This window comes from Candoia aspera, chromosome 10 (genome assembly GCF_035149785.1).
Source record: "Candoia aspera isolate rCanAsp1 chromosome 10, rCanAsp1.hap2, whole genome shotgun sequence".
NCBI lineage: Eukaryota > Metazoa > Chordata > Lepidosauria > Squamata > Boidae > Candoia > Candoia aspera.
The window spans coordinates 588,920-657,758 of NC_086162.1; the positions used below are offsets into that span (position 1 = coordinate 588,920).

The following is a 68,839-nucleotide window of genomic DNA, read 5'->3' on the forward strand; positions in this document are numbered from 1 at the left end:
GATCAGTGATGGGCAGAGCAATCTCAGTGAACCCCTGGATAAATTGGTGATAATACTGAACCCCAAAAAGCTTTGTAGTTGCCATCGGGTGCGGGGGCGTTCCCAATTTAAAATCGCCTGAATTTTTTCAGGGTCCATCTCAATGCCCTTGTCAGAGACTCTATAGCCTAGGTAGTCAAGACGTGCTTTGTGAAATTCACATTTAGAAAGCTTTGCATAGAGCTTTGCATTTCTAAGCTTGCTTAACACCTGTTTGAGGAGGCGTTCGTGCTCCTCTTCAGTTTCAGTGTAAATCAGAACATCGTCTAAGTAAACCAGGACCCCTTTAAACAAATGATCATGTAACACTTCATTAATCAATTGCATGAAGACTCCTGGCACCCCAGCTAACCCAAAAGGGAGGGCTTTGTACTGAAATGACCCTAATGGGCAATTAAAAGCAGTTTTCCACTCGTCCCCAGCTCGTATGCAGATGCGAAAATAAGCTTCGTGAAGGTCGAGCTTGGAGAACATTTTCCCCGTTGATAGATGGGCTAACATGTCTTTCATGAGAGGTATGGGATATTTGTTGCAGACTGAGATGGAATTTAACCCCTGATAGTGTCCTAACAGCCAGGAAACACACTGAGACAAGGAACTGGTCTCTAATATTTATTGCTAGTACTTAACAGGAATCCTAACAAACTGAAGAAGCATGGGAAAACCCAGACATATAACCCCCAAGGGTTAAGGCAGTCCCGATCTGTGTCTCTTTGAATGGCTGACCAATTCCTCAGTGCTACACATGCGCTTGACAGTCTGGATGGGAGCCCCCTGCTCGCCATCCTTACTCATGACAGATAGTCTGTACAAAGTCTAAGCATGCCATCCTTCTTTTCCCGAAAAAGGACAGGGGCCCCAACCGGGGAATTTGCAGGTTCAATAAATCCCCTTGACAGATTTTTGTCAATGAAGTCTCGCAATGCCGCTAGTTCCTTCTGGGTCATTGGATAGATTTTTGGTTTGGGCAATTGGGCATTGGGGACCAGCTCTATTGCACAGTCTTTCGATGGGAGGGGGGGGCAGCTGGTCTGCTTCCACTTCCCCAAAGACATCTGCAAAGTCTTGGTATAGGTCGGGCAAGCCTTCTAAGTGTGGCAAGCTGGGGTGCAGCATGGCGATCGCCGCTCTCACCACCCCCACACGTAAGGGTCTCTCTTCTGTAGGAGCTTGGTAAAACCCATCATTAAAAGTGACAGTCCGGTGCTCCCAATTTATATATGGGCTGCGCCAAGTCAACCAGGGAATTCCCAGAATTACCATGGGATTGCCAACTAGTGCCACAATAAATTTTAAAGCCTCCTTGTGGCTGCCCATTTGCATTGCTACATTTCGAGTAAAATGAGTTGCCAGACCCCCACCTGCCGTTGACCCATCTAGCTGGGTGAAGATCAAAGGCTGCTTTAGAGGAAAGCTAGGTAAGTCCAATGCAGCAACCAGATCAGGGTGGAGGAGACACCTTGAACACCCAGAGTCAACAAGAGCCCAGACTTCCGTAGTCCTAGTGTGGGAGCCCAACTTCACTTTCACTGCTAGAGTGGGGCAGTCAGCACTCACCATAGCGTCTTTGCACCCATCCTCCTCCACCTGCCTGCAGGCGCTTTTCAGGGCAGGTGGCTGGCGTTTCCTGCCAGCTCTGGAGAGGCAACCTCAGCCTCTTCTGAGAAGTAAATCTCTTCTTCAATGTCCATAGCCCCCTTGGCTGCTGACATCTGTCGTGGGGGGGGGGGTTGGTTGGTGCTTTAGTCGCTCGATCTCCAACCTTGGGCTTTGGGCAGTCTGCAGCTCGATGTCCAACCTTTCCACATTGGATACACTGGCCTCGCGCATAGCGTCACTCCTCATCCCACATTCGGTGGCTAGATGGGGTAGCCGCTGCCCCAGTTTGGGGCCCCCGCATCGCGGCTGGCGGCTTCTCATGCCTTCTGGCCTGCAGGTAGGTGCGTTGGGCATGCTCTGCCTTCCCAGCCAGACAGATCCATTCATGCAATGACTCTGGGTCATCTCTGCATAGTGCCCATTTTAGGACCTCACTGCTGAGTCTGTCTTTGAACCTTTCTACTAAGGTTGACTGAGACCAATTGGGGACCTTGCCTGCCAAGGCTTTAAATTCCAGGGCATAGTCGGCCACCAACTTGGAGCCCTGGATGAGACCCTTTAGCCCCTCCTTGGCTCTTGTCTTGGCCAGAGGATCCTCAAAATGCAGTTTTAGTGCCCACAAGAAGTCTTCAAAAGAGTCTAGCTCAGGGGCGTCCACCTCCATTAGTTGGACATACCAGTCTGCCGCTCTGCCTTTTAGCTTAGTGGCCACTGCCATTATCTTAGTCTTCTCTGAAGGGAAGCATGGCCCAAATTGCTCCATGTAGCTCTTCGCATTAGTTCGGAACAAGCATAACTTGTTAGGATCCCCATCAAATTTGATGGAAAAGTCCTTCACCACCCCTACGGCTGGAGCAGAACCGGCAGCAGGTCGAGTGGTGGGACCCCAGGACACAGTAGTGGTTCCTCTTCAGGGCGGAGATCTATCCCAGAGTCATCTGTGGCCCTGCTCCGCCAGCGGTTCGGGAGGGAGGATGGGTGATGGACGCGTGAAGCTAGGACTTCCATCGTCTCTCACCTGGCCGCCCATCACCAAGGACAGGTTTTTTAGCAGATACTCCACCAATTCCATTTTCGCCTCCAGTACTCTCAGCCTCTCAGGGGTTTGAGATTCCTCCCTCTGTCGCACACCAGGCTGCCTCCCCGTTGCTACCATGGTAGATTCCATGTCTGGAGTCAGCGGGAAACGGTGCTTCCATGATGCCTGGGACGTCCCTGGCTGGGGCTCTCCCATCGTCTCCCAGCTGATCAGCTCCGTGAGTGATCCACTCGGTGCCAGTTGCTCCAGCTCTCCCCCATCGCTAGATCCCCCCAGCTCCGGGCTGGAACTCGACTCCTTCTGGTAATATGAAAGTTCAGGGGGGGGGGGCGGCTCTGCTCTCCACTCCGAATTGTCGACTCTGGCAATGGGTTAGCTAACTCCTCTGGCTCCCCGGACTCTATTCTCGACTCGGCCATCGCTATTTCCCTCACAAGAATTGATCTCGGTAGGAGCTAGTGGTGTACTTTGGAAGATTCTCAGCTTTATGTAATGTTTGCCTATCCTAAAATACTCTCAGACTCACAAGCAAGAGCTGAATAAAATCTGGTTTATTTAAGAATAGTATGCAAGTACAAAGAAAGCTGAGAATGAGAAAAGCGCGCCAAATGCAAACTAAAAAACCCCTTGGTACAACCGAGATCCCTCCCCCCGTAGACTCTTCCCAGGCTCACAATCCCAGGTGCTCCTAATGGCTCTTGACGTTGTGGTGGAAAAGTCCTTGAGCCGAGCACATAACCCAAATACCTTCCATTAACATGAACACAGATACAGAGCTTGGCACAATGTTTCACAGCAGCTCCCTCCCAAACAGAAACGCGCCTCAGCGCCATGGCATGTGAAACGTTATGATGTACAGTGCACATTGGAACAGTGAACATGACAATACCATTTTCTGGCATGTGGCCTGTCACTGCTCAACAGCCAAACATAGAGTTCAGCCCCCCAAAGTTGCTGCTTTATGAGTTTGCTTAGATTCATGATGCTAACGTGATTTCTCAGAGTCCAATGTGCTCTCTTGTGAGGACCTCAGAGACAGCCCATACACACATCAGGGAAACAAAGCCTCCATTTCTATGGGACAAAAGTTACTCCACTTTTCCTACGTTAAGTCTTGAACTATGTGGCATTTGCTTTTTTTATTTATTTCATGTTATTTTCATTAGAAGTGTGTTGCTCCCTTGCACACACGCACACACACACACACCCCAATGCTCTCCCTTCAGAGTTAGAAGAAACCCTCCACTGGAGGCAGGGGTGATGGCAGTCGTCCGTGCTGACATCATCCAGAGACATTGCTTCTTCTTGATACCCAGAGGCAACGCGATGCTTGGCACATGGTTGCAGGCCTCTCGCTTTCCCAGACAACTGTGATGCAAACCTCATTCTCTGCCCGCTGGATTGGAAATGGCTGTCTGCCAGCCACTGCCACCACCAAGGAAAAGGTGCTTCTCCCGAATCGCAGCAAGAGCAGTCAAGCAACTCACTGTGGGCAAGTTCAGGCTAGAAGAAATTGTCCTTGGGGCCTCACTGACAACAGTGGGAGTTGGTGAAATGCAACCTGAGAAAAACAAGTTGCAGAGTAGATGGTGGCTCCAGCAAGACGGGTTCAGGGAGTGCTCGGCCTTAGCCAAGGCAGTCCTTGCAACACGCAACTCTCAGAGACAAAGCAGAAGTGAACTTGCCTGGATAATGACTTGGCCACTGGCAGAGGCAGCCGGTGCTGCTTCTCCATCTATATCCTGAAAGAGGGGATCCCAGGCCTGTGGTGGACAGTGTCCTCTGTTGGCCATCACAGATTGCAAAACACACAATAGTTGATATCTCTTTAAATGTATTTCTGCAGCTGATGATCAGTCCGTCAGTAGTAGAGTAACATGCCCAACAGTGAGACATCCAGAAGCACCATAGTCAAGCTCACTATTCTTTGGATGACTAAAGGCTGAGAACTGAAAAGTGTCTTTTACCATTCAATTAAACATGTACCAGCAGAGCACAAGTGGGGCCAATGGAACTCCTACTACCTGCAAACCTGTTCTTATCTTCTGCTTCCCTAAGTGCTCCATTAATATTTTAAAACAGAACCAAGATAAAAGAACAGGCCATGCTAGTTTGGATCCCACGCAATGCCCAAAGCACAATAATGATGTGCCAGTGATGGGGATAAATAATGTAACCGAACAGTGATGGCTGCCTCACCTGCAGAAGGTAGAGTGGTTTTCTTCAAGTTGAGCTCAAGCACTGGTGGCTTCATTGACACATTCCAGGTTACAAAGAGTTTACTACTTCTAGGATACCTTTTTTCAGATTTCCAGGCCAATCTACAACCCTGGGACTCTCTGGAGAACAATTAGTGGCCAGGCCAAACTCTGCTTCATTTCAGAATCGGAATAGAATATAGATGAACATTAATTTATGAAACAATAACTCTGGACTGTAAAACCAACCAACCAACCTTTGGTCATTTAGTTATGCTGTATCGTTACTCTGAAGTGAGATGCAGGCTCAACACTGGCCTCTGCCACTGAAATTGGGACATAAACAGAGGTTTCTTCCACTAAAAGGCATGATCCAGGCTAGGACTGTGCTATCAGTCCTCAAGGAATCCCACGGGTGAAAGGACCCCTAAGGCCAGCCCTCTGTTCAGTGGAGGAACCCAAGTGAAAGGCTGGCATCCAGCCTTTTCTGGAGCACCTCCAGTTGTCCCCTTCTCAAACTGCTCTTACGGTTAGGAAGATTTTTCAAACCTCCAATTGGAATCGGCCTTCCACTAAATTATCCTATAAATTAAGGTAGCGAACACCTTAGAAAACAGAAATAAAAATCAGAATGATTCTAATTGATTAGAAAACTTAGCAGAGAGCAACAGAATAAAATTTAAGAGAGATAAATGCAAAGTTCTTTAATTAAGAAACAGAAATCAAATGTACAAGCTTGTGGAAAAAAGATCTTAGTATTTGATTGCCAATCCAGTAGTGCGATGTAGCTGTATGTGTGGGTGTGTATGCACATGCATGTGTGTAATTTTAGATTCAATCCACAGAACTACCAGAAAGTGACACTTTTCTGGGCTCAGACCCCACCTTGAATGATTTGCACAGTTCTGATCACGTTTTAAGATTTCAAACAACATGGGGTGACTTCAGAGAAGGGCAGCAAAAAGGATCAGGCAAGTGGAAACTGTCTTACAAGGAGGGATGGATGGGAAAAAGTTTGTTCAGCCTTAAGAGGCAAAAGAAGGGGCCATCACGATGACTTCAGGTCCCTGGTAGGGTGTCACAGGGCAAGAGCAGCAAGCCCTCTTCTGCCCTGGCGCACAACACAGAGTAAGGAATGGGTGCAGAAAGGCACATCCTGCCTTCAGAAAACAGTCCAATCTCCCTTCCATCCCCAAACTGCAGGCCAGGTTCGCACAGCACATTAGTCTAAGCTAAAATGGGGTGGCTACTTTCTGGTTCAGCATCTTATGGGAACTCAGCAGCTGTCATAGCATATTCTGTGAACCAGGCCATCATATTAACCAACCACGTGGCATGTTTGGGAATCCCACATGTGAACATATACATCTTGCTGAGTCTGGAGCTGCTGCCCTTAGACCTCTCAGGGAGAAGAAAACAGAGCGAAGACCTGCCAGGGATCCCTTGTTGATGCTCCTGCCACAAAGAGGCCTGAGGAAGCCTTTGCCATGGCAGCAGCAGCCAAGGCTAACACCATCTTTTCAGGACGGAGCAAAGGCATCCTCCACCCAGGCAGCTCAGCCCCAGACAGAGGTGGCATGAGATTGGCGTCCTGGGGCCAGTCTTCCTCCTGCCTTGCTGAATCAGTCTTGAGTTACTGCAGAAGAGACTTGTCCTGGTCGGCCAGTGCGCCCCTCATAAGCATGGGTTAAGCTTCCTCTACTGGCTTTCAGCACACCATCAGCTCAGGGAGGGGGGAACACCCCGCACCATAGCAGGAAGGGGAGGGTCTCACTTCAGGACCCTGCTGGGGTTTCTCTGGGCTGCTGTTTCTGCCCACCTTTCCCACCCCATTTGGGCATCTTCCAAGTTAAAAGACCATGAAATAAAAAATGTTTGAGAAACAGCAAGAAAGACAGCTGAGCTCCCAGATGATCCACTCTTTTCCCTTAGGCCATCAATGGGGCATCTTTTGCAGGTCCTGCCATGAACACTTTTCAACATCAACAGAAAATTCTGCTTTTCCTGTGCCCAGACAGGAGAATAACTTGCTGCTGGAGTTGAAGTTTAGGAGAGGGCTTAAAACTTGCTTCTTTGCCCTGGATGTTTTAGACTTTTAATGTTTGAAAGGTCTTAAAATTAGTTTTGTTTTAGAATTCTAAAGGTCTTTAGACTTTTATCTGTTATGTATGTAGTTTGGTAAGCCCCAGAGCTATTGGAACGGGTGGCATATACATTTATACTGTGCCACTTTGCAATATCCCACGTTGTGCAGACTTCTTTCCTTCAGTGAGAGTGTTTTTGTGGGCCAGCCACAACACCGGCTGGATGGTCCCCACAATGTCAGCAGTGGGGAGAGAGTTTAGGACAGTCCTGGAATAAAGCCTGCCCTGCTTCCTAACGCGGAAGCCTTTCATGGGGTCCTCCCTCCTGCCTATGGATCTCACCAGCTCCTTACAGCATCACCGGAACAGGGTGCCCCACCCCCCGGTCTTAGCCCCGCCTACGTGATGTTGGCCGTGTCTCCTCTCCTCAGCAGACCTCAATACACAGACCAGCCGTGAGAGCTGGTGAAGGGGGGCGGGGGCAAAACGTCATCAGGACGAGGCAGAATCAGCAAGCTGGCGGCTCTTTTCCCTCCGGCTCTATGAGCAGACTTAGCGTGGTCAAAAGCAAAAAAGGACACAGGGACAACCATTCTTATTACCATCGTCGTCGTCATCATCATCATCATTTAGTTTTATTACAGCTGCCCACTCCCAAGGGCTCTGGGTGGCTTACAACATATCAAATATAGAATTAAAACCTTTAAAAAATAACAAAAATACCTAAGAGCCCAGACAAGGAAATGGCCACAATGGGCAGGGCCCCCCAACCTGTTCCAAGCCAGCAACGGAGCCTTCCAGGACCCCAAGGGGGTGGGCGCTGTCCACTGTCCATGTCTGGGGGTGGGGGGTGCTGCTCCAGAGGGGCTGCACCAGAGATGGCACAAGATGAGGAGGTTCAATTGAGGGTACACCTGTTCTGCCTGAGAGAGCCAGGTGGCCCAAAATAACAGATGGCCCAGAGGCAGCCAGGCCCTCTGCCATCAAGGACTTCGTAGTGGCAGGCAGCACTCTGAACTGTGCCCGGAAGCCAGCCAGCAGCCGAGGCAGTCTGTGTAGCAGGGGTGACGCAGGGCACTGGGAGCAGGACCCTTCCTGCTTTTGCCGCTGCCTTTTGGGCCAGCTGCAGTTTCAGGCTGGGCTTCGAGGGCAGCCCCATGTACAGCGTACGGCAGTATCCAGTTGCAAGGCGACTGGGATGGGAGAGACCATCTCAAGGGTCTCTTGGCTGAGGAACAGGTGCAAATGGCGCACACGATGAGCCTGTACGAAGGCCCTCCCGCAACAGCCGCCCGTGTCCATCCGGCAGTAGCTGCCGGTCCAGGAGGGCCCCCAAGTTGCGGAGGGGGAGGATGCAATCCCATCCACAACCACTCAGTGCTGCCTGGTAGGGTGCTCCCCTCTCCGGATACAAACCCTTCCTGTGCACCTGCCTTTGGTTCCTCCCACCCAAGTGAAGGGATTTGTTCTTATCCTTATCAAAACTCACTGACAGTCACAATTTACTGGGGACTCAGGTGTTGCCACATCCCAATAAGGACTTGCTGGGATATTCCCCAGGGGCGGGGCGTTCCCCTTGAGCCAGCACAAAACAATGGGCAGGACATGGGCTGCCCTGTGGCCAGGCCCTGTTGCCAGTGGTGTTGCACCCATTCCAAGGCACTGCTGGGGGGCTGGGGGGGGGGCTGGCGGGGGGGGCTGGATGGTACGTCTGCCAGACAGGGCAAGTGGGGGGAAGGTTCCATTCCAGTCTGGCTGCCTCTGCCTTCCACCCATCACTGTCCAGCAGGGAGTGCATCCACCAGCGGGGCACCACAGCACAAACGGGGAAAGTTTCATGGACTTGCGGAGTATTTGACTTAGAAGCAGATCCACAACACCATCCCAACCCTGTTGGAAAACCTCCACCAGGGAGTCCGTCCTGGTTCAAGGGAGGTTGTTCTGCTGCTTTGCAATCCTTACCTCCAGGAAATTCTCCTCTATATAGTCTGGATCCCTTTTCTTTTAATTTCAGTCCATCGCTCTTTACTTACTCACTCTTGGTTTCAGCAGATAATAGATCTGCCCTTTTATTTATCTGTCACACTCCGAAGCTGCAGTGGCACAAGGTTAGCTTAAGGGAAAGAAAAAAGCAGTTTTTATTCCTGTCCCAGAAGCGACAAAATTGCATTCATGCACTGGAGATAACCTGGCACAGGAGGACCGAGCCAGAGCCTGGGGGCGCTGCAGGGGACGGCAGGCGAAGGCAGTGCAGCCAGCCCGTGTCCTTGCTGTCCTGTGGCCCTTGATATCTAAGGTTGGCCTCCCTGCCAAGCGCCCAGCTGCCTCTACCAACATCATAAAGTGTACATACCATAGCTTTCAATTCGGCAGGAAGAACTTGCTTTTTGTGTACCAATGGCTGTAAAAAGTATTATAAATAATTGTAACAAATAAACAGGTAAAATATAAACTTTTAATCTTAGGTTTGAGGCCCAGGTAAGGCCAGCTCTTGTGATCAAGGAGCACGCTGGGCATTATGCTCTCAGGAACAAGCAGGAGGGGGCCGAAAACTCCCTCCCTTTAATCCGAAACCCGCATCCTGAAGCCCAAAACTGGTACTTCGAACAGCTTCCCCGGAGAACTGATAGCACTTAACAACTGCGAATCCTGGCAGCGGGGAGGGACCACCCCGGCAGTTCGTTTCTGCAGCAAGAGCAAAGGCTCCTGCCGTTCGGCCGCCTCGGGGTCGCCCGGCTTCGGCTGCGGGGAGGGCAGCGGCTCCGGACCGCGCGCCCCGCCAGGAGGTGTTCAGGTGTGTCCGGGCCAGCCGGCCAGGCCGTTCCGGGGGAGACGGCAGTCGCGGCGGGAAGCCTCTGCGCGGAGCTCGCTCCCGGCGGGCGGGCGGGCGGGCACAGCGGTGCACCAGCTCTCTCGGCAAAAGCCGCCCGCCGTCCCGCACCCTCGGACTAGGCGAGGCGAGGCGAGGCGAGGCTTTTCCCGGGCCACGGAACGACCAGCGACCGCCGCCGCGCTCCTTCCGAGGCCTGTGATGAAGCAGCCCGTTGCTCGTCGGGCGCGGAAGGCTTCACGCGTTGGCCCGGCCTTGTAGCGGCGAGAGGGCGGCCGAGCTCGCCAGCGGTCCGGGACCGCCGGTCGAGGGCAGCGTGATGCCGTCTGAGCCGTTAGAGGAGCGGGAAGAGCGGGCAGGAACGGGGGAACTGCCTGCTGGGCGCCGGAACCGACCGGAGACCCGGCAGAGGACCGCCGTCCCTTCGCATACGTGCCACTCTCGGCGGGGGGGGGGGTCATCCAGCGCGGGGGGAGGCCGGCGGAGCCCAGAAAAGGAGGGGCTTCGGCCCCAAACCTGCCCTTAACTTGGGAACCGCCAAAAGGCGGGGAATGACTCTTCTCTTTGCCCCGGGAGCCCCTTGGACGGGTCAACAACGGCTGCAGCGGTGGCGACGTCGAGCAACACCAGCTGCGCTAAGAGTCACTCCGAGTCCGGCAGGACGGTCTCGACCGGCGTGGAGGGTCGTCCCAAAAGCTTCCCGCCGGTGACCCCCTCCCGCCCCTCAAAGCGCTGAAGCCCTCGCCTCGGCGCCTTGGGGCCAAATCTCGGGGTCATGAAACCTATAATAAGGGGAGGGTCTGTGCGCCGCCTTGAATCCTTGAGAGGCCGGTGGGGGGAGGAAGGGGCGAGGGCGTCTGGACCTCCCGTCTCTCAACGCCCGCGGGAGGGGCTTCCAGGGGGAGAAACAGAGCAGCCTCGGGAACCTGCCCGGACGTCCCCCGCCCGCCAAACAGGCGGACTAAAAAAAGCCGAGTGGGGAGCGCGGCCCTCTCGATGGAGGCAGACGCTGACCGCCGACCAGAAGCAGAACAGGTGTCCGGGCCAGGGGCGAAGGCTAGTGGGCCGGAAGGAAAAGCCCAGCGCCCCGCAATGCTCGGGGCGGCCGAGAAGGTGCCCAAAGGCAAGCCTGGAAATGCGTGTCCCGGAAATCCGAGGGGTCGGCGGAGGGACCACGCGGTGGGAGCTCAGCGCTGCGAGACTTCCAGAGCACGAACGAGCCTGCCGGAAAGAGGCAACCAAAGCGGCTTTCGGCTCCCGCGATTTGGCTTCCGAGTGGGCCAAGCGCGCGCGTCAGAGAAAACGCCCCCCTCGGAAGAAGAAGAGGAGAGGACCTCGGCGGGCGCCCGCGCCAGCAACTTGGGGCGCAGCTCCTTCCTCAGGAGGCCGCCAAAGCACCGGCTTGCCAGCAGCCGGGCGAGGGCGGGAGAAACGAGCCAGCGTCGCCCGAGGAGAGTTCTGCTTGCCACCCGCCGGCGGACTCACCTGGGCAGCGGCGGGCAGGGAGGAGCGACGCTCCAGGTTCCCTGGTCGAAGTAGTCGAGGCGCGGCGGCGGGCAGGAGGAAGGGGGAACGCGGGGGCCGGCGCGGCAGGCCTCCGCTCGATCCGTCCCGTCTCCTCCAGCAGGTGCGGGCGCGCTTCTTCCCCCCCAGCCCGCGCCGAACGCTGGAGCCGCGTGGAAGACGCGCCTCCCGCTCCAATCACGATCGCCCTCCCTGAGCAAATCCCGGGCCGGCGCCTCTAGACTGGGCGGGGGCGGGTCCCACGCTGGGGCGCCCTATGGAGGTGCGGTGCTGCCTGCCACTCGCGGGCGGCAGAGCCAATGGGGCGCGCGGAGGGGAGTGGCTGTGCGCTGGGCCGAACAGGGGCTCTAAAGCGCGCCCCGCCGCCGAGGGTATCCCAGTGAGAGCCGCAGAGCGGAGCGCGGCCCAGCCACCTCCCCTGCTCGACCCGAGCGGCGATGGCTACCACGGCGCAGTACTTACCGCGCGGCGCATCGCTACTGCCGATGCCCGCGCCGGAGGCAGAGCGGCTCCACCAGGGGCCGACCTATCGCGAGGTCCAGAAGATGATGCACCACGAGTACCTTCAGGGGCTGGCGGCCACCCCGGGCCACCCCATGGGGACGCTCCCGCACCACCAGTGGCTGCCGGGCGCCACGGGGGACTGGGGAGGCGGTGGCACCCACCTGGAGCACGCCAAAGCCGGCAGCGGGCCGCGGGGAGACCTCGACAGCGGCGGCTTCCACTCCCGCTCTCACCTGGTGCACCAGCAGCCGACGGGAGGCGGCGGGGGCCACTGGGGCCAGGCCGGCCCGACGCATCATCTGGGCGGCTGTCCCGCCGCCATGTCCCCGACAGCCGGCGGCCCGCAGCCGCTGCTCTACTCGCAGGCGGCGTACCCGGGTCTCAACGGGATGCTGGGCCCGCAGGCACCCTCCCTCCACCTGCCGCACGGCCACGACGAGGTGGCCGAGGCCCACCTGGAGGGCTCCCCGACGCCCCTGGGCCACGCGGGGCCCGAACCACCCTCTGACGAGGACGCGCCCAGCTCTGACGACCTGGAGCAGTTCGCCAAGCAGTTCAAGCAGCGCCGGATCAAGCTGGGCTTCACGCAGGCAGACGTGGGGCTGGCGCTGGGCACCCTGTACGGCAACGTCTTCTCTCAGACCACCATCTGCCGCTTCGAGGCGCTGCAGCTGAGCTTCAAGAACATGTGCAAGCTGAAGCCGCTGCTCAACAAGTGGCTGGAGGAAACCGACGCCGGCAGCGGCAGCCCCGCCAGCCTGGACAAGATCGCGGCGCAGGGCCGCAAGCGCAAGAAACGCACCTCCATCGAGGTGGGAGTGAAGGGCGCGCTGGAGAGCCACTTCCTCAAGTGCCCCAAGCCGGCGGCCCACGAAATCGCTTCGCTGGCGGACTCGCTGCAGCTGGAGAAGGAGGTGGTGCGCGTTTGGTTCTGTAACCGGCGGCAGAAGGAGAAGCGCATGACACCGGCCGGGGGCCCGCACCCGCCCGCCATGGAGGACGCTTACTCGCAGGGCGAGGCCTCCCCGCCGCTGCACCACACGCTCCGGAGCCCGGTGCAATGACTGAGCCACGGCGCCGGCGGCTGGGCAGCCGGCTGGGCAGCCGGCTGGTCTGGCTGGGACTGGCTACAGGACTTGGGCACCGGGGACGGCGGGAAGCCTGGAAGCTAGAAGAGGGGCCGGGCTACCTTCAGCCGCCCCACCCCCGCCCCACCCGGCCGGGGAAGTGCGCTTGGGCTTCCCTCCGCCGCCGCCGACCGAGACTCGACTCTAATATAAACTCGGTATTTATTGATCCCTAGAGAAAGCAACGGGCGAGGCGAGCGCGAAGGGGCTCCCCGTTGTCCGCTTCCTTGTGGAAGACGCGGCCGGGCTGAGCCTGCCTCCCTTCCCCGAAGGAAACAACCCGCCCCAGGAGACTCCTAGGCCCCGACGGCTCCGAGCGGGCCAGCCGCGGATAGCCTGGAAGTTGCGCGTGGCCCACCAGCTACTTTTCCCGAAAGGTCGGCTCCTGCCCGGGGGCCTCGGCGGGGCTCCACGCCCAGCAAACGGCTGAGGCCGTCGTTTTCTCCCTTATTTATGTTACAATCAATTATTTTATTACTCGCATAAAACATTTATCCAGGAACCGCCTTGTGTCTTTGTTTTTGAACACCGGGGCGAGAAAGGTCGGAGGGGCGCAGGGCAGGTTCAAGCTGGGGTGCCGGGGAGGGGCGCCGGCGCTGCCCTCCCTTCGCCCGCCCGGCTTCCCTTCCTTCCCGCCGCTCCGGCTCCCCCGGCCCTTATGAGTTCCGCTGCCCCCGGACGGCCGCATAAAGCGAACCTTTAGGGCCGCGCTCTGGCCGGCGGGCGCACTCTCCACTCGGTCCCGAGCTCCCCGGAGCCCCTGGCAGGAAATTCACCTTTCTCCGGTTTGGCGCTCGAAGCTCCCGCCCCGGGGAATGCGGAGAAGAGCAGTGGCCTGGGCTGGGCCCGGCTGCCGGCTGCCGGCTGCCGGGAGGAGGCCTGCTCGACTCGGGACGGGCTCGCTCGTGCTTTCCCCTGCAGTTCAAGCGGGCCCGGAGCTGGCCGGGAAGGAAGGTCCGGGAAAGCCCGGTTGGCCCTGCGATGTTCTGCCTGGGGCCGCCTTGCTGGAGCGCGTTCCGCCTCCGCCGCCATCCGTTCCTTCACAGCCAAGGGCTCTGCTTCCGAGATCGGCCTTCGCTGGCCGTCTTTAGCGGAGGAGGCGGTTTTAGGTTGGAACCCTCCAAAGAGCAGCCTCAAACCTGAAAATAATAGCGACAGCGCGTGGACCGTGTCCTGAAAGCGGAGCCGCGCGCCTTTCTACTCGGCCCGCTTGCAAGGAGAGCCCTGACAGGTTAGGCAATGATAAATGTGCTAGGCTTTAAGGTGCCAAAATACCTTTTCTTTTCTTTTCTTTTCTTTTTTCAGTTTCAAAAGATAATATCTAAGTAGTGAATTTTCGAACTGTGGCCACCTCAATTTTACACCATGCTTTTATTCTTTTTATTTAACCTGCCTGGTGCTTGAAATCAACTTTTCTGACCAGAGGAAGACCAAAAGTGCTTCCATGCCTTTATCAGTTTAAACGCTGCTGGGAGCCTGGGATGCTTTCTCACTTGTTTCTTTGGCATTTGAATCACGCTGCAGCTCAGGCTGAAACCCGCACCTCGCAGTTGGGCTAAAAGGAGAAGAGCAAAATGCGGGAAGGGAAGTCCGGCCAGGCCGTGGCCACGCTCCGCGTTCTCGCTGAAGCAGGCAAACAGCGCTCCGGAGAGTTTCTCGGAAGCGCGCTGGAGATGAAGGGGCCTCCTTTGGAAATGTGGTGAGTGTCTTGGGATGAGTTGAGTTATGAACTTCACCACCTCCCATCATTATTGTGGTTGTGGTGCAGAGTGCTGGAGTAGACCGTTTACTACCACTCCCTCCCGCCTGGCAAACTTCCACTTTTAGAGCAGTTTTATTACCGTTGAGATCACATACGTGTTTCGGGCAAACTGGCACAATTTCACGGAGAACGTCCGGCTGCTGCTTCCCTTCCCCTTCTTGTCCTTGGGGATCCCCCGGCCGGAGCCTCCAGGGGTTCTGTCGGGCCATTAGCTGCCAATAGGCAAGCTGGGGAGGCTTTTGCTCTGCCAACACAGAAGGAGGTTCTTGGGAGGCGTCCTATCCTTCTGGCGCCAAAAGAAGGAGGTTCATGAAAGCCAGCTGGTTAAATTGGAGGTGCCAGAGATTAAACACCAGCCTAAGAAAGGGGGCTTCGCTCAGCTCAGGTCAGCTCTTCTCTGCCAGCACGTTAATGAGACTGTGAGTTTGGAAGTGGGGGGGGCGGGGGGGAGGAATATTCTCATCCGAGGACACATTTTTTTTCCAGCAGAGCAAGAAAAGCAGAAGAGGGTAACAACAAGGATATGGAGGTTTTCAACTGCATTTTCATAAATGCATTTGGTTAGAAATAGCTTCATCCGCTGTGCTTCTTCCTGCATGTTGAAGGCTGGAGCAGTAAGTAGGATGGAACCAGTCCCTGGTCTGATGCTGAGAGACCCTGTAGAAAGATCCCTTCTAGAAATCCTGCAGGTGTGCTCTGCTCTCTCCGTGGAGAGGGGCTTGTTTTTCTAGGAGGACTTAGCAGCAGCCTTGGCCATTCAGCCCTCTTTGCCTGGCCCTCTTTGTCTCCACTATCCTGCTGCCCTGGAAGGCAGTGGGTCATTCCAGCACCTCGCCAGGGTGGAAATCAGAATCCAGACTTTAGTCGTTGGGTTTTGTACACAAAATGGAGAGGAGCAGAGCCTGTCCTTCACCTCAGGGTGCCAAAGGGATGGATGCTCTTTGTTTGATTGTTGTTTTCTGTGATAAGCTAAAGATGTTCACTTTCTTTCATTGCCTTTCATGGGGGTGGGTACCAGCTCTTATTAGCAAAGTCAGCCACCAGAGGAAACTGCCTCTTTTGAACCTACTATTGGGGAAAAGAGGCAATATATTTCTCACAAAAAAAAAACCAGCTATTTCTGCTTTCTGGTGTGATACATAAAGACTCTACCAGCTCTTAGACCAAGTTACCAAGTTCAGAGAAACAGCCACACTGCCCTCACAGGGGCTGGCTGCCTTGTTTTTTCATCATCTCCTGTGGAATAAAAATTATCCCTGAGAAATGCATCACCTCTCTCTCTCTCTCTCTCTCTCTCTCTCATACACACACACACACACACAAACCTGGATTACTGATACACAACAGGATACGACTCAGCCCTTGAGAATGCCCTTTTTCCCACTGGTGACCAATTGTGTCCCAGGTGACTCTGCTAGGCACCTCGAGGGGATGCCCAGGGCCTTCCAACAAGGAAAAAGGCAAGGCATACCCACTGTGCCAATGCCATGTGTACACCGGTCTGGTCATCCATAGGCAGGGGGCAGGGAAGGGGGTTGTCTCTTTTGGAGAAGGACTATAAATTGGTTGACTTGGTTCATCAGTTCATTGATAGATGAGAGTTCAAGTTTCTGACTTATGCAGAAGATTGATTACTAGTATTTGGTACTTTGATGCTGTTCGAATAAATGAATGTTTATTATTACAGTTCAAGACTAGATCATAAAATTTAAAACAACCAAATACAATTTAAAAATACAATACAATCTAATTAATTAAGTAAAGGCTTAGTGAAGCCTTATGGCTTGGGTGCAGAATTTTGCTATTATATAGGTGATTTCAGGGCACTTTTCTTTAAGGGAAAATTCTACTTACCCTTGGTCTGAACAGGCAAGCAGTCTGTCCCTTATTGGGAGCGCCCTTCCTTGTAAAATCTGCACCTCAGGAGGCTTTAGAAGCTGTTCTGATGCTTCTATGTCATCTAAACAGCTCTGAGTTCTGAGACGCGTAAGTGTCCCTACCGTTGTGAAGGAGCCTTTTTGAAAAGTGACCGAACAGGGACCCGTGGAGATCCTACGAGGTCCAGGGAGGCCAACTGAGCAGGAAACCGTCGAGGCCATGGCAAGCCTCTCCAAGGCTCCTCCTGGGGGTCAGGAAAAGGAGACTCACTCTGATGGGTGAGACGCAGGAAGCCCCCCAGGTGTGGTGGACCCGGTGGCGCATCGGGCTAAGCCGCCGAGCCTCCTCGGCGCTGGCAGCCATCCGTCAGACTGAGCTGCGCCGCTGGCTCCTGCCGCAAGCACGCAGATAGAAAGAGAAGCACCCCCTCTCCTATCCAGGTGGTTTCTTTGGTGACTCACCTGAGCTCTATCTGCAAAAGTCCCCTTTGGTTTCAGTTAGGTCTGCGAAGTACAAGGTTTGAGGCTGTGAGTCATCCCGGGGAGGGCCAGGGAACCGGGAGATCGCAAAGGCAGCATCCGAGTGTGCCACCCCGTCTGGCTTGGAAAGGAGGAGGAGGAGGCGGAACAAGCCTGCTCTAGTGGAGTCAGGTTCTCTGGCCCAGGCCCAGCGCCTCAGCCTTGCGGCTGATCCTGGGGCGGGTAGGGCTGCTCTCGGCAGGCAGGTCTGGGGCCGCCAGGCTGTGCTTCTGCCGGAAACCGAGGTCCTTTGCGAAGCCCCGTCTTGTCCCCCTGCCCAGTCCCAGTTTATACCGTTTACATGAGGCCTCCTTTTTAATTCTCAAACTGCTTTGGCTAAAGAAAGTCGATTTAGTATTATCACCATTATTAAAGACATTTTTCTGCCTCCTAACAGTATCTAGCTTTTACAAAATGGTTAGATATCTAACTTTGAAAAAAATAAAAAATTCACTAATGGTCATGTTTAAAACAATACAATTTATTTTAAAGCAAGACTGTAAACATAACTATCACTGAAGTTTTATTTTCAATATTTTCATGAAATGTGCTAGAAAATGTGGGCTAATTTATTCATAAGAATATAGTAGATTGAAATGAGGATTCAATTAAAGACCACACATATAAAATAGTTTAACTGAACTAGAATGTGAATTGGATGCCTAAAATTAAAATTAAAAAGTTCCTTTGCAATACCCACACTGGGAGCAGTTAAAGGCAATATGTCTTCTTTTCAATAATGGCTTAGAGGGTCTCCAATTGAGGAGAAAAGTAATTCTTATTTCCTGAAATCTTCACTTGAAATAATACCTGAAGCTTGACACTGAATGGATTGCTTTGTTAGAAACATGAGCACAAGTAATTTTTTTCAGTGCACTTAACAAAACCTATGAAGTTTATAACTGTTATGCTTTAAAAAAAATCTATTATCATGAAATATAAAATTAGAAGACTTCTTATGGATAAACTATAAAACCACTTAAGATTTTACTATTCCAGAGGCTGTGAAAAACGATTATTTCATTTCAGGGTTAGGTTTTTATTTCAAAAATCGGCTCATTTTAAAGGTCACAATATCATATATAAGGATTTTCTAATATCTGTGCCTCCCCAAACCATATGAGATAATGTCTCCCTTACGTTGAACAAAAATGGACAACTTTGCAGTCATTTTTGACCATCTCTTGAATCAGTGGTATTAATTAAGGACTATATATTTGCAAAAAAGAAGATCACCGTCTTTTCTGCAGTGACACATTTCTAGTGGGCTTTTTTTGTGACATGCAGAGAACGAAAAATTCTTGGATTGCAATCCTGAACATGCTTAGGTATGAGAAACTCCCCCTGAAGTCAGTGGGCTTATTTCTGAGTAGAAATACATACAATTCCACTGAAAAAATCTGAAGGAAAAGCAAACACTGCCATTATTAAAATGCATCTTGTTTTTGTTTTAACCTTGTCTACAGATGCCCTCTGTCTGTTTTGCAGCAAAAGGGGAATGGGGAAGGAGACAGTCTTCTGCTTAGTTGTCATATTTACCAGAGTGTGAGCAGGATCACAACAGACCAAATATTTTAAGGTGGTGGAAGTCAATACATGTAGATTCTAGACTATGGGACATGGTGTTTGTTAGTAAATATGTTCTGTTTATACGTATTTAAATGTTACTGATTAAAAATATTCCTATGATGTCCAACAATACTAAAAGCAGTGATTAATCAAACATCAAAATTAATATAAAATGACAGTGAAAATACAACACATGGCCTACAACCAACGTCCAAGCCCAGGAATAGCTAGCTTCTTGCCAGCAGCAAACTAATCAAAGCCACATCAAAGCGGGAAAATAATCCATGTTTTCCTCTTCTACCCTGAAGGAGGGAGGGATCTGCGCAAGCCTCCTGGGATTGGCCATGCCAGTTCCAGGAGCAACTGCCAGAATGGCTCATCCTACAAGTTATTCATTCATTTATTTATTATTTGCTAGGTTTATATGCCACTCCAATAAAGAGGTGACTCGGTGTTTCCCAAACCTTGTGCAGTAATTGATTTTAAAAATTTAAAAGATAATAATAATAACAGCAACAGCAACAATAAAACAACCACGCTAACAAAAGAGAAAAGGGTTAGGGAAAGATCACATAACCAAAAAACATCTCCCGACATGAAGGAACCTTCCCATCCTTCAGGCCCCAAAGGCTAAAACAACCCCAGAACCGTAAGGACAATCTGATCTCGGGGAGAGGTGCTTTTCCAGAGAAGGGGAGAGCTAGAGAGAAGACCCACTCTCGAGGCCCTCTGGGTACCTGCAGGGAGCCCATCCTCTTAGATGTTTTTGGGCCACCAGGAGAAGGTGGTCCTGAAGATACCCAGGTCCACAGCCATGAAGGGCTTCAAAGATAACAAGTACCCACTTGAATTGCACCTAGAAGCCAACTGGCATCTAGTGATGCTCTCAGAGTAGTGGTGTTACATAAGTAAGCCAACTAGTACCCACATCTACCTGAGCCATTGAATTCTGCATTAACTGCAGCTTCTGAATCCTTTTGAAGGGCAGCCCCAAGCAGAGAGCATTGCAATCATCCATCTGAGAGCAGGGGTGTACAAAGGATAAGCCTTGTGGTTCAAAATTGGGGGGAAAGGCAGGTCAAAGAGGGGATATGACAGAAAGAGATCCAGTTATGATCTCTTTATGATCTATTATCCAGTACAGAGAAGCCATTCTCCAAACCTTTATGTTTGGAGAACCAGGGCAGAGCAAAGGAAGGTTTTCACACAGCCTAGAAAGACAGCAGGGTGTGCTATTGTGAAATTAATGACAGCCACTGACTCCATCCCCTTCAAAAGGGACAGACAAATTCTAGCTGTAGGAGCAGATACTACCACTGGTAACTAATCTGGTGACTGTTCCAAGGTGACAGAAGTACTTTTTCTTAGATGATGCTCAATGGACATGGCTGGTATCTGCACCCTACCCTGCCACCCTTTTCTGGATTTTGGATAATTATTTGGATCCAAATCTATTGTACCCCATAAAGTTGCTCTGCTGCCTCTGGAGGAAAGCCAGGAGATCATTACCTCTGACACCAGTCTGACCCTCTCAAAATTCTCTTCAGTGAATTCAGCTTCAGGAGGGAGCAGCCCCGTATAAACACATCTGTGGGGAGACTAAGTCTGTCCGCCTGCATGGTCCCTCCAGGAGGTTTCCACCTCATCTGGCTGACACCTTTCTTCTTCGGAAGAAGGCTCAGGTGGATTACCCATCCTTGACTTGATACTGATCAGTAGGGACGGCTTTGCCGAGGAGGTGGAAGAAGGAAGAAAATTGGGTGAAGCAGCAGCACTACGCTAGAGAAAGTAAAGCCACACTCTGTCAAACCTTGGGTTTCAAAAGGCCAGATTTTAATAAGCATAAATCAGTGGTAAATAGGAAACTGCAACAGTGAGAAAAGGTGCCTCAAGATGATGAAGTTCCTAAACAAATGAGATACTAACCGTCAAGGAATTCCAGCCTGAAAACAATAGAAGGTGACAGAATGAGTTAAAATAGTGTACAAAAAGCCTTAATGATGTTTGGTAAACAACAACAACAAGAGTGCATCCACAAGGTGGGGAACAAAGACAGATCACCAAGGAAAAGTGTGCGAGACTGCCTGGAACCGTAGGGAGATGGGCGAGAGATGCCCAGGAAAAGAAGTGGGGCCGTAGCTTCTGCAAATGGACCTGGATGGAACAGAAGCCAGGAAGAACTGCCAGGAAGCAGTCGATAAAAAGGAACAGGAGGAAGGGTTGCACTCATCTCTCCCACAGTTAGCTTGACTTAGCCCTAAGAAAAGCATGGCAGAAGGGGCTGTGAATGACTTCTGCCCACGTCCCCTGGAGAAGAGGGGAAGCAAGGTGTCCCACCAGGTGTGAGGCCAGGCTAGTCTGCTGCGGCCCAAGGCTCTCAGCAAGGGGTGCCCCAAGGCCAGGAGCAAAGGCAGGCAGTGCTCCTGGTCCTCAGCAGCGGCAGGGCCACCAACTCTCCTTCTCTTCGCCCACATTGGGAAACGGACTCTGGACTTCGCTGAGCTGAGAGGGGGGTCCAGGGCGGATCCGTTTCTGTTCACTTGCACGCTTGTTTTCTCAGGAAGTTTTGGGAGAACCCTTACGCTGCAGCCAAACATCAGTGCAAGATGGACCCATTGCATTAATGACAGCCCAGGATATCTGACAGATAGAAATGCTAAAGATTTCCAAAGCTGATGTGCAAACCTGACTGCGGTTCAGTTTCCATGATGTGGGAGCTCTGAGCCAGGCAAAACAAGCTGAGACCTCAGGGCAACAGTCAAACTGAGCCTTAGCGCTTGTTGGCAGGTTCTGAGCAGGGAGCCAGAGCAAGAGCACGGGCAGTGGGCTAGGCCCACCCCCCTTCGCAACACCATCACTCGCCTTTGCCCAGCTTTCAGCCTCACTGGCGTGGGGCATAGCTCTGCTGATGGAAGTGGGTGTCTTGCTGCTCTCACTCTTGCATTCCAGAGCTCAGCTCCTGGTCCTGGAATGCAGCTGCAACACGGAGGGCAGACCGAAGGAGTCCTCCAGGGGCCCTGCAGTTCCATTACTGTCACAAGGAAAGAGGCACCTCCCATCTCCGCCCCACGCGTGGAGCTCCCAGGAGGACAGGCTTTGGCTGACAGCCTCGGAAACAAAAGCGGCCCTCTGCCACGTTGCTGGGCTCAGGCCAGCTGTGTTTCTCGGGCCAGAGAATTCCTCAGCGACCAGCCTCAGCCTTGGCATGACTGGACTGAAGCAAGCTCTCCTCAGTGTCTCTTCCCTGCCCCTCCTGGCACTCATAGGGACACTCCTTCAGATGGCCGGTCTACCTGCCACGCATCTGCTGGACAGGAACTGTCCCAGAGAACATTATGACTTAGCTTGTCTCAGATTTCTTCACGAAATAGGGTGTTTGCAGAATCAGGGAATGCCTGTGGCAAAGCTGGGAGAGGGGGAATGAATGAGATCCAGGCTGCTTTTCACCTGAGAACCCACCCAGAGTTTCACTCAGCATGTTCACAGCAACAGCACAATGCAACAGCTGCTTTGCTTTTTTACTCTGCGTACTCTTGGAAGGAGCTCCCTATTTCTCACATGGATTTAAGTGGCCACAATCTCTGGCACTAGCTTGGATCTTGACATCCTTGACTTAAACACTAACAGGGCAGGCTACATGTGCTCCCAAGTACTCTTTATTACCACTTCCTCTGTTACAAGGCTGGAGGTGGAGAGATATTTAGCAAGACTGCCAAGCCCTCCAGCAAGCACATGAACAGAGTAAAACCAGAGTAGGGCTGAGGAACCCTCAGTGGGAAGCTGGGAAGAGGGAAACTGGAGAAAAAAGGGGCCAGGCCATTTCTTTCTTCCAACCTCTTCCTGAAGCTCTGCAATATGGAAGGGGAGCAATAAAATTTTGAGTTTCCCAGGAAACAGCAGGGAGTAGCGTTCTTCCTTGAGCACCTGGAAGGATCCCTGCCATGGAGGTTTTCTGCCAGAAGCAGCCCAAACCCATATGATTCTTGCCACTTTTGCATGTGTGATGCTAACATATCTTAACCAGAGGCTGAAATGGTACCAGTCAGGATCTTTACCTTTGCCCGAAGTCAGACACTTCCCATTCTTGCTGCAGATGTGAGTTGCTGAGAGCTTTTGGCAGCAAAGTCAGAGAAGGAAACCTTGCCTGGATCTTCACCAGCTGCAGCAACACTGCTCCTTTGATGGGAAGCAGAAGTGATGCAAGAGGGAAGGAGGGGACAGCAAATGGGATGTCCTCAGGGGGAGGGTGATATGTCTCCACCTCTTGTGTTTGGGTGACCATGGCAAGAAACACAAGACTGGACTAAGATGGACCTTGACTGGATCCCGCAACGATCTTATATTGTTTTATTCTTATGGATTGGCTATAGTTCCACTGAATGTGACGAAGCCTTCTTCTGATAGCTGTGCTGCTCGCCACACTTGATTCTCATTTCAAGCAAGCGAGTCTGGACCTCAAATCCATGAGCTTCCATTGGAGCAGTATGCAAAAGACCCAGCACCGCCATGTCTATGGGATGTCTCCCCTTTGGTTGCTGTTCCCTGCTGCCTTGAAAGAACTGTCTCAGTTTGAAAGTCCTTCTGTTACTACACAGAATGCAGAGAGACATTCTCGCCCCAATGCTCCACCAGCACAGGGCCAGACATCCCTAGACCTCTTTGTGCAGCAGCCACGCGTGGGCATGGATTAGGGACCCTTTTTCCAGGGAACACAACAGCCACCCTGTGGGCAAGATGACCTGGGAGGATGCCAGTTCTCCACTGAAGAATCACGGCTTGTTTTCGAAGGTCAGCCTCCAGGACCAAGCCTGTAGGTGGATGGCGGCCAGTCAGAAGGGGAGGTGCATTATCCAGCAGGTTGGACCTAACTGGCTTCAGCTGCAAAACTCCACAACACCAGAAGCCACCAGGAACAAAGCACCCAGTGTGAGCCCTCATTCAGTTTGCTCTTTCCTGCACCCTTGAAGGAGCAAAGGCAGATGCTGCCCACAAGTCTCAACAAAGAGCCCTTCATCTTCCAGCAGAGCCCCTCATAAAAACATTATTGTCTGTCTTCTGGATATTTATTCACTGGGGTAAGTGAGGAGACCTCCTGGAAAAGCTGCATTTGTTGTGGCAACAGGACCATTTTAAAGGAGGGGAAGTCATGGGAGGCATGCCTAGATGCACCACAGACCTTGGGACTGGGACCAATGACTCAAGAGGGGGTGGGTTTCCCTGTGCTAGTTGGGTTCAAGGGGAAGCTAGAGGGCCATTTGGAAAAAGCATGCTCCAGTGTGGATTTCTACACAATGCAGGGAGCCTACCTCAGTGATTCTATGCCTCATCTGCTCCTCTGACCAGCGTGGGGCCAGGAAAGGGGGAAGGAGGCATTTCTCTGGTGCCCCAGATTCCAGCAAGATGAAACACCTTGGGCTTCCCCTAACCCCCTGGCCTGTCAGCTGTCACTTGAGAGCCCACTGACACTTCAGGTGCTGGCCAGTTCCCTCTTATCCTCTGCCACATAGTCCTTGTGGCTGCCGTTGAGCTGACCAGCCATCCCTCGAACTGGCCAATGTGTAAAAAACAGTGGCAGCTGAAGGGGAGGAGGAAACCTTCCTTTGTATTTCTGAACTTTCTGAGTCCCACTTTCTGTTTGTTTTTTAACTCCATTTAGTCACCTGCCGCCTTCCATGGTCAGCCTGGAACTGATGACACAGAAGGCTACAGGAAAAGTTCTTCTCATCTCTCCACAGACAAAATAGTTGGGAAAACTCAGATTATGACCCTTTGGAGTGTTGCTGGCAGACGGAGGACATGATCCTGGTCTAATGGGGAGCAACAGTCTGACTGAGGAGGAGGAGGTGGGAAGACCAAGGAAGGAAGGATGCTTTAGGGTCCAGAGCAACACACCTAAGAAAAGATAGTGGGCCTCTTGGGAAAAGGCCCGCGGGCTTCTGTGTCTGTGCCTGTCTGCAGCAAGGGGGCAGGGTGGGAGAGGGAAGGAAGAGGACGGCTCCCACACCTTTGTCTGGGAGAGAAACGCGAGTTGTTGCCAAAAATAAACGCTGGCGCTCCAAAGGAACACTCTGGGGGCACCAGCTCATTAGAGATGTATATCATTTGGCTGAGGCCCCACACCTTCCAGCTCATTAGAAAGATGCCATTGCTGCTGGCTGTACCCCAATCATCTCTGCAATCAGAGCTTTTAATTAGGTTAATTAAATTGTATCAAACCGCGCAGGGACACAGTTCCCAGATGCTGACAAGCAGCCAAACAGCCCCTGCTCCAGCTGCAGCGAAGAAAGCCGCTGCCGCTGCGCACCGTCCTGCCCCGCTGCCTTTTCCTCTGCCCGCCGGCTGAGCCCGGAGCAGCCAAGGGCCCACGGGCTCCTCCCAGCCCCCGGAGAAGCCCAAGGCGGGCGGGCGGGCGGGCGGGCGGGAGGGGGCGCGGTGGGGCTGTCTTTTCTCTTGGGGTTCCCCCAGCTTTCCGAAAGAGGGCCCCTGTTTAAGCCAGCTGCTGGCCATAGCTTTGCAGAGGCCGCAGCCCCTGGTCAGGAACCTCCCACGCTCAGCCCTGCTTTGCGGCGGCGGCGGCCCCGGCGCAAGAGCGGCTCGCCCAGCGCTGCCCAGGCGCTCGCGGCGCGGAGGCTGTCCGGGACGGTTCCGCCTCCTCCCTGGCGGAGCGGGAGCGGCAAGCCCCTGGCCAGCCTCCCACTGCCCACCACCCCGGCCTCCTCTCTGCCGGGGCCGCAGCTCCTCCCCTGGGAAGGCTCCACCTGCCGTTCCAGGGGCTCCGACCCACCCTCGGGGCGGCGTCGCTCCGTTTCTCCCGGGTAACCAGCCCGGGGATGCCCAGGCGAATGGGCAGCACGCCGCCCGCGCTCGTGCTTGGGAGAGGCGAAGCAGGCAGTTTGGCCCTTTGGCAGCCGCGAGAGCAGCTGCGCCCGTGCGGGGCCGCTCCGCAGGACGGCCGAGGGAGCCTCGCAGCCCCCGCGGCTCTCTCCCCCTCCCCGCCTCGTCCCAAGCCCAGGGCGGGAGTCCGCGCCGGCTCCGGCCGCTCGGGATCGGAACCTGTTCAGAGCAGCAGCCCCGGCAAAGCAGGACTCTCCCCGCGCCGGCGGCGCTTTCGCTTGCTCGCCCGGCCGCCCCTTCGGCTTTTCCCGTTTCGCGCTGAGCGACGGTTCTGGGGCTCGGAGAGAGGGAAAAGGATTTCTGCCACCTGCTGCCCAGATCGTATTTCCCACCACCTTTTTATTTCGTTAGCCCCTCACCGTTCGGCCTTCTGCGGTTTTCTCAGCTCTATCATATCCAATGTGAACTGTGACCAGACTGTCTGCCTTACTCAGTCTCAGCTGTAGTGTAAAGGCATTCCAAGTGTTGGCAGTTTTATTTTCAGCCTTTTTCCTAATTATCCCCCAGAATTTGCTTTTTCACAGCTGCTGCCCAGCAAAACTCCCTGAGCATTCTACTTGATCCTTCTTGTGCATTATTTTATAATTATTAGATTTTTATCCCACCTTTGGGGGGGTCGATTCAAGGCAGCGAACATACCTAATATTCCTATTTCCTTCACAATAACCCTACGAGGTGGGTTGGGCTGAGAGTCACCTGCCCAAAGTCACCAGCCAGTTTTCATCCCTAAGGGAGGCCTGAACTCACCTCCTCCCGGTTTTTAGGCAGCACCTCCACCGCTGCCAACTGGCTGTTAAGGAGTATGCCAGCCACCCAACTGGAAGAGATTTTACTACAGCTCTTTGCAATTGCTTTTCAGTTCACTACCTGAATCTTCAGTATCGTCCACAACTTTCATCAGCTTGTTATGGATTCACATGACAACCCTTTAACCCCCCCCCCCCCCGCCCAGCACTGAAAGGTTCCCAGCTGGGCAGAAAGGAAAAGGGCCATGCAGAGAATTCCTTCTCCTCCCCCAGCAAGAGACACACATAGAGTCAGGACCAGAAATATTGGAACAAAGATAACTGTTTTGGCATTTGGCCTCCGTACACCACCACATTGAAGTTGAAAGGAAACACACCCAGATGGGAGCAAAGTCAGGACTTTCAGCTGTAATTCAAGGGGTTTGACAAAAATGAGGCACTAACCATTCAGAAGTACAGCCAGTGGCATACACACCCATCGTTGGTGGCTCATAAGTAATGGAACAAACCAACATCAGTACAAACATAAGGATGGCCTTTAATATCTGGATGAAAATCCTTTGCAGTCAATGACTGCCTGAAGTCTGGAACCCATGGACATGACCAAATGCTGAGTTTCCTCCCTTGAGATGCTTTGCCAGGCCTTTACTGCAGCTGCCTTCAGCTGCTGCTCATTTGTGGATCTTTCTGCCTTCAGTCTTGTCTTCAGTAAGTGAAAAGCATGCTCTATTGGGTTGAGATCAGGTGACTGACTTGGCCATTGAAGAACATCCCCCTTCTTTGCCTTGAGAAACTCTTGGGTAGCTTCTGCTGTGTTTTGGGTCATTATCCATCTGCAATATGAAGCGGTGTCCTAGTTTGGCAGCATTTGGCTGAATCTGAGCAGAAAGTATGGCCCTACAGACACTTCAGAATTCATCCTGCTGCTTTTATCAGCAGTCAGGTCATCAAGGAACACCAGTGACCCAGTTCCATTGGCAACCATACATGCCCATGCCATAACACTGCCTCCACCATGTTTGACAGATGATGTGGTATGCTTTGGATCATGAGCTGTTCCTTTCCTTCGCCATACTTTTCTCTTCCCATCATTCTGGTGCAAGTTAATCCTGGTGTCATCAGTTCAAAGAATCTTATTCCACAACTGGGCAGGCTTTTTTAGGTGTTTGCTGGCAAAGTCTCATCTGGCCTTTCTGTTCTTGAGCATTACCAGTGGTTTGCACCTTGTTGTGAAGCCTCTGTTTACATTCATAAAGCTGTCTCTTGACTGTAGATGTTGACAATGACATGCCTACCTCCTCAGGAGTGTTCTTGACCTGGCTAGATGTCATGAAAGGGTTCCTCTTCACCATGAGCAGAATTCTGCGGTCATCCACTTTACAGTAATGGACCTTCTGTGGTCTTCCAGGCCTTTTGCTGTTGCTGACCTTGCCAGTTAATTCCTTCTTTTTCAGGATGTTCCAAACTGTTGTATTGTCCACTCTCAATGTTTTTGCTCTTATGGGTTTGTTTTCTCAGCCTAATGATGGCCTCCTTCACTCGCAAGGACACCTCTTTGGACCTCATGTTGAGGGTTCTAGTGAATAGCTACCAAATGCAAATGTAACACTCAGAACCACCTCCAGGCCTTTTATATGCTTGATTGGTCATGGGGTACCCAGGAAACAGGCCGCACCTGGCAATGCAGCTGCTTGTCAGCCATTCGTTCCATTACTTATGAGCCACCAACGATGGGGGTGCGTGTATGCCTCTGACTGTACTTCCTGAATGGTTAGTGCCCCACTTTTGTCAACCCCCTTGAATGACAGCTGAAAGTCCTGACTTCACTCCCATCTGGGTGTGTTTCCTTTCAATTTCCGTGTGGTGGTGTACAGAGGCCAAATGCCAAAACAGTTATCCTTGTTCCAGTATTTCTGGTCCTGTGTGGGACTGGAGGAGGAGGAAGCCACAGGAAAATAGAAATATAGAAACTGAAAATAGAAATATGGAGAAACTACAAGCCAGCCAAAATTCTGCCTCTTCATTCACATAAAACCTTCTCTTGGTTGCTCACCTAACCTGGAAGGGCTGACATGATACCATGAACCACAGATTTGCCGCCCCTGGGCACATTGCAACAAACCAAGCGGAGCATTGTTCAATGTCTCCCATTAGCATGGCCTTACCTTTTATGGAAAAAGACTTCAGACAGTCAGAAGGAAAGGTAGTAGGTCCAGCCCACCAGATTAGCCTCAGTGAATCTGCTGGGGGAGCCCAAGCAAGCCCATCTGGCCCAACAGTCCTGATTAGGGGCTGAAGTCCTGCAACAGCCAGCAGTCAAGGCCATTTTCCCAGGAAGCCCAGCCCAGCCTTCTATGGAACAGCACTGCCCCCTGCTGGGCACCCATTCACAAATTTTGCCCAGTTTTCTGGAACGCTCACCTTGCCACTGAAGGGCACACCTATTTAATTCTAAGCAGGTGTGTTCTGTGCCTAGCAACTCCCCTCCCTTGCGCTGAAGCCTCCAGGGAATGTAAGCACAGGCATGATACCAAATGATATGTCATACAAAAGTGCAGTGCAAGCTCCACCTTTTATACTTGCATCACAACCCTGGAATGCACATTTTATTGCCCCACTTCTGCATGTCCCTTCTCCCCAGGAGATATGCTAAACCTAAGCCAGGAAGGAGGCTTCCTCCACCAGGCCAAAGCCCGGCTCAGCCCAGCTGCTCCCAACCTTCAGAACCATTCCGGAACACAAGAGGCAGTTTGCCCCAGGTCCTCACGTGCCCCTTCCACCCCACCTGGCCGAGGACCAGGCAGCCAGGCTCTGTGGTCAACCATACTCCAAAGACAACTCCCGGACAGGGCAGTGTGGAAAGGGTGGCAATGCAATCACAACAACTCTTGCTGGATTTATTGAAAAAGTACCCTAGGATAAAGCCAAGGCAGAGAAAAGGAACATCTGCAGGCAGAGGTTCCCAACGCCATCAACTGGAGGAGACCCTTCTTCACAGAACAGAAAGGTCAGCGCTTCCGTCTAAACTGGAACCTGTAGATTGCCGGCTGATTTACAGTCTCCTTCTTCAGCTTCACTCTCTGAGTTTTGTCCTGAAATCAAGGGGAAAAACTTTCCTCAGGCAACACACCCTTCCAAGCCCAGCCCCTCGGCCCCAACAGCCAGTTGCTTCCCCACCAGAAAAACCCACAGGTCGCTCCGAGCTGGGGGCCATGCACATCCATCCCCGAAGAACAAAACTCCCCGAAAGGAAGGCGGATTCCTGTTCTCGGCGCCTCCCGAGAGAGCAGAGGGCTGCTCTGGGGCAGCAGGAACCAGAGGCCACGTGCTGCAGCTGCGGCAAAGGGGTCTCCTCACCAAGAGGTCCTTCCGGGTCTGGAGCTTCTGCGCAATGACAAACATCTTCCGCTCACGCTCTATGCGCTGCCTCAGCAGGCTGTACTGGCCTTTCCTCTGCTGGGCTAATCTCTAGAGCAGAGAAGAAACACGCCATTTTTCACCATGGTTGTCCTGAGGTGGGCGAAGTGCTCAGAGCTGCCCCTGCCTTCCTGCCAGGGCTGGGCAGGAAGCTCTCCTTACATCCAAGCTCCTCTACAGCCAGCCTGTCGAGGGAAGCCACCCAAATCCAGCAAGTCTGCTAAAAAAGGCGGCTCAGGCGGGGCTGCCCCCGCCTGGCCCAATGGAAGCGCCCAGAGACTGCCAGCAAGGGCTGCTGCTCCTGCTTGCGGAAGGGGAACCGGGGGGGGGGGAGAGGGCTGGCCGACTCCAGCAAACAGGCTACCCAATCCTGCTGCACCCCTGACCCAGGCTGCCAGCACCCCCCCCCCGAGCCCCAGCATTCCCAAGCACAGCCCCATTGTGGCAGGTGTGAGCTAATTAGCACCATCACATAGGACAGATCCAAACTTGTCCCACTTGCAGAAGATGACAACTCAAGTCTTCTGGGAGAGGAGAAAATCCACCGGCAATCAGCCAGCGAGGCGGGGGAGAGCTTACTATCTCCTCCAGCCGCCTCCCCCCCAGTGGTTCTGGGCAACCTCCGCATGTCCCCCCGCACCCCTCAAGTCCCGCCCAACCCAAAGGCAGCCTAGTGAAACTGCTGGAGTCCAGCTGCCCCCCTCCAGCTCTGCAGGAGGCCAAGCCAAGCTGAGAACAGTCCCATGTGCGGAGGAAGCAGCCAGACGTGGCCCTGTGAGAGGCTCCCCAGCTGATCAGCCCGAAATCCACAGCAGCAGGGAGAACATTTTCACTCTCCTCTGCAGCTCGTCACTCCAGCCACCACGCCAATTGCTGTTGTCCCAGTGGCGCAAGAGGCCACTGTCCCGTCTTTCCAGAGTTAAATCTGCCTGACAGCCCCCTTCACCCACTACAGGCTCACTGAAGTCCCTTGGAAAGGGTGAATGGCCACTTTCCATTGCCTCCCAGCTGCCGCCAAAAAAGCTGGGAGTCAGTCACTTCCTTTTGAAGCATGTTTCATGAGCAAGAAAAAAAACTGAGCCCAATCGGGGCTTCCAGCATCGCGGACAGCCAGGGGGCCCTGTGTCCATCCTGACCTCTTCCTGCCCATCCCCCCTCCCAATGTGGCTACCGAGGAGAGGAGGATGGGGCTGAAAGCGCCCCAGACAGAGCATAAACCTTTTCCTCCGTTCCAGCAGAAGGCAGCAAATCCCCGCTCGGCTTTCTCACCTTGGCTCACAAGACGCACCTTGGCTCCACCCCCTAAAGTGACTGACTGCAGGGTATCTGCATAAGGGACCGCTCCTCCCCACCCCCCGGAGTGCAAACTGAGCCAGAGAGAAAACTCCAGGAAGCTGACATGCCCCAGCAGTACAGACCTGTAACTGGCCATCAGTGGTGATCCCCGAAACAGCTTTTTTCTTCAGGGCTTCAAGGGATGGCCTGTTGTATACTCTGCCCACCAGCTCAGGAGCAGTGTTCAGGTGGAGGGCAACGTCAAACCCTTGCACTGAGAAAAGGAGAGGCTACTTTCTCTAAACCACTGGCATCCTCTCTCACCAACTCACAGCTTATAAATCATATAAAGCCAGCCTCAGACTTACAAAGAAAATGTGCTGCAGGATCAGAAAAAGGCCAAATGGCCCAGGCATGCTGCTTCACCTAGAAGAGCTGCCACAGAGGGAAAGAGCAGGAGCTGGGTGCCGGCAGCGGCAAATTCTCCCTTGGGGGTGTCCCTCTTCCTCTCAAAGAGGCAGTGGTTTATCCCCTCAAGAAGCCATTGCTAGACCCCCACTGTTCTGGACAAGTTTTGTCCAGTTTCCAACCTTCCCTTTTTAGGGAAGGCTGTTGAGAACATGGTCATGCAGAGCTTCTGAGAATCCTGGAAGAAGCTGATGATCTGGGCCCCTTTCAGATGGGGTTCAGACCTGGGCATGGGACCAAAACAGCATCGATCGCACTCTTGGATGGCCTCTGGTGGGGGTGGGATGGGGGTAATGTGTCCATCCTTGCCCTTCTTGACCTCTTGCTGGCTTTCAATACCATTGACCATGGCATTCTTCCGAACCACCTTCGGGGGTTGGGAGTGGGCGGCACCATACTGTGCTGGTTCTTTTCCTTTCTGAGAGCTGGTCCCAGTCCATGTTGATTGGGGGGAGAGGTCCCACCCTTAGCCCCTGCTCTGTGGGGTGCCACAGAGTTTGGCACTTTCTGCACTCGATTAACATATACATGAAGCCATTGGGTGAGGTTATCCAATAGCACAGAGTGAGGTGTGCTGATGCCCAACTTTGTGTCTCCACCATGGGCCAACTCAGTGACACTGTCTCGGTGCCCGGAGGCTGCAGGGATTTGGATGGGGCATGACAGGCTTCAGCTCAACGCAAGCAAGACTGAGTGGCTTTGGGCCTTGGGGCCCCTAGTTCTGGGGAGTTTCCACCTCTTGTCCTGGATGGGGTGGCACTACTCCCAACAGAATCTGTGCCCAATTGGGGGTCCTTCTGGACTCATGGCTCCTATTCGAGGAACAGGTGCAGGCATGGCCAGGAGGGTCTTTGAACACTGTATGTTTTGCACCAGTTGTGCCTGTTCCTGGTCTGGGAGGCCCTGTTCATGGCCACTCACATCTCAGTCACCTTCCATATGGATTACCACACCCTCTACATGGGCATTCAGAAGCTTTGACTGGTACAATATTGGCAGTGTGGGCAGTTATGTGCACTTTGCGATTAACACACACTGCGCTTCTGCTCCACCAGCTGCATGGATTGCCAGCTTGCTTCCAGGTTCAATCCAAGAAGCCCCAAAACCTGTCACGGCATGGGACGTGGTTACCTCTCTCCAATGGTTACGTACCTGTCCTCTCAGGTCTGGCAGGAAGGGCACGCTCCAGGTTTCATTGGCCAGAGTGCCTTTCCTGCCACGCCACCTGCCCTGTGGATCATCATCTCCTCACAACAAGCCTGACTGGCCTCGGCCATTCTGGTCTTTCAAACATTGTTTTCCCAATGGGTGAGGGGGCCCAGGGCCAGACAGAGCTGACGCAGAGGCTGTTCTGAGTGTTTCGGTGGATACGATTAACTCGGCTGTGAATTTTATGTATTTTATGAAGGTTTTTTGTTTTATACATTGATTTAAATTATTGTAGTTGTTTTATATTGCTTTAACTGTTCGTAAGCCACTCAGAGTTGTATCTATATGAGATGGGTGGCTATATAAATTGGAACTTCTTTAAGAAAAAGAAGCAGAGCTACTCTACCGCGTGTGAGAAGAGACCACGGGAAGACAAGGTTAACTGCTGTTACCGAGCAGCAGCCATTTTATCAGCCTCCTTGAATCATCTTGATAAGAAAAACAGTCTGTGCAAAAATGGCCAGTTTCAAGTGGTCCGTACCAAAACCTGCATTTATCTGGGCATGGACCCAAACATTCACCTGAGGCACAGACATTCTGGGACCAACCAACCTCCAAGCAAGGCCGCTGGCAGTGGTGGCGCTTGGTACCTAAGAGGCAAGGCCCTGGGACCGGTGGGCTGGTTGGGCATGCTTGATTCAGGGGCAGAGCCGGTTGAAGGCAGGCCAGGGCAAGATCCTTAGTGGGCTGGTGCACAGGCCACACAAGGAGAAGAGAACCTATTTGCCCTTTTGCCTCAGCCAAAACTCAGAACCAGCAAAACGTTCCAGATTTGTTTCATCACGAAACAACACACATTTGCTGTTTTGTGTGCACCCTAGTTTCCAACCCAGCTAGCCTTTTTAAAAAGCATTAGTACAGGATTTGGAGTTGAATATTTTTTTTCCTCTCCTTTCCATTTTCCTTTCTTATACCTTTTTTAGATTGCAAGCTCAAGAACAGGGACCATCATATTGATGATGTTTGTAAGTCACTCTGCGTGAGCTAGAGATTGAAGTAAAAATGTTAACATAAATAAAGATTTGTTGCAATTCAGTGGCCTGTCGTTGGCAGTTTCATATCAGCTAGGCTAGAAACATTCCAGAGCTGGTTTTTCAGCAGTGCCAACAAAGCAGACTGCTCCCTTTTTCCAGCATCCTGCCAGGAAGGCAGAGTCTAGCTAGGTTGGCTTCTCAGCCACCTTGATTGTCCATATCCAGTCAGCGGCAGTCTCAACACCCTTACCTTCCTTCTTGGAGTCAAAAAAGAATGTGTGCTTATTCAGCTGTTTCCCCTCTGCTTCCAGCAGATGGAGCTCGGACTTCAGCTGCTCAATTTTCTGTGGCAAAAGAACATCAAGAACTTCAAGACTTTGTCAACTGCTGAACCTGCCTCCCCAACCTCCATTGCTCACATTCCTAAGATGCAGGGCAAAGCCCAGGTTCAGACGCCTGCTAGAGCCACTGGGCCACCAGCCAAGCCCAACCCCTGCAGAGGACCAGGGTTCCACAGGCTCCCTGGGGGTTACCTCTAACAAGCAAAGAGGGGAGCCACCAGGAGAAACCATTGTCTCCTGAGCAGCACCGTGCCCAGCTTGTGAACCTGTAGGGGGCCATCAGGACTGCAGCAAGGAGTCAAGGGTTTCAGCTCTCCTCCGACAAAAGAGGCACCAACAAATATTTAGGTCCACACCTGGATCAGAGAGGGTGGAGAGCTCAGCCTCACCCCATTCCCATCCCCATCCCAAGGGTCAGGATCAGGAAGGGAATCCTCTGACCTTGACTTCTGCTACTCGCTTCATCTCCACGTACTTCAGGTCCTGGGTCTTCAACAGCTTCTGCTGCTCCGGCGTGGATTCTTCTTCCTGCTGGCTAATCACGTGCACCCCGTCCTGCCAGCGAGGTACACGGGGCATCAGGCTCGGAGAGGAGCGGGGGCAGGGCCCTCCTCTGCCCGGGCAGAAAGACCCCAGGAGCGCCGGGAATGCCGCCGCCCATCAAAGGAGGGAACTGGTCACCCCTGTGGCCAGCCGGGCCGCGAGGAAGCTGCTGCACAACCGTGCCAGGTCGGTCCCTTCCAGCCCCGTGCCCTGCTTCGGGCAGGTCGCGACCCGCGAGGCAGGGGAAGGCGGCGGGCCGCGCGCAGCGCTCCTTCTGCCCCGCGGCGCTTAATTCCTGACCTCGCCGGAAAGGCCCGCCCGGCTGGAAGGGGGGCGGCGGCCGCGACCGGCACAGAGACGACGGGGCGGCCTCGGGGCCCCCACGCGGGTCCCACCTGCAGCCGCGCACGGGCCATCCGGAAGTAGAACTCGTCGGGGTTCCTCTCCTGCGCCCGCCGGCGCAGCGCCCGCAGCGCATCCCGCTTCTGGTGGAAGTCGCTGCGAGGCAAGCGCGGGGTCAGGCGTCGGGGGAGACCCGCCGCCCCGGCCGACGGAGGCCGCGGCGCCCCGCTGCCCGCCCGCCCGCCCGCCCGCCCAGGACTTCACTCACTCGGCGCGGAGCAGGTAGTCCCGCTTCTTCTCGAGCAGCCCGAGAGCCCTTCGCGAGGCGAGCTGCGGGAAGAGAGACAGACAGACAGACAGGCAGACGGAGATGGAGGGGCCCGTCAGTGCCCCGGCCCCGCCGCCCCCCGGCCCCGGCCCCGGCCCCGCCGCCTACCTGGCCCCGCTCGCGGTGCTGCCGCTGCCGCGACTTGGCCGCCTTCGCGAACGCCGCCATGCCCCGCTTCCGGCGAAGGGCCCGCCCCGCTTCCGGCGAAGGGCCCGCCCCATCCGCGCGGGGCACATTCCGCGGAAGAGGCGGGCCCGCCAAAGACAGGCGGCCGGCTCCGCCAGTAGGCGCGACGTGGGAGGAGCCCTCCGCCCCGTCCCTAGTCCCCCCGCGGGGCATGTCTCCGGCCCGGACCCCGCCTCCGCGCGCTGCCGGCCCCGCCTCACGGCAGCGGCCCCGCCCTCGGGGGCAAGGCGGGCGGCTCGCGTGGCCGCTCGGACTCGGCGCGCTGCCTCCGACCGGCCCCGTCGCGCGCCGGACCGCCGCCGGTAAGAGCGGGAGGGGGTTCGGCGGGGTCTCTCTCGCGGCCGCGGGGGGCGGGCGGGTGGGGTCGTCGCGGGGAAAGGCCGCCTCTCCGTCCCTTTGTGCGGGCTTCCCGAGGCCATCCGCCCGCCGGATCCGTCGCTCCTTGCCTCGCCCGGGGCCGACAGCGAATCTCCGGCGGGGTCCGCTCCCGAGCATACGGCTCCCCGCTCCCACGGCGCGGAAACCGCCGAGCGCGCCGGTCGGGACGGACAACGCGTGTCGGACTTGTAGTGGAGAGGGGGCAGGGCGGGGAAAGGCTGAGCCGGAGGCGCCCCGCGCGGTGCGCCGGCCCCCCGCTTTCCGGGCTGTTTTAAAGAAAGGGAAAAGGGCTCCCAAAAGTGCGGCGAAGAGAGAGGAGAGCGGAGCTTTCTCGACTTGCCCTAGATTCGACGGTGCGGCTCTCAGCGGCCCGACCCGCCCCCCCCCTCCCCCGGTGCGGGGCAAAGCAGCCCTGCCCGCCTTCCAGAATGAATGGCCCGCGGCGGAGCGGCGGTCGCTAACCCGGGCGAGGACTCCGGGAGGGGCGCGGCTGGTTCGGGCTCTGAGCGCAGGGGGCGGCCGTCAGGGTCCTGCTGCCATCAGGGGAGCCGCTCCAGGAGCATCTCTTGTGTTCCAAGAAAATCCCCGCCCGGGTCTCTAGGATGGCAAAGCAGATTGCGCTTGGGCAGTTCTTGGTCTTCCTGCAGGCTGCTGAGCAGCCCCCGAGGGCAGGGATCACCCTCTGGATTCAGGACCACCTGCCTGGGAGCAAACATCCTCAGAAGGGGATCTTGGCCCACCGTTCCTGCGAGGGTTCAGTTGGTGGAATGGGCTTCAGTGCAGCCTCCCTTGCTGCACTCTGGAGCTGTGGATGAAAGAAGGGTTTAGCTACCTGTCAATAACAGGTGGCACAGGGTGGTGACAGTCCCTTTGCTCTGTGCTGGGCAACCTGCTTCTTGTTCCGCCGACTACTAGCAATCTTGTCATCATAGCTCCTGGACTCCCCCACCCCCACCCCCCGACCCCCATTTGGATTCTTTCTGCTTCGTTCAGTTCTAAAGCTGCAGCCGAAGCTAACCTTAGCAAATACCTCACACCCAGTCACCCTGTCCTCTCTGTGAAAGGGCTTCTGCTGCACAGGAAGCTGGCTGCTATCACGGCCGCAGCACACTTGATCGTGCAGAGAGGGAGAATTCCTTGCCAAAGAGAAATTGGGACTGTAAGAGATTGAACCTCCTGGAGTGGTGCCCGTCTTGTGCTGGAGATGCCCACTTGGCGTCTGGCCAGGTGACTCATTGTGCTGCTCCTTCCTAGAGTGGCTCCTGGGGCCCCAGCTGTGGGGACTTCATCTGGGAGGTGTGACTTGTGCTTGTTGCCTGCTATTGCAGCTCCAAAAGCAACAGGTTTTGCGAAGAGATATAGCTGGGGAAGGGGGCATTTTCATTTCTCAACATGAAACACTTTTTCTCAAGTATTTGGGCATTTTCAGGCCGGGGGGGGAAGGAAGTTGGAATTATAATACTGGACTCCAGAGCACTTGCACAGTGTTTTCTTGTTATTATGTGTGGGTTTGTTAAGATCCTCGCCCAGTCCCTCCCCAGGATGTGGTTTTGGCAGTGACTTTCCATTGGGAAACAGGGAGGCCTCCAGCGTCAGGAAGATTTTAGCACAAGCCCTGGAGAAGTGTTTCTCAACTTCAGCCACTTTCAGCTGTGTGAACTTAACTCCCAGAATTCCCCAGCCAGCCCTTCAGTCCCAGTAACCAAGCAGAGCTTTTCTTGGTGGGGTCCTGTGCTGTTGGCTGGTTGGGCCAGCATAACCTCAGTGCCAATAGCATCAACCAGCAATGATGGAGCACCATTTGGTCCTGCGACTTCCTCCCACCAAGTGCTCTGTAGACATGGTGGTATTTGCAGGTTGGCAGGACCGGCAGGGAGCTCTGGCGTGGGCTGGTCCATGAAGTCACGAAGAGTCGGAAGCGACTGAACGAATAAACAGCGACAACAGCTTGGCACAGGTTATGATTTGGTCAACAGAATCGGTGTTCAAAGGGGTCTAAGTAGACTTGACACTAGGCCCTCTCCAACAATGTGCAGTTCAGTGGTGAGAAATGTAGCGTTCTACACATAGGTAGGAAAAACAAGATGCACAGTAAGTGATACTTGGCTCAGCAGTAGCATGTGTGAGAAGGACCTGGATGTCCTGGGAAAACACAGATTAAACGTGAGCCAGCAATGCGGCCAGTGTGAACTTGGGCTGTATCCACAGAGGTATAAAGGCTGAGGTCACAGGAGGTGACAGTTCTGCTCTAGGCGGTACTGGTCAGACCACACCTGGAATAGTGTGTGCAGTTCTGGCTACCCCAACACAAGATACATATTATCTGTATATTTTATACTTCACTAATACTGAGTAGGGCTACGTCCTCCCGGTGCGCTGGAGTCCGGCCTCTCTGGCGGCTGGCGGTGCCTGGAAAAGACTCCATGTGCGGTGGGGGCATTTGCGAGGCACAGGTCGGCTGCCGGCAGATCCCTGGCTTTCTCAGATACATGCACCACATTCCTTGCAGCCTAACCGGCCTTCCTAAGGAAGGCTTGGGTCACCCCACAGGCCAGGACCAGCAACGGTAGGAGCAATTGCCTATTGGAAAACCTTTTGGTCTTCCCATGTGCACATTGGCGAAGTGAGTAATTTAACCCCTGCCTGCTTGTTCTCGGGGTATTGGGCTAAAACAAGACTTGCTGCACTTCCCATTCAGAAGCTGCTTGCTCAGTTGACCGCGAGCACACAGAACAGCCCCTTTATTTATGTGCTTGCTTACTTATTTATAAGGTTGCCCAAGTCTGCGATGACTCTGGGCAGTGTACACTAAAAAAAATTGCAACCCAGAGCCTGGGGAAAGGACCAGATTTTCAGAGCTCTTTCCAGTGCAGCCAGGGTGGAAGCCAATTGTATCGGTGTGTGTGTGTGTGTGTGTGTGTACCTCTGGTGGTCCGTCGCATTGTGCTTCTGTTGCTGCCAGGTAGAGGCTGCCTTTGGCTCCACTGCCAGGGCTGCTGAACTCTCTGGCCAAAGAAAACAGCAACTAATTAAGGCTGGCTGGGAACCGGGGTGCAGCAGCTGCTGAGCCCACCCTTTGCTATTCCTGGAGCAGCAGTCTCTTTCCGTGGGGCCAGACTACATTCCAGAGGGGATTCAGCCCCAGGAATGGTGCCAAGGGGCAGCCAGCCAGGAGAGGGACTTGGCTGCAAGTCCCTGCTAAGGCCAATGGCCTTGTGTTGCTGGCTTTCAGAACAGATCAAGCCAGCAGTGCAGAGTGAGCCAGCTCGAGCCCATGGCCTCCTCGAGCCCAAAGCCTCCTCATGGCCTCTGTGGACCTTGAGTTCCCCTCCCCCCTTCCCTCTGGCCAAGATGCTGAAGGCTTTCTGGATGCTTGGTTGTGGCAACTCCAAGCAAAGGGGGCCCAGCTTGACCCAGCCTTTCCAAACCTGTTATGCGGGTGGGGGGGGGCAAGTATTTCTTTGTGGTACTCCCAGGCCTGGGTCAGTACGTAGGGTGGAGGCTGGTCTCCCTTTTTGCTGCTGCTGTGGAAAGGACTTTCCTTGCTGGGAGCTGGCTCCAGGGAGGAGTCCTTGCCCGTGTTCGTGGCATCCCTTCCCCCCAAGTGCCAAGTCCTCCCAGTAGGGGACTGGACAGACGGAAGGAGTGGGGACAAGCACCTGCCCAGGTTCCTCCAGGCCAGGCTTCTGCTTTCCGTAGCACTGGCTGGGGTGGGGGTTGGGGCTGCAAATCAGAGTCGCCTTCCTTGGAGGAAAGGGCGGGAGAGTGCAGTAGCAGAGGGGGCTGCCCCAGCAGGAGCCTCCCCCCACATGGCCTGTGGGTCAGATAGGCTCTGGAAGTGTGAGTCAAGGTCTGCTTCAACACAGGCACCCGAAAAAGGCTCTTGGCTGCCAAGGTTGGACTGCAATGTCATGTGGGTAGGTGGGCAGCCTGTTTCCCTCTGTGTCTATCTCGGTGTGTGCAAAGGCCATCTGAACGCTGACGTATCTTGAGTTCCCACCGTAAATCAGTGGGAAATTATGGTGTGATTCCAGGAGATGGGGGCAGATGGGAAAAGGATATTTGGGGCGACTCATCTATCTTTCCTCTAGATACCCAGCTCACTCCTGGGATGCCCGGGTCCCTCAAAACCTGCATTTGTATAAGCAGGAACCACTGACTTCTTGCTTAAGTATATCTCTTGCATTCATCCTGCACATGTTGGCAACCAGGTATGGGTTCAAGATCCATCATATCTTCCATGTTTCCCCCAAAGAAGCAACCACTTATATCAGATAAACAGTAGCCGAAAAGACAGGTTTGGCTGGGGCACAGAGAAGTCCAGAGAGAAGCTTGGAGCCTTTTCCACCCAGACCAAGTCCCTGAGGCTGTAACATGGGGCGGGAGAGACTGGCAGCCTCTCTGGAACCCTTTCTTTGTGCCTTCTGGGGTTGGGATCTCTTCTGAGGCTGGTGAAGAAGCCACCGTATCCACCAGTTCACCCCTAGCCTGGGCAGGTTGACTCAACGGTCTGGAATGTTCTCTTTCCAGATCTTTCCACCCCTCCCCCCCGCCACCAGCCTGCCTTCCCCGAGAAACCACCTCTCCTGCTGTCAGATAAAGACGTTCCCTCGGCAGTCTGGAGCAATTCCCGTGCAGAAGCCAGGAGCTTTTCCTCGTAGAGGCTTGGCTCAAGGCTGCACGGCTTTGCTTTCGCAACATGGTTCCCTTTTCCCTCCCTCCCAGCTGCTGTTCTGTTTCGCAAAGCCACGGGAAGGTCTCCTAAGGGAGCTCCCGGCAGCCCTCCGCCAGGCTATGGGCTGGCTCTGGGGGTGGGGGGGCAGGGCCCTGCGCTGGCTGGGTCTGCGTTCTGGCATCTGCAGCCCTCCTAGGCGCCCAGGCTCAGCTGAGCTTGAGACAGCCTCATGGCCTGGTCCTGATCCTGATCCTGATGGGGGGGACGTGAATAGTTAAGGCAAATGGAGATCATTTTGGTGGTCATGGCTGTGCCAAAGATCCCCAGCAACTGTCCCATGGGAGTGCTGGGAATGTGCTGTTTCTCCTTTTCCATTTGCAGTACTGGAATTCCCAGGGGTCCTTGACTGGGCCGCGTAAAAAGACAAAAGCCAAACCGATTTAAGTCATGTTGCATTTGTATGCCAGGAAAGATGCCTCAAGCTTCCAATGCTGAACAACCTCCTGTGCATTGCTAAGTAGGAGGAAAGTGTGGCTTTGCGCTGCGTGGCTGCCACACTTTCTTCTGGGCAGCCCAAAAGGGTCCAGGATACACAGCAGCCCCTCTTCAGCAGGGTCACTGCTGGGGATTCGGCAGGATGTGTGTGAGCGGCGAGGGGACTCTCTGCGCAGGGATCTCTTTGGCTTCAAAGAGTTCACGGTTAAACTGACAGAGCATCAGTTCCTAGGAAGCAGCCCTCCAGCTGCAGCAGGGCGCTCCTCAAGACATCCCATTTCTCTGTGTGGGGGGGGTGAGTGATGCAAATGCCTGGACACTCCCTCTCCTTTGCCTTGTCTTGAGAGAAGACAGTCTGCTGTCTTCTGCCAGGAGCAGCTGCTGGCTTGAGCTCCTGGCTCTCTCTCCCGCTTTCCCTGAATGCCTGGCATCTCCCAGCCTAAAAATACAGGTTCCAGATTGGAAGGGTAGTGGCCGTCATCTGGGTGCCTTGAAGGTCCAGAGCAGCTGGCTGAGACCCTGGTGTCCCTCCCTTCCATGTTGGAGGCTGCCCTTTCCCACCTGCTTCCTCTGTCATCAGGAGATGCCTCCCTGTTCTTTCCTGGGGTGTGCAGTGATCCAAAATAGACTCAGGGATTGTCACAGCTCTGTGGCTCTTCTGCCTTCATGGGCCAGGCATGTATTGATTCTGCCCCTTTATGCTGCACTTGGAAAGGTATGTGGGTGATCCCCTGGTGGTGTCAGAAGTGGGGAGTAACAAATTGGGGGGGAGGACCATTGCCCTGCGTAAAGAAATGATTGGGAGGACTCGTCTGGGACTGAGGAGGACCGGCCATTCCCTCTCCATGCAGAGCTAAGCTTCATCCTGCATCTGCAGCCCCCTTCTAGAGAAGGCACAGCCCTGCCATGGGACACCCCAAATGGGGCTCTTTCTTAAAGCTCCTGCTCTTGCCTTGATGCCTGCATTTCATCTCTTCTCTGGGCTATTGCGTGCTGGAGTTTGGGTGGGAAATGTATGCTCTGTGCATCAGTTGTGAGCTGCCAATATGCCTCTTTTTCTTCACTTTTAGACAGATCTAATATTTAGAATTATCTTGTTGCACCTGTATGTATCTTAGAGGGCTCGCAGATGAAAGACTTCAAGTATTGACATCAGATACCAATATGCACACCCCCTGTGTAAAATGGTAGGCACTTAATGTTCAGTAGTTTGAGTGTTACAATTGACCTCACTTTACATGCCAGCCACCAACCAATTTTCCTGCCCCCTGGTCCTAACAAAGGAGCAGGTTTGCACTTCTGCTTTGACAGTGCATTCTTCTTGCACATTGCAACATTTGCTTGAACACCTTGGCACTTGACCTAACCTTACGAAAAGGCTTCACCACTAAGATAATGAAAATTGCCCCCATTTCTGAGTTCTTTTTGAACTGCAGCATTGCAGCGACCACAGATCCTTTCCTCTGAAACAGGTAACTGCATCACTATGGACTTTAGATTTTAGTCCAAGGACCTTTGAGAATCTAAAAGCTACCAATGGTTCTGGGGCTCAAATTGCCACTGATCTTTCAGCCTCTTGTTTTGAAAGTCTGAAGCTGACTTGCCAGCAGTCAAAAGTCAGGACTAATTTGGATATGACTCCAGTTGAATCCCAAGCATGGCCGTGCTTTCCAGCTGGAGAACTGCCTTTTCTGAGAGCTGGCAGAGGAGAGGAGGTGAAGGTCAGTAGGGAGTCTCAGGAGCTTCTCTCCCATTCAGACGCTGCCAGTAGCTAGAACATGGAGTCTTTTCTCAGCAGCAGGTTTGTGCTAAGCATGGTTGATGTTTTACAACAAGGGTAAATAAATGCTGACATTTGGTTTGCAAAGGCCTTTAAAAATGGAGGCAATATGCAGGCATACACAAATGCAACTCTGGTCATTACCTTCTCCGAAAGCTCGCCAGGTGGAAGCGGATGGACGGGGAGTCTGCTTAATTGGGTGACCAAACATTTGTTTAGTGGTTCGTGAGTGCACAAAGTTTGAGCAACATTGGAGTAGGTTGTCACTGGGAAGCTTCCTGCCCCTGGATGGGGTCCTCTGGTTTCGAATAGCCCCTCTCTTCTCTCTTGCCCTGTGGGAAAGGCTGTCACCTGCATGTCCAGCCTGGAGGGAGGAGGTCCGGAGCCAGTTTGCTGGCTGGGTAGTACAAGATGGAAAATCCCACTTGCGCCTCTTCCTATCCCTGGCAATAAAAATGTAACAATTAATTTAGCTTTCGTCTTTTGTGATGGAGGTAGCCTTATTCCAAACTTCTTTTGCTAAGGATTGAAGGAAACTCACCCGGTGTAGTAAACCTTGCTGTGATGAGGGTTCCTAACATCTGAAAAGCAGTTAACAAGCTATTTCCAAAAGTAATTAAGAGAGGAAGTACAGTATGCAAACCCAGTGGCCTTTGAAAAGGTGCCAACTGCAATTTGGACAAAAATCACCATCCCTCATCTCCCAGACTCTCAACCTGCCGGAGACCGCTGTCTTACAGTCTCCTCGCAAGGAGCAACTATCTGGAGCACTTGTAAGTGGTCCCAAGTCCTCCTTGTCCAGAGAGGAGTTCCGAAGAGCCACTCCACTTTTTGCTCTTCAGTCTGCTGTGGTCATTGGCTCCCCCAACTTCAGTTTGCCATTTCCTCCCCAGGAGTCCCTTTCTTCCCTGGAAGTCCCAATTCTTAGTGACCACATAAGTACATAGAATAGGGGATCCAGGAGGTGGTGACTTCAGGTCTTCCAGCGGTGCCCTGTTACTGCTGTCATTGAGGCTGTCCCCAGCTTAGAATGCAGAAAAACAGACTCGCTCCCTCGGATGTGTCAGTTGGTCTCCTCAGGGAGTGAGACATGGAGCCTGGAGGTTTGTGTTTTGCAACTGCTTTTCTGCCTGAAGGTGAAGCTTTCAGTGGAGTGAGGAAGCTCAGCAATGAAGCTTCCTTGTAGATTTCAAAATTGCCGTCCCCTCCAGCATATCTGGCCCACCTGGTTATGAGGGCAGATGCTGGGGCTCCTAGACCACATTCAGCCTGGACTCGGTGGCTCTTTCGTGAAAGCACCTGTTCCTTTTAGGTGCTCAGCAGTCGCGGGGGAGGTGCTGAGAAGCCCAGGTCCCTGGCAAGGCGCTGGGTTGGGGCTCTTCAGCAGCACTGCTACCTTCCTTTATACTTGAACCCCTGACTGGAGGACATATGCAAGAAGGTGGCGCCCAAGGCCCCCAGGGCACTTTGGAGAAGCCCTGTGAAAATCCCAGTGTAGATATTGATGGATGCATTGATTTATTGAACAGCACCTATATCCTGGTGGACTCTGGGCAGCACATGGTTATAAGAACCATCAATAGAGATAGAATAATACAGTAATGTAATAAAACAATCTGTCACATAACCATAGACCCATATGATCAGCTTGGGCTAAAGTCTCAGGGGAATAGGACAGTTTTTATCTGCTTGAGAAATGTAAGCAGGGCGGAAGCCACATGTCCGTCGGTTCCAAAGAGTGGGGCTGCCACAGGAAAGGGCTCCTGCCTCACCCACATCCCTTGGGCTTTGTGGGGTCCTCAGCGAGCCTCTTCTAGAAGTCTGGGCCAGGTGGGCAGATTCTGGCAAGGTGTTGCCTGATGCATCCGGTGCTGTCACATGTGGGGCTTTAAGAGAATCAGACGCAGCCCTTCGCCCTGGGCCAGAAGCCTCCTGCAGCAGCTTTGCAAGTGATGCACCAGCTGAAGCTGGGTCAGGCCCTCCCTGAGCATGGTTTTCACCTGCTGTTCAAGCAGGGACCACAAGGTCAGGAGGGCTCTTTCGGAGGGAGCATGTTCCATTCCAGAGTGTTACTGACCAACAGCAGCTCTGCCTGAGTAGGATTTAATCGGAATTTGTTCTCACCCATCCAGATGCAAACTTCCACCTTTGCTGTCCAATTAATTACAGCATGGCCCTTGGGGGTTCTGGATGTAAATGGGGCTGGTCTCCTCTTGCTTTCAGGAGGAGGAACACTCAGGCTACTCCTTGGACCCCATGGCTAGCAGCTGTACCAGGGGTCTCCCCAGGAGCCAGGAAAACTGCTGCCCAGCTATTTTCGCAGCTTCCTGAACTTTATGTATGGGGGGGGGGGTATCCTTTTTTTCTCCTCCCCAGCTTGCTGACCCTTTCATCGTAGGTGGAACTACACGGGAGGTCTCAGTTAGCACTCCCTTTACTCCCCTTAGCCTGGCTGGCTGGACCCAATGATGAGCACCCCCCACCCCCGCATCTCCCCATGGGGTGGGATGCTTGCTTCTGGGCGGCTGGACCAAGAGAAAATGACTGCTGCCTTGAAAGGTTAAGGGCCTCTTCCTGGGAGCGGCCTGCGCAAACTCCCCTCCCCCCCCCCGCTTGTGCGCCAAGTGGGCTTGACCAGGGCCAGAACACTGAGCTGCTACTCTCCTGCAGAGGGTTTGAAAACAAGCAAGGATTTCTGACCTTGCAGACGGATGCTTCAGTGACAGAGGCAGATCTGTTGTTGGTTGATGCTGGGGCTGTCATCGCTATCAGATGACCTGGCCCAGTCTCCCAGGTAAGGGACATCACTCCAGCCGTCCTTCCCTGGGGGGCAGAATGCTCCCACCTACTCTTTCCTGCAGACACACGGGAGCAGATGGCCCAGCAAGAACAGCCTGAGCCTGCCAGCTCCAGAGTCTCTTCTGGCTGGAATCGGGGAGGGGGCGTCTCCTTGCTGGAAAAGAGATCAAAGTTGGTCGTTCTTTTTACTGCCAGTAACCCAGAGGCAGCTTGACTTGATTTCTCATCAGGGTTGCAAAGCCTTCACACCCTTAAACGCCTGATTTATGGCCTCCCCCCCACCCTTCCTGAGTGGCAGCTCTCCAAGCAAAGAGTCACCACCCTGAGCGAGCGAGCCTGTTCTGACCAAATTTGGGGAAAAAGTTCCCTTGAGCCATTGAGCAATATTAGTATGGGGAGGATGGAGAACTGCCATCTCCTGGTTGACCGTGCAGTCAGTTCTGAGGAGCACCTTGGCCTTCCACTTCCTGCCTTGTTCTGCCTGGGTGCAAAAGAGCAGCGCCCCCCCTCCAGCCCCGCTTGTCGGGGGGGGGGGACATGCTGGGAGTTCTGAAAGCCTGACCGCTACCCGCGTTAAACGTCGAAGGAGAAAAGGCGATGGCAGTGGGGACACGAGCAGGTGTTCGTGAGCATCAGGCTGGGTGATCAGACAAGAGACTCTGGTGACGGGGTCCCCTCTCTGGCCCAAAAGAGGGAACGTGCTCCTGCCGAAGAAGCAGGTTTGCCGGGAGGTCCAGGTTGTCCGTGGAAGGACAGGTGGCTGCAACAGCCTGGGACGCCCTTCCTGCAGAAGCCAGACCTGGTTGCCGGGAGGTGCTTGGGACCCAGGTGACGGCAATATTTTCTCTGGGGGGCCACCTTGAAGAGTGTCAGCCCTCCAAGGCAGACCAGACTAGGAACCCAAAGTCATGCAGGCTAACACAGTACAGATAGTCCTTGAGTTATGATGGCCGTTGGGACCAGAATTTCTGTCAGTAAGCAGTATGGTCGTAAAGTGCAATGTGTGGCCACATCACTTAGCGATGGCAATCCCTGCAGCCCCCATTGCTTTCATTAAGCAAGGATCATGGGTTGCTAAGTTATGCTGATCTATGACCATAATAAAGATTTGATTTGATTTGGGTCACTAAGCGAGCACCTCCTCACAACTTCCTGCCAGCTTCCAACAACCAAAGTCAGTGGGGAAGCTGGCAGGAAATTGCAAATCCCAGGCAGCTCACAAGCAGACTGGCAGGCAGGTATGGGGCTGCTGCTGGGTGGGGGAGGGGGGACGAGTGGCAGGGGAGGCTGTGATGAGGCTGTGATGTGGGCGGCCTTGGAAGATGGTGGGGTGGAGAGATGCTACCTAGGGAACAATCAGAAAGGAGCCCACAACAGAGTAACGGACAGAGAAAGAAATTTAGGGAGGCCCTGCCGTAATTACTCAGGAGGTAAATAGGGAGGGCGGGAGATTGGTACTTTCAGACTTGCAAGATTATGTTAATGGAGCCTTACAATAAAGTAGAATTAGCTCATCTGGTTGTGTTTCCTGTCTGGTTTACCTGGGAGGGCTGACAGAGGTGCAGCGAGCACTGTGGGGCTTGGAGTGGCTGCTGCCAGGTGGAAGAGGGTGTGTGGGTGGCTGGTGAGGCATGGCGCAAGTGTAGAGGGGGTAAGGGTGGGTACACGTGTGGGGGAGACTTACCAGAGCAACTTGCAACCTTCTCTGCCGGCTTCCCCAATGACTTTGCTTGTGGGAAGCCGACAGGGAAGGTCACAATGGTGATCATGTGACCGCGGGATGCTGCAACCACCATAAGTACAAGCCAGGTGTCAAGCACCCAGACTGCAGTCACGTGTTTGTGGGATGCTGGGACAGCCAGAACTTCAAGGACCAGTCGTAACCACCACCCATTCAGTGCCGTAGTAACTTTGAACAGTTTCTGAATGAGTGGTTGTTAACCAAGGACAACATATATTATAAGTTTACAATAACAGAATCTTGCAAGTCTGAATACGCCTCACCCCCGCCATCCCTTTATCTTCAAGAGAACTAGGAAGGGTCTTTTCTGAGATGCTTACTCAAATTACATTTCTGCCTCAGACTCAGATTTCTTTTGTCTGACCATTGTCTTGGTTGCGGCTCTTCCTCCTGTTTCTCAAGGTCATTCCTACTTACCATTGCAACTACAGAGTGCTTTTCAACTGAGTAGTCAAAGGTGCTGTTTCTTGCTGATAAAGCTTTCAAGTGGGGAAGGTGCCTCCCATATGAACGTGTCACTGCATGTCCCATCTCCTTGTCAATTCAAACTCCTCATGAGCCTGGGGGCCAGAACTCCCTAGCCCAAGGGAGGACCTAGCGAGATTGGCAGGGTGGTGCCCGGTTGCTTTCCTGTGTGTGAAGGAGGTGCTTTCTCTTGTTCTGGGCTGCCAGGGAGCTGGTGTGCTTCATCTCCCCATCTCCCCTACTTGGCTTTCCCCTCACTGAAATAAGAGTCATCCCTAAGTCTTGTGGCTGGCCCTGAACAATTATTTGGGAGGCCACATGTGGGCAGCTGGCCACAATTTCAAGACTTGCTTGCAGTGGACGTTAATAATTTTACTCCACTCTCTCCAGAAACCTTAAAATATTGTGTGTGTTGTGAACAAAAGCCTTTAAAGTTGCATATGGCCCCTGGGTGGGGAAGGGGAAGCCAGACGTGCAGTGGAAGGTGGGTTCTAGGCCAGGTCATGTGGGAAGCATCTGTTTCCCAGCATCCTTGCATGGTGGGCCAGTAAGCGCAGTATGTAAATCATGGGGCTGCCACCAGTATCCTAGACCCCAAAGAGACCCTCACAGGTCAGTGCAGGAATTCAACTATCCTGGACAGATGGAAGACGTCCAGTCAAGGGTAAGGGGTTCCACTGTCCAAGTGCTTATTGGAACATGTTACTGTATGCCTTTCTGAAACAAATTCCCTTGCTCCGTACCTTGCCCTCTGGACTGATAGAGAACACTCTGATATTTGAAAAATGCTGTCCAATCCCCCCTCTTGTCTTTTCTCAGAGCTAAATAGACCCAGCTCCTTCATAGGACCTAGACCTGAAATTGAGCATCTACACTGACCTTCTCTGAACCTGTTCTAGTTTCTTTGAAACCTTCTTAAAGCGAGGCACCCAGGACTGGACACAGTCCTTGAGAAGGGGTCTGACTAAAGTGAAAAAGAGTGGAATGATTACATCCTACGAATTGAAAATTATCCTTTTGCTAACAGCCTAAAATTGCATTTGTCCTCTTTGCCAACATGGAACACTTGTGGCTCCTATTCAGTTTGCATACTACAACTATTCCAAGACTTTTTCCAAATAGGCATCAGCCATCCTGTATCTGAGCATGATTTTTGATTCCTTCTCTCTGTTAAATTTAATTTTGTTACTCTCAGCCCTTTTTCCCAACTATCATGATCATTTTGAATCTTATAACAGTATATTTCTGTCTTTTAGAATATTAGCTATTCTATCCAAGTTTGTGTCCTTGGCAAATTCGTTAAGCATTCTCTTCATCTGTTAATCCAATCTTTTATTCATCCCATAAAAATACTGAAAAATAGAGGGCCCAGAACTGATTTTGGGGCATCCCACCTATTGCCGATCTCCTGTTTGAGGGGAAATAATTGATTACCACTCTTTAAGGATGGCTTTTGAGCTGGTTCATTGTCATACTATCCAGCTCACGCTGATTAGAATCCTAATCAGCATGCCACAAAAGACTTAATCCAATACTTTGCTGAAAACAAGATGTTATATATTTATAGCATTCTGCAACGTATTAAGGAAATGACCCAATCAAAAAATGAGATAAGATTAATCTGGCAAGAAGCCCATGCTGGTATTTGGTAATTGCCCACTTCATTTGCAAAGTGCTCTTCTGAGGTATTGATGTTAGACTGACTGGTCTATAATTTATCAGAACTTCCTTTTTTGCCCTTTTTCTTCAAGATAGGTACAACACCTGCCCTTTCCCAGTCATCCAGCACTTCACTGTTCTGGATTTCTCAAAGGTAATGCATCAAGGTTTGTGTAGACCAGACCCATGTTCCTTTGGTCCCCTGGGATGCATTTAGCTGGTCCTGGAGATTTAATTTAAACTCATTCACAATAAAGAGGTATCCCAGACAATATTTCTATCAAGCTTAAATCCTCCTCCTCCTCCATTGCTTCTGTTCCTTTTGAACAACTGTTATATTGCAGTGAATCTACCTAGTCTCTATTGTAACTATAGTTTGTTATCCTTTATTAAAGCACAAGCTTATTATTTTTCACACTGAATGTTAATGTAGAAGCAGTGAAGCCATGAACCATCAGCCAATGTTTTTCTTTGAGTGGGTTAAGAGGCTCCATTTCAGCAACACCCTCACTTTCTCCGATGCATACATCTTTATGTGACATCCTTATTTCAGAATTTTCATCTCCAGTCGCTACTTAAAGTCTCCCGAACCAATTTTACCACGTTAACCAAACACTTCTTTATCAATCCTTGTGGTCTATCTTGGGCCAGCGATCCTTCATACACATATTTCAGGCCCTGGCCCCAGAAACCAAACCACTCCCACAAACACCAGTTGTGTAGCCACTTAATGACTTGCAGGAATCTTATTGGCCTTTCCAGTCCTCTTCTATGGACTGGAAGAGTGGATGAGAGCATGCCCTGAGCCCCCAAAATCTTGAGCTTCCTTCCAAGGTCTGCATGTCTATGGTGACAGGGTTGTAGCTGTATCTTGGTATCATTCCTTCCACATGTCTAAGCAGGAAGGGATAATTGCCTTGTCAGTGGACTTGAAAGATCTTCGAAGTTGTTCTGTCATGTCCCTGATCCTTACTCCAGGCAGACAGTGTACTTCCTGACCTAATGGGCCCAGTCAACATACCTTTGTTTCAGTTCCTTTTGTGCTAGTGAATCACCAACCACCATGACTCTTCTTTGCCTTCTGACAGGGCACAGCCACAGCCTTTGCACCCTCTGGGGATCCATTCTCTCTCTGTTGCTGGTTTCATTATGAGAGCCTGGAAATGGTTCCTAAGTTTCAGCAGTGCAGCATGGCTTCCTCAGGTGGTTGCCCTCATCCACTGGGCTTGCTCCTGATTCATCTTGACTTTGTGGAGGAAGTTCTTGCTGTAGGGCCCCGTGTCTTTGGACTGATACATCCTTTCTCACCAATTGAAGAGTGGCCACTTGCTGCTCCAGGTCTTCAAGGGCTGTCACAAGCTTGCCATTGCAACAAATGCATATCAAGTTGTTCTCAGGCAGGAGCAGCAGCATTGCAGGTCCCAACTGCAGACCCGTCTTGTTCATATTCACTTCACTGAGCACCACCAGAAGCCTTTCGTTTCCTCTCCTGTTCTCTTCAGGCTCTCCTATTGCCCAAGTGCAAACTCTTGCTTTAGAGAGAGAACTTGCTGGGGAGTCGAACACCTGTCGGCTCCCTTCTTTTTCCTCTGCTGTAAGACCTTCATTCTCAGTGCTTCTGGAGGTGAGATATTGAATCACGGGGAGGACAATCAGATGCGCAGACGAGACAGTATAGCCTCTGTTTCTGAGCTCATGAGTCGTATGACGAGAGCCGTTGTCTCTGGAGACTGTTGGAGTTCCAGTTTCAGATGTAAGGAAATACTCACTAAATTAGTGCTTGGAGAAGGGAGAAAAGATGGTGCTTGCAGAATAAGCTTGCAAGCTTTCTACCCACTTGGAATATTGCAACAGAGCTGGGGGGTCAAGTGCACTGGAGTTGTTAGATCAAGTGATATCGATCTTGTGTATGGCAGCTAAATGGATACTATTGGGTAGAGTGTGAAACCAGCCACTGGGTGGGAAGCTTGCTAGTTGGGGATCCAGGAATTTGGACATGGTTCTTCTGTTGCACTCAAGATGGCACTTGTCACAGGAGATGGGCCCCTTGGCTTGGCAAGGACCAGCTGGGAGTTTGGCTTCTGTTGCGGCATAACATGGCGTGCTGCTTTTGCAGGTTTCCCTCTTCCTCATCCATCTTTGTATCCCCTCCTCCTCCCTTCTCTGGTTTATTTCAAAAAGAATTGAAATGCTGGAATTTCCCAGAGGCTGTAGTGATGGCTCACCCTCCCACAGTTCCCGGACAGCTAGTCCAGGCCTGCTAACAGGAGCTTCTGGCTGGAAAACCAGCCCATCAGCCCTCCTGTGAGAGGACCTCAGCTCCTTGCTCACACTGTGAGGGTGCTGGAGGTCAGTGGCGGGAGATGAGAGGTCTGGAGGAATTCCTCTGCTTTTGCTCCACCCAAAGACCCCATTAGAGGGAGGCCCTGGGCAGAATGAGTTGCTCACCTCCCTACTACCTTGGTTGTGTGGGAGGGCAGCATCTAGCCAGAGCTGCTGAGAGACGGGGAGAATTGGGTCTCTGCTGGCAAGAAATGCACTTGCAGGTGAGGAATGGTGGACTTGCCACAACTCCCTGAGAGGTGATGGGTGCTTGGCTGAGAACCAAAGGAGCCAGAGGGCTACCTAGCCAAGGGAGTCCTCCTGTCCCCAAATACCCAGAGTTTGGAAAATGGGCTTCTGGCATAGCCAGTGGAGGCCAAGAGCCGCTGAGCATAGAGATCCGGAAATTTAGAAGAGAAAATTGCATCAAGAGTTGGAATGTTGGATTCTGAAAGCTTCAGAAAGCCATTTCGCTATGTTGCAGCTCCCTCGCCATTCAACACCAGTGCAACATGTGGCTTGTAGAAATCACAGTGAGTGGTGCCCTTCCTTCCCGGCTTGGGTGGGAATGTATATGACAGAAAGACAGAGGAAGAAAGAGAACCACCTCTCCCCAAATGGACAGATCTTCCCCCAAAATCCTGGCTAAGAAAGTCAATCGAGGTTTGTTTTCCTTGTTTCCTAGGAGGCACACAGACTTCCAGGGAGCAACATGACAGACGGCTTTGACTGTGCCAGCTGCAAGGAGTCTCTTTACGGGCGCAAGTACATCCAGGGTGATGGAGGTCCTTTCTGCATCCCCTGCTATGAGTCCCACTTCGCCAATACCTGTGCTGAGTGCAAGGAGCTCATTGGACATGACTGCCGGGTGAGGGGGGAAACTGCATGGGCTGCCTCGGCCCCACCCTGGCTGTCCCTCTTCCTCCCAATATTTATATTGGAAATCTATAAGGAAAGCCCTCACAGGGCAGCACATGAGAACATATAAAATACAATCAAATGATCAAAACAATACCAAAAACCGATTACAATTAGGTCGACAACATTAGCTCCGGGGCAGGTCATTGCTTTAATAGCTGAGGCCAGTGTCCGGGGCAGGGAGCCCCGCCTCTTCCACAGGGAGAGGAGTGGACCCCTCCCTTCTAGCCTTCTGGGCTTCCCTGGCTGGAAACGGGCGGGCACGAGCTCAGGGCCCCCTTAGCCTGATTCAGGCTCAGGACATGCCCTTCTGCTAGTGGTCTGGCTGCCCTCTCACCTGCGGCCCCTTTTATTTACTCCTTCCTCCCAGCCTCCTCCTGCTCAAGCCCTTTCACTGACTTTTTCCACTGGGCCACCCAGGGTCAATTTCTTGGGAAATCCTTCCCCGGTTCCCAACCTGAGAATTTGTGGAAGGGGCCTAGTGGCCCCTTTTCCAACTAGCGTGTGTTATGAAACAGCATCAGCTTTCAGGAGCTGCACCTCGGTTTGCCAGGTGCATGGAGTGGCTGGACTGATGTAGGATTGACACTGGGGGAGGTGGAGCAGGACAGTGATGCAGATTAAATGTAAAATAGAGTTCAAGAACTGTATCAGTTGTTGTGTGTGTGTTTTTAAAAAAAAGCTATTGTGTTTATTGAGGCAGCCTGAAACCTTTTGGTGTATATAAATTCAGCAAGTCAGCAATCTCTTGCTCAGTTGTGCTGCGAAAATGTCTTTGTTCCAAAACAGCTACTTTGAGATCTGCAACAGAGTGTCCTGGGAGGTTAAAATGCTCTGATATTACTTCATTGCTGTTTTGAACCCTGATGTCAAACTCGTGTTCATTAACTCTTTTGCACAAGGTTTGTCCTGCATGCCCTGTGTAGAATCCAAAGGGGCACTGCGGGCAGGTGATGGCAAAGATCAGGTGCCTCTCATCTTGCGCGTCTGTTTGTTGGGGCCTGTGACGGTGCTGTTGGTGTAGATGTGGGGGCAAAGTAAACGTGGGGTTTGTGGCAGGGTGTTTCGTGTCAGCACCATTGTCCCATTGTCCTTTGCTGCTCGTGAGAATCTGCTTCAGGTGGGGCAGAGTCTGTGTGCAAGCTTGGATCTGCCACCCAGTCCCAGAGAAAGCGCAGCATCCTTGTCCAGTTTGGGCCGGGGCATATTAATAATGCGTGTGAACGCACCTTGCAGTGACTGCAGGAGACAGCCGACGGGCTTGGTGGTTCAGTTCCCGGGGCTGCTGCAGACTAAGACGGCTCTCTTACAACATACGGAGGGAGATGTCAATCCCCAGGGGCCCGAATCGGTAAGCGGCCACCTCTGACCCTCTTCTCACCCCCAGGAGCTCTACTACGAGGACCGGCACTACCATGAGGGCTGCTTCCGCTGCTTCCGCTGCGACCGCTCCCTGGCAGACGAGCCCTTCACCTGCCAGGGGCAGGAGCTGCTCTGCAATGGCTGCTACTGCCGGGAGTTCTCCTCCCAGTGTGTGGCCTGCCAGCAGGTGGTCATGCCAGGTGCGATGCCCAGCCCCATCCTCCTCCCCACCCAGACCCAGCTGCCCAGTGAGGGAGGGAGGGCGGGAGGGCAGAGCTTTCAGTCAGTTGCTTACCGCCCTCCCCCACAGGCTCTCGGAAGCTGGAGTACAACGGGCAGACCTGGCACGAGCACTGTTTCATCTGTGGCAGCTGCCAGCAGCCCATCGGAGCGCGCTCCTTCATCCCAGAGCAGAACGAGTATTACTGCGTCCCCTGCTACGAGAGCAAATTTGCCCCCCGCTGCACCCGCTGCAAGAAGGTTGGATCTTGGCCACTGGGGGAGGGGAAGCAGCTGGTAGGAACTCCCCTGGGGCCCCGGGATGAACTTCTACTCCTGTGTCTGCTCACAGTCGCTGACCAAGGGAGGAGTGACTTACCGGGATGAGCCGTGGCACAAGGAGTGCTTCGTTTGCACGGGCTGCGAGGCTCCCCTGGCCGGGCAGCAGTTCACATCTCAAGAAGATCAGCCGTACTGCGTCAAGTGCTTTGGCAGCCTTTACGCCAAAAAGTGCAGCGCCTGCGCAAAGCCCATCACGGGTGAGCAGGGGTAGCGGGCAGCTGAGCCTCCAAGGACTCTGTGGGGCGGGGGTGGGACCCGCCTGGCTCACCTGCAGGATTGGGTAGGGAGGGGCTGCTGCTCTCCATCCCATCCCTCCCTCTTTCTTCCCAGGTTTTGGGGGAGGCAAGTACGTCTCCTTTGAGGATCGCCACTGGCACCACAACTGCTTCAGCTGCTCCCGCTGCACTACCTCCCTTGTGGGGAAGGGCTTCATCCCTGACAACGATGAGATCCTGTGCCGTGAATGTGCCGGCAGCCTCTGAAAGGACGCCCCCTGTGGTTGTCCTCCAGATTGTGTGTGTGCCAAAGCTCTCTCCTGGAGCAGCCGCAGGGCAGGGATGGTTCTCCCCTCCCCGGCACTGCTGACTGACGCCAGCCTCCTCTTTCCTGCCAGTCAAAAGTCTTGGCTGGGCATGTGTTCTTGGCTTTCTCGCCCGGCCCCTTTCCAATTGGTGAGCTCAGGCCGTTTCCCTTTTTCACTGGCAGTATGGCGGAGAAGCCCACCTCCACCAACCATGATCTGCCTCAAGGGCCGCCATCTTCAGGGCCCGGAAGACAGCAGGTGACTGTCTCCCAGACGTGGCCGAAGCCCTCCGCTCCCCACCAAAGTGCATTTGCTCTTCCCACTGATCTACCCTGGTTGTCTGAATGCCAGCAGTAGCAAGCCCACTGCCATGTTTCTTTCTGGCCATCCCCCTTCCCATTTTTGCACTGGGGGGGGAGGGGAGGGACAAGCCACAGAAGCCTAACCTCCCCACAAGGCCTGGAGCACCATCTCTTTCTGTCCCCACCAAGTCCTGGAATGGCAGCAAGCCCTTTGGAGGGCATCCTTCCCTTGCTTCGGTCCCCAGGAGTCCCTGAGTGGCTCGGCACAGGCTGCCAGAGGAAGCTCCAGCTTTCTCTCTCACGCCCCCGGGCTTCAATTGTGAATCCCCTGATGCCCTCTCCCCCTGCCCCTGGGCTGAGGAACCTGAGGCCTGAGCTCTGCACCTGCAGCTTTCTGCCCTTGGACCATCCCCACCAGGAAGGAAGGGGCTCTGTTGCTTTCTGCAGACATTCTCTATGGCCTGAATTTCCCTCCTGCCTCTCTCTGGCAAAACGCTATGCATGTTCCTTTAAATGAGCCATGTAGCCTTTCCTCAGATGCTTTGCTGTCGGGGAGCCAGAGACCACGCTGGGTGCCTGCCTGGTGGTGTGGAGGCTCACATCTGGTCCATGGATCTCTCCCCCCCCTTTTCTGACTTTCTCTAATAAATTGTGTTAATGGCTTACTGAGGATAATTCACTTTGAGAAGGGGTGGGGGTGAGATGGGTTTGCCATGCCTGGATTTTGCATTCTGTCTTCTCACTGAGACACATCCCAAATCCCAAAGGGTTCAGTACTCCCTCCTCCAGCCCCCCCTTCACAGCCTGTCGGGTGCACTTGGAACTTTGCTCCGCCCAGGATTTGGCATGTGGAAGAAGAGCCAAGCGCCCCGTGATAAAATCGAGGGGCTGCTCCCACAAAGGGCAGTGCTGCTCCGCGCCTATGCCAGCCTGGTGCTGTAGTCCCCCTGCAGCCTGCTGACACCCAAAGTGGGACAGGCGGGACTCTGGAGGCTCCCATAACAGAAGTCAAGATTCTCTGGCAAGCGTTGCCTGCGACAATGGGATGTGAGCCAAAGTAGCTGCAGTGAATTAAAGACACCTCACCAGGCCGTTTCTTTCCTGCTTAGGTAATTCATTGTATCTGCTGTAGCAGATTGGGAGGGGGGGTCTGGGGGTTTGGGGACAGACCTTTTCCTCCTTACCAAGGACTCTCTGGGCAACATTTGTGGTGTAGCTACTGAAGAGGATGACTTGCACGGCCGGGTGGGGCTCTGCCCTGCCTCTCCAGAGATTAGCAACTGAGTGCTTAGTACCTCTCCACTGCTGGGATCTATTAGTGGTGGGGTATATTTTCCCAAAAAAGGAAGCGGATCAGTTTTGTTTGGCCAGCAACATCTGGATTCTATCCCAACAGGGATGGGTCGTGACCCGCTCTGCCTGCCTGATTTATTTGTGGGATGAGATGAGATCATGTGGCAAGGCCTGGTGGAGCACGGGTGGAAACGGCTCCGAGCTGGATGAGCAGAGTCATGCTGGTTGAGAAACCAGATGCTCTGGGCAATGAGGGGGAAGGAAGCCAGGCGGATAGACGCCCCACAGGATTTCAGGCAGGGGGGCTCTTCCGAGGTTATCAGGCTGCCCCGTCCCTTCTATGGCAATTGGCTTAGCCAAGCTCCCCCAGTTCAACATGGGCAAGCCAGCCCAGTGCTGTCGGAACTGCATTGCAGCCTCTCCTCCCTCCAGCCTCACGAATCTTCCAGGAAGATCATCCTGCACACCCACCCTGGCAAACCACAGCAGTCTAGAGTCAGTCACTCTCCCAGGGAAGGCAGATTGGCTTTCCAGTTAGTCCATCCCAGCTGTCCTACACACTGATACTTACTCAGGAACCAGAGTGGTCTAACTTCAGTTCGAGCTTCACCATCTCCCAGGATGCTTTATACACTACGTGCACAATTATTAGGCAAGTTGTATTTTTGAGGACAAATTTCATTATTGAACAACTACAGTGCTCTCAGTCAATCCAAAATGTTGTTAAACCTCAAACTTGAATATTTAAAAAAGTAAAAGTGAGATTTTGGCTTTCTTAGGAGCATATCTATGTGTGCACAATTACTGGGCAACTATTAGTGGGCAGTTATGCAACTAAATGAAAAACGAAAATTCCCCCATCTCACTTGTTTATTTTCATCTGTTAAAGTGAGAATAATAACTCAAAATTTACAAATAAACATTTCTGACATTTCAAACAAAAAATCAGTGACCAATATAGCCACCCTTCTTTGCAATAACAGTCATAAGCCTTCCATTCACGGAGTCTGCCAGTTACTTGATCTGTTGACGATCAATTTTTTGTGCAGCAGCAACCACAGCCTCCCAGACACTGTTCAGAGAGGTGTCCTGTTTTCCTTCACCGTACATCTCCCATTTGAGAAGGGCCCACAAGTTCTCAATAGGGTTTAGGTCAGGTGAGGAAGGGGGCCATGTCATTCTGCTTTCATCTTTGAGGCCTTTACTGGCTAGCCACGCAGTGGAGTACTTCGATGCATGCGATGGAGCATTGTCCTGCATAAACATCATGGTCTTCTTGAAAGATGCAGACTTTTTCCTGTACCGCTGCTTGAAGAAAGTGTCTTCTAAAAACTGGCAGTAGGTTTGGGAGTTGATTTTGAGTCCATCTTCAACCCGAAAAGGTCCAACAAGCTCATCTTTAATAATACCACCCCAAACCAGTACCCCACCTCCATCTTGCTTGCATCTGAGTCGAAGTGGAGCTCTGTGCCCGTCACTGATCCAGCCACGGGCCCATCCATCTGGTCTGTCAAGAGTCACTCTCTTCAGTCAGTAAAACCTGTGAAAAATCTGTCTTCAGATATTTCTTGGCCCAGTCTTGCCGTTTCAACTTACGTGTCTTGTTCAGTGGTGGTCGAGTTTCAGCATCCCTTACCTTGGCCATGTCTCTGAGCACTGAACACCTCGTACTTCTGGGCACTCCAGGTAGGTTGCAGTTCTGGAATATCACAGCACTGGAGGATAATGGGTTCCTGGTAGCTTCACGTTCGATTCTTCTCAAATCTTTGGCAGTTAATTTGTATCTTTTTTTCTCAACACGTTTCTTGCGACCCTGTTGACTATTTGCAAGAAAACGTTTGATGGTTCTGTGGTCACGCCTCAATATCTTAGCAATTTCAAGAGTGCTACATCCCTCTGAAAGACTTTTTACAATTTTGACTTTTCAGAGTCAGTCAAATCTCTTTTTTGACCCATTTTGCCTGAGGAAAAGAAGCTGCCTAATAATTATGCACATCTTGATATAGGGTGCTGATCTCCTTAGGCCACACCCTCCCTCATTGCACAAATACACATCACCTGATATGCTTATATCCAATAAGCATTCAGGTTTATACAGCTTGGAGGTGGAAAATATGCATAAAAATGATGATATGGTCAAAATACTCACTTGCCTAATAATTGTGCACACAGTGTATCTTTCAGACTCTTCAACTGGTAACAAGTTCCTTAAGCATGATGGCTGTAGGAACAAGCTGAACTGTTGGTGCCCATCAGTATAAAGGATCCAAAGGTAGGCCAATAAGGGCTTCAGCTAAGATCTTCAAAGTGGGGCTGTGAGAGAAGGCACTTTTAAGAGGCTTTCAAGGTTAAAAGTCCAGTGGTTTAAACTGACCTTAGAAACATTGTAGTAGCTGCTGATGCAGTAGTGAGCAGGAGGGCAGCCACATTTTGCATCCCAAAACAGCTTTAAAAGCAGTTTAGTACTAACGACACTAATGGATTGCTTGCTGAGGCTGTCTACCCTTTCTGGGTAGAGCTGCTTCCACCATCCCCAAAACATTTATTTAATCAATTTATATAGCCTCCCATCTCACCTAAATGACTCTACAATAAAAATAGACAAAGCACGTACCAGCTGGGCGTCATCCAATCAATTATCCACACAGCCAGGAGATTGGCTCTATCCCACGCCCAGGGCTTGGGCACAAAATCAAGTTTTCAAGGCCAACAGGGTCAGGGCCAGTCTGATCTCTGGAGGGATGATAATTCAAAGGGCAGGTGCCACAGCAGAAAAGGTGTTCCTTCTGGGCCCTGCCACACAACCATTCTGAGTGACCGTACCTGGAGGGTGGTGCTCCTGCTGCTGGATCAGATAGGCAGGACCACCTGGGGGAGTTCCATAGGTAACCCAGTCCCAAGCCATGAAGGGCTTTAAAGGTGACCACCAGAACCTTGAATTGTACCTGGAAGCACACTGAAAGCCAATGTAGCTCATGAGGCAGTGGTGTCACATGCAGTGAATAACTGAGGCCGCCCACATCGCTGCATTCTGTACCAGATGAAGCTTCCAAATACTCTTCAAGGGAAGCCCCATGTAAAGTATGTTGCAGTAGTCCAGTCTGGAGGTCACAAAGGCATAAGTGACCATGAGCAGGAACCCCCAGTCCAGGAATGGGTGCAACTGATGCACAATCTGAAACAAAGCCCTAGCCATAGCTGCCATCTTCTTGAGCAGGAGCCATGACGCCAGGAAGACCCAGATTGCACACTGGCTCTGTTTGTGTAATAGGCAGTAAGAATAACCTTGAGGAAGAGGAGGAAGAGCCACAACCAAGACAAAATCTGAGTCCAAATTACATTTCTTAAATGTAATTTGAGAAAGCATCTCAGACTTGACCCTTCCTAGTTCTCTTGAAGATAAAGGGATGGAGTGGGGGAGGCCCATTCAGACTTGGAAGATTCTGTTACTGTAACCTTATAATAAAAGTGTTAGCATTGGCATTCATAATCTTGGTTTCCTTGTAAGGTCAGCTCAGATGGCTGAGAGTTTGAGGCAGTGCAACCCCACCTGGGACCAAATATAGAAGGTCCCTGGAATCAGTGGGTTCAAAAACCCAGACCCATTCCATTTGTTTGCATTGAGCCGAAGCCTGTTGTGCCCCATCCAGGCCCCCGCAGCCTCCAGGCACTGAAACAGAACTTCCACTGCATCATTCAGACAACCTGGGATAGAGATATAAAGCTGAGTATCATCAGCATATCCCAGTATCATCACCCCAAACCATTGGATGACCTCACCCACCAGTTTCATGTGGATCTTAAACAGGATAGGAGAAAGTATCAAGCCCTGTAGTATCCCACAAAGGAGGGATCACAGGCTGGACCTCTCCCCCCGCCCTCAATCAACACCAACTGGAACCAATCCCAGAGGAAGGAGGAGAACCAGCATACACAGTGCTGCCCACTTCCATAGCCTACCCAGAAGAATACCATGACTTCTAAGAGGTCAAGAAAAGCAAGGGTGGATGCACTACCCTCATCCCGCTCCTACCAGTGGTCATCCAAGAGTGTGATCAATGCCATCTCAGTCCCATACCCAGGCCTGAATCCTGACTGAAAGAGGTCCAGATAATCCACTTCTTCCAGAGCCCTGAAGTTGCAGTGCAGCCACCTTCTCTACAACCTTCCAGAATGGTAGGATCCAGCAATGGCCTCTTGAGGTGGGGATGCACCACTGCCTCCTTAAGAGACAGGGTGACACCCCCCCCAAAAGAGGAATTAACCACCGCCCAGACCCAGCCACACATCCCCTCCCAGACAGCCTTAACCAACCATGAGTGACGTAGAGGTGGCTGAACTAACAACCACGAGAATCCTGTCTACTTCCTCAGGCCCAACCGAATCAAACTTCCAATGGAAGAGAATATATGTAGCTCAGGGTTGAACTGTGCAGTAATGAAAGGTCTGCAAGCAAACAACCAAGCTCAGAGAGCACCAAGGACTCCACAGGATCAAACTCCCCCCCCGCCCCGATAACTGAGCCAGCCCAGCTCCCACAGGTCCTGCCCAAGGCCAAAGCCTAACTTAGAGCAGATCTGATCAACTTTACCCTACAAAGGGCTGGCATATTCCTCACAACCCTACAAATGGATCCTCGAATCACTCCCTTCCGGAAGGGCTCAGGTTACATAAAACAAGTCTGTTAAATGGCTATCCCTGAATGCAGTAAGGATGGGGAAATACTGGCGTTTTGTACGTGTTTGGCCATGAGGTAGGCTCCAATAGCAGCTGTAGCTGATGTTTGACTGAGTTCGCTCCTCCTCATACTCCAGTAGCACTCGAGGCGTCTCTTCTTCCAAGTCATCTCCCTTAGCTCCTCCATGAAGCAGGGGGAGCTCTGGGATCCCCGGTGAAAGAGAGGCCACTCAGGCACAATCTGACCCAGAGCCCAAGCCACCCTCTCATTTCAGCGGCTACCAGGGCTTTGGTAGGACCGTGTGGCAACTAATGAACTGGGTCCATTGTTGCCTGGGGCAGACCGATCTCATAGGTCCAGCCTCCCTGTGGTGGGAGGTGGCACAAGAGATCTGCAGGGTTATCAGGGAGTGGTCTGACCATGACAAGAGAAAAACCACCTTGCCACTGCTCCAACAGAAAAACCAGGGCAGGCATGTGGCCACTGTTTATTTATTTATTTATTTATCAAATTTGTCACCGCCCATCTCTTCCCACTGGAGGGACTCTGGGCAGTTTGCAACAAAATCTCAATAAAACAAGAAATATATAAAATACATTATAAAATTACATATTGTTAATAATATAAATAAAAATAAAGTCCAGATGGCTATATCTCATTCAGTCTTCACGTGGAAGGGGTGCTTCAAGGCACTAGCAAACCCCAGGCATGACTCCTCCCCGCCCCAGGCCAGCTGGCAGAGCCATGTCTTCAAGTTTCTCCAAAAGGCCAGGAGCGATGGGGCTAGCCTCACCGCTGGGGGCAAGATGTTCCAAAGGGTGGGCGCTACTGCAGAGAAGGCCCGCCTCCTGGACCCCGCCAGATGGAATTCTCTTACCCACGGGGTCCTCAGCATGCCCTCTCTGCCAGATCGGGTGGGGTGGGTAGATGTAACGGGGAAGAGACGATCCATGCCATGTAGGGCTTTAAAGGTGATAACCAACACCTTGAATTGGACCTGGAAGCAAACTGGTACCCAGTGCAGCTCGCATAGCAAAGCTGTTATATGCGCCCTACTAGGGGTGCCACAAAGAGCCCGTGCGGCTGCATTTTGGACCAGCTGAAGCTTCCGGATACTCTTCAAAGGTAGCCCCATGTAGAGCGCATTGCAGTAGTCAGTATGGGAGGTAACAAGGGCATGAGTGACCATTCGAAGGGCCTCCCAGTCCAGGAAGGGGTGTAACTGGCGCACAACACAAAGCTGCGCAAAGGCCCTCCTGGCCACGGCTGCCACCTGCTCTTCAAGCAGGAGCCATGAGTCCAAGAGGACCCCCAAGTTATGCATCGGGTCTGTCTGGGGCAGTGCAACCCCATCCAGAACCAAAGATGACAAAGTCGTGGATACGGAAGAGCCCTTAACCCACAGCCACTCCATCTTACCAGGGTTCAGCTGAAGCCTGTTGTTCCCCATCCAGGCCCCCACAGCTTCCAGGCACCTGGAGAGGGCAGTCACAGCATCACTTACTTCACCTGGGATGGAGATATACAATTGAGTATCACCAGCATACTGATGATACCTCATCCCATGGTGACGGATGATCTCACCCAGCAGTTTCATGTAGATGTTAAAAAGGAGAGGGGAGAGTACTGATCCCTGCAGCACCCCACAATGGAGGGGTCAAGGGCTGGATCTCTCCCCCCCATCACCACCGACTGGGACCGGCCCTGGAGGAAGGAGGTGAACCAGCACAAAACCACGCTGCCCACCTCCAACTCCCTGAGGCGCCCCAAAAGGATACCATGGCTGATGGTATTGAAAGCCGCTGAGAGATCAAGACGACAAGAATGGATGCACTGCCACCATCCCGCTCCCGCCAGAGATCATCCATAAGTGCAACCAATGCTGTTTCCGTCCCACATCCAAGCCTGAATCCTGACTGAAAGGGGTCTAGATAATCCATTTCAACCAGAACCCTCTGGAACTGTAACGCCACCACTTTCTCAACCACTTTCCCCAAGAAGGGGAGGTGGGAGACTGGACGAAAATTGTCCAATATAGTAGGGTCCAGCGATGGTTTCTTGAGGAGAGGCTGTACCAACGCCTCCTTCAAGACAGATGGAAACAACCCCTCCCTCAAGGATGTATTAACTGTTACATGCTGGGCCCTAGATGTCCTGGGATAGGCCCATGGCTACCTCTAACCCCAACCCCAGAGAAGGCAGGTTGAAGTCCCCCAGGACCTTAAGTCTGGGGAACTCCACTGACAACCCAGCCATGGAATCAAGGAGCTCAGGTAGGGAGGTTGCTACGCAGCAGGGAGGCTGGTACCGCAGCAACAGTCCCAACTGAACTCGAGTTCAACTTAACAGGGTCTCTCACCCAGCAGCCTGTAACTCATAACTCAGTCTGCTTTCATAAGCACCTTGTTTAATGCCTTGCTGTAGGCCACCCTATGATATTATTAAACCCATTTTCTATTAGGTATAAAAATAGGGACATAGCTATTTTGTCAGGTTATGAGCAAGCAGTATTTGTGTGGTCTACAAATACTGTGAACCCCACAAAATTTTGAAATGTGGCACTATGTTCTCTCTTACAAGGACATTGTTTTGAATGATTTGGAAGTTGAGGTAGAGGGAACGCTTATCAAATTTGCAGATAAGTTAGAAGAATGAGTGACAGTTACTGCCGAAGGCAGAAACAAGATTCCAAATGATCTTGACAGATCAGGGAAATGGGCTTTAAATAAAGTTGGTATTTACTAGACAGAAATGTCAGTTAACTCAAATGGGTTACCTGGCTTAGTCATGAAAAGGCCAAAATGTTAGGCTGCATTAGCCAAATAATGTTTTCCAAATCAGAGGTGGCAATAATTCTACTTTATTCTGTACTGTAACCCCACCTTAAACACGCCTTTCCTCCAGGAGCTCAATTTGGTATCTGCACGCTCTTTTATCTGTGTATTTTAGAAAGCGTTGGGCCAGACATGCTTCAATGTCACTGCCTAGAGGAAACATTGCTTACACAGATGTAGAATTTGTAAAAAGCTTATTTGGGAGCACGCCTTTATTATTTTTTAGTTTTATTGGTTACCGTCATGGGGACATTAATGCAGTTCACAGCACACTGCACCCACATGCATGCACATGTATAATCTGAACTCAGTCTCAGGACCTTGCACAGAAGGACTGGAAAATCTACAGCCCTCCAACCGTTGCTGAAGAACAACTCATAGCATCCTTCACTTTCGGCCACACCGATGTGGGGTTTGGCCAAAGGCCCTCAGGTCCTCATCCCAAGTACAGAGAATATTCTCTTGAAGGAGTGGGTCAGTGTCTTGGGTAGGTCAATGTTATTTGGAACGTTCCTTATCCCTGACTGACTAGCAGGTGTTCTGCTTGATCACACCCTGCACTCAAAATATGAGGACAAACTTCACAACTATCACGCAAAGGCCCATGGCTGAGAGATGGAAATGATTTGGCCCAGAGGAGACTGGGTGGAGGGCCAGACCCGTCCCTTCTTTGCAGCTGCCATCAGGAGTAATGTGCACTGCCTCGAAATGTGGGGAATATTATCTGTACTAACTTTTCCTGGGTTGTTGGAATCCAAGTGTCTTAGAAGTTCCTGAAGAGAAGTCTAAAAGGCAGAAAAAGGGGAGAAAATGTAACAAACAAAATTATTATTATTTAGTTAAATTTATTGGGCGCCCAACTGCAGTGGACTCTGGGGAGGCCTGGGACCAGCGCCAGGTTTTCAGAGCTTTCCGGAACCCCAGGCAAGAGGGTGCCATCTTTATCTCCAGGGGATGCTGGTGCAGGGGATGGGGCCGCGACAGAGAAGGCCCGCTTCCTCGGTCCGTAAGATGGCCGCGTTCAATGGAGGGGCCCGGGACGCACCCACTCCGCCGGAACGTACCAGGCGGGCAGGAACGATTGGAGGCAGGCAGTCCCTCGGGTACCCAGGCCCTGTGGCAAAATGGAGGCTGTACCCCTTCCTCCCTGTCCTTTGGGGGTGACCAGGTCAAGCCCGGCTCCTCTCCTTGCCGAATCCTATCCGACGCAAACCGAACCCCCAGCCTCCTCCATCCCATATGAACCAAAGGGTAGAGGCCTCGCTCGCAAGCTCGAGGCAGCCCGAACACGGGAACGGCGACGGAGCAGCAGGCGGAGCCGCAACGTTCTCTCCTGCATCGGGGACCGTCCAGGGCCTTCCCCAGCGCCGAAAAGGCAGTTTCGCCCCACGAGATCCCCCCGTGCACACCTGCCCAGCTCCCCTAAGGTGGCCGGCAAATCAGCCTTTCCTCTCCATTGGTCGGATTCCTCCTTCTGGAACGAGCGGCTGGTTCTTCCTCTTCCGGGTGCTCCGTTCTTCTTCTGAATTTCGCAGGCGGGGGCAGCCTCCATCCCGCGTCGCGATCACAGCGCTCCCCTCTCCGAATCCTCTTCGGCCCGACAGCCCCGCGGCAGGCGCGGAGAGCCGGAGCCCGGCCGGGCCTCCTCGGACGCGCCGGGGCTCGCCATAGCCCTGCAGCGCAGCCTCGGGAGGCCGCGGGCCGGTGGGCGGGGGAGGACTTCTCCTGCTGCGGGGGCGGAGGCTAGAGCTCGGCGGGCCGACTTCCGCTAGGCCCACGCCGCCCGGCGGAACCTTCCTGCGCGGGCGAGGGGCGGCGGGGGCGTTGGAAGCCGGCTTCCGGGGTCCCACTTCCGCCGCCGCCGCCGCCGCCGCCGCCGCCATGGAGACCATCCTGGAGCAGCAGCGCCGCTACCACGAGGAGCGCGAGCGGCTGATGGACGTGATGGTCAAAGAGATGCTGACGCGCAAGTCCACGGTGGGGCGCGGGGCGCGGGGCGCGGGGCGCGGGGCGGGGCCGGGGCCGGGGCGGCGGGCCTAACGCTTCTCTCTCCCGAGCAGCTGCGGGACCAGATCAACTCGGACCACCGCACGCGGGCCATGCAGGACGTGAGTGGCGGCGGGGGCGGGGGGGCGCCTGGCCGCGGAGGCGGCGGGCGACTGACGCTCCGGGTCGTCTTTTTCAGCGCTACATGGAGGTCAGCGGTAACCTGAGGGACCTCTACGACGACAAGGATGGGTAAGGGGCGGGGGGGGCGGGGGGGGGGGCGCCAGCGTCGGGACCCGCCTGACTCCCGCTTCGCTGTCCTCCAGGTTGCGGAAGGAGGAGCTTAGCGCCATTTCGGGGCCCAACGAATTCGCCGAGTTCTACAACCGGCTGAAGCAGATCAAGGAGTTCCATCGGAAGCACCCGAACGAGGTGAGGCGGCTCAAATCACCCTTTCCTTTGATATGCAGACAGAAGGGGGGTTCCTCTGCTTTGTGGTGGTCACCTGTTAAGGGTTAGGGTCACCAGCTCATTTGTCTTCCTCTTGCTGTTGGCGTTTTTTGAAAGAACCCTTCTTGCTGGGAGAGCCAGTGTGGCGTCCAGGTTAAGGCACGGGGCTAGAAACCAGGAAACCGCAAGTTCCAGTCCCACCTTCTGCACAGCTGGGTGACCCTGGGCCAGTCACTCTCTCTCTGCCCTGGGATGCAGGCAGTGGCAAACCACTTCCAAAATCTTGCCAAGAAAACTTCAGGGACTTGTCCAGGCAGTCTCCAGGAATCAAGACTGACTGAAAGGCACCCCCCCCACACACACACCTTCTTGCTGGATTTTGCCTTTCTAACTAGCTTTAGCTCATTTTGGCCTTTGCCTTCCTGACCTTATTCCTTGGTCATTAGCCCTTTCTACCATTTCCAATACGTTTCCTTCTTTGTGAGCTGCCTCTTCAGCCACACTGGCTTCTTTACATGCCTTCTAGTTTTTTTCTTTGTTGGTATTATTTGAAAAAGCGCTGTCCTTAATTTCCTCTCTAAGAAGTCCCAGCCAGCTACAAAACCTTTGCCTTTAAAGGCCTTCTTCCCAAAACATCTTTCTTGCTATTTCTCTTAGTTTATTAAAATTGGGCTTCCTATGATCCGTGGTTTGTGTTTGACTGCTTCTTCAACCAAGGTTTTTGTTAGTGTAGTCACTTGCATCCAAAGTAGCCACCAGTTTAATGTCTTCAGCCTCCTCCCTGCTAGTAAGGACAAATACCAGGGAAGCAGCTCTCCTATTGCCCACCTTAACCTCTTGAAGTTAATATAATTGACAACACAAATCAATAATTTATCCAACATCTCGTGTTTGGCAGAATTAGTTTTCCAACAAATGTCTGGGCAATTGAAACCCTCCATCACAACCAGTTTGTGGTTTGCTAAGTTCAGTTATTCGCTTTAATAAATCTTCAGCTCCCTCTCCTAACTGCAGCAGACCAATCCATCTGTTGACTTGCCTTCACCCCAGATGCTTTGAACACTGTGGATTTCTATACTGGGTAAAGACGTTCTGGATATGCGGTGCTGCACAGCCTCTCTTGCATTTCTTGTTCCTTTGCAGCAAGTTACATCCATCAAGCCTGATATTCCCCTGGTGGGATTATCCCGCCCTGTTTCTGTAATCCCAGTTATTTTACACTTGCTTTTGTGCCTCATGATAGCCACTTGCTTGGCTTGTTAGCCATGCTTTGTGCATTGGCCTAGAGATCTTTAAGGTAATGGGTCAGAGCCCTTGCATTTGGTCTGCCTTTTCCTTAAGGCCTGGGTGTCCACTGCTTCAAACCACCTTGCTTGGTTGTGTTGAACTTTCCCCTTGCCAGATCTCGTGTTCTCTGCCTCTTCTCCTCTGATACAAAGCCCTCCTGACCAGGCTAGCCAGCCATCGTCCAAATCTGTACTTTCTCTCCTTAAGGAGATGAATCGAGATGAAGCGCTTCATTTCTGAAGTTTGTACCACTGTTGTAAAAACCCAAACCTCTGCTGCTTGCGCTGAAGAACTGCCTTTCATTTGTGGGACTTTGCCTTCAGCAGGAAGCATTTGCGAGAGCCCCACCAGTGCCCCGAGGCTCCTTTCCCAAAGCTGAGGAGACCCTCTTGACATGCCGAGGGTCTTGCCTCCCAGTGTTACTTGTGCCCATGTGGGAGAATAAGGAGGGTTTAATTGCTTTAAATCACGGGTGACTGATTCCTCGTATGCAGCGTATTTTCTTCCTTTTCCTTTTGGTTCTCGGGGGAGGGGGACCATAAAGTAAAACCCAAACCTGGATGTTACCTCCGCAGATCTGTGTGCCGATGTCAGTGGAATTTGAGGAGCTCTTGAAGGCCCGGGAGAACCCGAGTGAAGAGGCCCAGAGTGAGTCCTTTGTGACGGGGCTTTCTTCCTACTCCTTTCAAAATGGATAAATTGGACACTGAGCGGGCTGTTTCAGGGACAGGGCCTTGGCTTCCATCTGGGAACAGCCTCCTGTTCCAGATGTGGGATGGTTCTGGGCCATCTTTCATTCTTGGCTTCTTGCAGACCTTGTGGAGTTCACCGATGAAGAAGGATATGGCCGCTATCTGGACCTGCACGACTGTTATCTTAAATACATCAATCTCAAGTCCTCTGAGGTAAGGCTTCCCTGATATTTCCTGGACTTTGG

General features: G+C 52.9%; 4 protein-coding genes across 4 annotated transcripts in view; 3 read left to right on the top strand and 1 right to left on the bottom strand.

Annotated features, from left to right (window-relative positions):
* The first annotated feature begins 11,750 nt into the window (after positions 1 to 11,750).
* POU3F1 (POU class 3 homeobox 1) lies at positions 11,751 to 12,881 on the top strand. The gene has a single exon (XM_063311926.1). The coding sequence runs from the start codon at positions 11,751 to 11,753 to the stop codon at positions 12,879 to 12,881; it is 1,131 nt and encodes a 376-aa protein (XP_063167996.1).
* A 16,312-nt stretch (positions 12,882 to 29,193) lies between these two features.
* On the bottom strand, positions 29,194 to 35,399 carry UTP11 (UTP11 small subunit processome component). Its single transcript, XM_063312067.1, has 8 exons — positions 35,317 to 35,399; positions 35,149 to 35,210; positions 34,934 to 35,036; positions 34,437 to 34,550; positions 33,905 to 33,998; positions 31,147 to 31,277; positions 29,669 to 29,779; positions 29,194 to 29,403 (listed from the first exon to the last, which is right to left on the bottom strand). Exons 1-8 carry the CDS (start codon positions 35,374 to 35,376, stop codon positions 29,320 to 29,322), a joined length of 759 nt encoding a protein of 252 aa, XP_063168137.1. The 5' UTR covers positions 35,377 to 35,399; the 3' UTR covers positions 29,194 to 29,319.
* A 192-nt stretch (positions 35,400 to 35,591) lies between these two features.
* On the top strand, positions 35,592 to 56,039 carry FHL3 (four and a half LIM domains 3). The gene is made up of 6 exons (XM_063312062.1): positions 35,592 to 35,696; positions 52,394 to 52,576; positions 54,014 to 54,188; positions 54,299 to 54,468; positions 54,560 to 54,746; positions 54,880 to 56,039. The coding sequence occupies exons 2-6, from the start codon at positions 52,421 to 52,423 to the stop codon at positions 55,029 to 55,031; spliced, it is 840 nt and encodes a 279-aa protein (XP_063168132.1). The 5' UTR covers positions 35,592 to 35,696; positions 52,394 to 52,420; the 3' UTR covers positions 55,032 to 56,039.
* A 9,971-nt stretch (positions 56,040 to 66,010) lies between these two features.
* The window catches only part of SF3A3 (splicing factor 3a subunit 3), a 9,066-nt gene continuing 6,237 nt past the window's right edge, over positions 66,011 to 68,839 (top strand). The window contains exons 1-6 of the mRNA XM_063311780.1: positions 66,011 to 66,156; positions 66,240 to 66,287; positions 66,365 to 66,417; positions 66,492 to 66,597; positions 68,478 to 68,550; positions 68,716 to 68,807. Coding sequence (XP_063167850.1) covers positions 66,061 to 66,156; positions 66,240 to 66,287; positions 66,365 to 66,417; positions 66,492 to 66,597; positions 68,478 to 68,550; positions 68,716 to 68,807 — 468 coding nt within the window. The 5' untranslated portion in view covers positions 66,011 to 66,060. The remainder of the gene's footprint in view (positions 66,157 to 66,239; positions 66,288 to 66,364; positions 66,418 to 66,491; positions 66,598 to 68,477; positions 68,551 to 68,715; positions 68,808 to 68,839) is intronic.

What these genes read in the sequence shown, in the direction of transcription:
- POU3F1 (XM_063311926.1), top strand. Translation starts at nt 11,751, where the DNA reads ATGGCTACCACGGCGCAGTACTTACCGCGCGGCGCATCGCTACTGCCG.
- UTP11 (XM_063312067.1), bottom strand. Translation starts at nt 35,376, where the DNA reads ATGGCGGCGTTCGCGAAGGCGGCCAAGTCGCGGCAGCGGCAGCACCGC. An exon ending in AGCGAGTAGCAGAAGTCAAG is followed by an intron (nt 33,999 to 34,436) that starts GTCAGAGGATTC and finishes CTTTTGCCACAG; the next exon opens with AAAATTGAGCAGCTGAAGTC. An exon ending in TTTTGACTCCAAGAAGGAAG is followed by an intron (nt 31,278 to 33,904) that starts GTAAGGGTGTTG and finishes TCCTTTTCTCAG; the next exon opens with TGCAAGGGTTTGACGTTGCC.
- FHL3 (XM_063312062.1), top strand. Translation starts at nt 52,421, where the DNA reads ATGACAGACGGCTTTGACTGTGCCAGCTGCAAGGAGTCTCTTTACGGG. An exon ending in GCTGCACCCGCTGCAAGAAG is followed by an intron (nt 54,469 to 54,559) that starts GTTGGATCTTGG and finishes GTCTGCTCACAG; the next exon opens with TCGCTGACCAAGGGAGGAGT. An exon ending in CTGCGCAAAGCCCATCACGG is followed by an intron (nt 54,747 to 54,879) that starts GTGAGCAGGGGT and finishes CTTTCTTCCCAG; the next exon opens with GTTTTGGGGGAGGCAAGTAC.